The 68,616-nt window shown below is 46.0% G+C and overlaps 1 protein-coding gene across 1 annotated transcript; it reads right to left on the reverse strand.

The window, feature by feature from the left end:
• Positions 1-3,031: 3,031 nt before the first annotated feature.
• Znf777 (zinc finger protein 777) lies at positions 3,032-39,087 on the reverse strand. The gene is made up of 6 exons (XM_045160968.1): positions 38,986-39,087; positions 33,374-34,231; positions 31,992-32,118; positions 26,415-26,528; positions 7,675-7,926; positions 3,032-4,613 (listed from the first exon to the last, which is right to left on the reverse strand). The coding sequence occupies exons 1-6, from the start codon at positions 39,034-39,036 to the stop codon at positions 3,433-3,435; spliced, it is 2,583 nt and encodes an 860-aa protein (XP_045016903.1). The 5' UTR covers positions 39,037-39,087; the 3' UTR covers positions 3,032-3,432.
• Between the last annotated feature and the right edge of the window lie 29,529 nt (positions 39,088-68,616).

Below are 68,616 nucleotides of genomic sequence, written 5' to 3' on the forward strand. Positions count from 1 at the left end.
AGCTCTCTGAACTTGAAGCCCTTCGCCTATAGAGTGAATATAAGTAATAAATATGATCTTCAAAATAGTACAAACCCAGGATATTGTGATCCTTTCTGGACACAACCTCAAAGAGCCAATATCACTTAGGAAATTTAGGAATCTGAAAATCCATCTTTTTTTTTTTTTTTAACTAATTACTTTTGTTGTTTTCGAGGTAGGGTCTTGCTCTAGCCCAGGCTGACCTGAAATTTACTATGGATTCTCAGGGTGGCCTTAAACTCAAGACGATCCTCCTACCTCTGCCTCCCACGTGCTGAGTTTAAAGGTGTATGTCACCATGCCTGGCCTTTTTAAGAGAGGGAGAGAGACAGAATTGGCACACCAGGACCTCAAGCCATGGTAATCGAACTCCAGACACTGTGCCACCTAGTGGGCATGTGGGATCTTGTGCTTGCCTCACTTTTGGCATATGTGGGATCTGGAGAATTGAACGTGAGTCCCTTAACCGCTAAGTCATTTCTCCAGCCCCCAAATCCGTCTTTCTAATTAAATTAAGGACACCCAAGGAAATTACCCACGAAGAACACCAGAAGACCCTGACAGGTAGGCTGCTTCCTGCACAACCTCTGGCATGGGGAAATAGATGTTAGTCAACTTGCTCAGGAAGGAAAGTACAGAACGATTAATCAGTATCTGTTTGACATTAGAGTCTGTGTACATGCAGGTGACGGTCTTCTGCTCGGTTGTGGCCTCTGATGAACAGCAAAAAGCATGGTGGTTGTGGGCACTAGGGACAAGGGGAAAGACGTTTTGGAACATAGGGTGCATGTCTGGAGGAAGATGAGGCATGAAAAGGACTTCGGGGTCAAGGAGAGAGAGGCCAAAGCAAAGAGCATCCTTTTGACTGAATCTGTTTTTTTTTTTTCCTTTTTCTTTTCAAGACTTTTTTTTGTTGTTGTTGTTTATTTATTTATTTGAGAGCAACAGAGAGAGAGAAAGAGAGAGAAGGAGAATGGGCACACCAGGGCCTCCAGCCACTAAAAACAAATTCCAGATACATGCACCACCTTGTACATCTGGCTTATGTGGGTCCTGGGGAATTGAGCCTCAAACCAGGGTCCTTAGGCTTCACAGGCAAGCACTTAACCGCTAAGCCATCTCTCCAGCCCCTGGTTTCTTTTAAAACCAGGATTCCTAGGAAGAGTCTCTTGGGCACCATTCTCACCTGCAGGAGTGAGTGTCCTGGTAACTTCAGGAGGCAAATAAGGTCATTCTCTGCGTCTCTGACTTGGGCTCTACTCTGAACTGCAGGGTCTCTGTTAGACTCTGATCACCTGACATTCTTGGATCCAGATCAGAAAAACAAAACAAAACAAAATGAAACTTGAGGCGACTACCAAACACCTTCAGAAGGCCTCTGCTAGCATCTCTGAGGCTTCAGACACTGTGGTGTTCAGATGACCCGTTTCAACCCTGCCGTCTCTTCCGCTCTCACCCACCACTTCCATTATCTGTGACCGCTCCGCGGAACTCAGCGGCTCCTCCTTCCCCATCGAATCCATCCTCTGCTGTCCACTACATCATGTCCCTCTCCTGTTTTATATCTCATGCAAGATCCACCTCAAACGCCACAGCCTTGAAGCCTTAGATCAAAGACCCGCTCAATACCGTCATCTGCCCCAGAGGCCCTTTCCCCTGCACAGGTGTTTTCCAGCTTGGTGGATTTTATTGGACCCTGTTGAAGCCGACCTGCTAGGCTTTGTTATTAAGAACACTCACACCTATGAGGCCTTCCTCATTCTTTCAACAGAAATCCTCCCATGCAGCAAACCCAGTTGATTCCGCCTCCTCTGGGAAGTTCCTTCTTAGTCTCCTAGAGGGCACCCCTTGTGGCCCACCCTCTGCCTGGCACCTCCCGTTCACTGTACTCCTGTGATCAACCAGTCCCGCATGGTTCCCTCTTTTCTTCAGAAGGTTCCTGGGATTGGTCTCCTTCCTTCCATCCCTGTGTTATTCCACCCTCATTTTGGAAACCTGTAAGCAAACGGAGAATTTATATCCTCGCATCTACAGAAGAGAGGGAACTGGGGAGTTGGTGATGTCTATGGTCTCTTCATAGTACCTTCTCCTTCTAGCTAATTGACTTTTTTCTTTTTTTGGGGGGGTAGGGTCTCGCTCTAGGCCACGCTCACCTGTAATTTCAGGGTGGCCTCGAACTCACGGCGATCCACCTGCCTCTGCCTCCCGATTGCTGGGATTAAAGGCATGTGCCACCACGCCTGGCAACTAATTGACTTTTTGAGACCCCTTTAGGTGACTTGTCAGAGCTAGACACTCCAAGCTTCAGCAGGCTTTCCTCTCAGGCCAGCTGAGCCTCCAGTTGGCCTGTCTGAGCTGGACTCCACCGCTGAGGACTTCAAGTGGGTGGCTAAAATCCTCTCTGGCTTCCTACAAGCCCAGCAGCAGGGAGGGAGTAAATAACTGTGTGCAATGCGATATGCCTGCAGTTTCTTCCCATTAGCAGTGAAAGCCCAAGGATGACAGGAAATGCAAGAGTTCTTACAGATACGTATTCAGCACACCTAGGGCCTTGTGCAGCCTTCAGACAGAAAATGTCCAGAAGGAGCCATTTGTGGCTGCCTGGAAGATGGCACAGGGGCTTCCTGACTCTCTCCACCCACTCTTCCGCAGGTGGCTTTCAAAGCTGGGAAGAGCCCAACTTTACATTAGGGTCTCCTGTCTAGAACTCAGACTTGACCGTCACCACCCTCCCGCTGACCACGCTGCTCAACTGCGTTCCCACCGTCCGGGGACACGAGCAGCCAGCCTCTACTCCTCCTTAGACTTCTGACCTTCAAGACGGCGAACGCTCTCCTTCCTCTCGATTGCATGGAGGGCAGCGGGACCTGCTTCTACCTCCGCTCGGCGAGGCCGGTGAGGATCCAAACCGGGCTCGGCAGTCGGCCCGCTGGCTCCAGCACAGGTCCCTTGGGCCACCACAGCCCCTCCCCTTCGGAACCAAACAAGAATGGCAAACAGGAAACACTCGTCTTTTAAAAATTACTCTATTATTATCAAATAGAACCACAGTATCCAAAAAGTAATTATAAAGTTCTCTCACCAACTAAACGGCCCTGAACCGCCGGCAGCCAAATCACTGCCCTCGTGTTGATTGGTTTCATCCATTTTATTGTCAAGGAAATTAACAGCCCAAAGGGGTTCCCCAGGCCCAAGCGCCCCCCCCTGGGGCCCCGGGGAAGCAGGCAACAAGCGACCTGGGCTCAGGTCTCACTACTCCGCGTCCTGGGGAGGAGGGACGGAAGGGGAGAAAGGCTCACAGCAGAGGGGCCGGGGTGCCCCGCCTCCGCCCCCTGGGCTCAGGCGCCTGTCCGCGGGGGCTCGGCCTCGTGCCTGGCCGCGCACCTGGCCGGGGCGGGGCGGGGCGCATGCTCACTCGCCCGTGTGGGTCCGCAGGTGGTACTTGAGCGACTGCTTGTAGCGGAAGCACTTGGCGCAGTGCGTGCAGGGGTAGGGCCGCTCGCCCGTGTGCGCGCGCTGGTGCTCCAGCAGGTGGTGCTTCTGCGTGAAGCGCTTGCCGCACTCGGCGCAGTGGTAGGGCCGCTCGCCCGTGTGGATGCGCCGGTGCTCCAGCAGGTGGTGCTTGCGGATGAAGCTCTTGCCGCACTCGGGGCAGGCGTGCGGCCGCTCGCGCGAGTGCACGCGGCAGTGGTTGGTGAGCTTGGACTTCTCGCTGAAGCTCTTCTCGCACTCGGGGCACTTGAAGGGCCGCTCGCCCGTGTGAGTCCGCTGGTGGCGCAGCAGGTGCGACGGGCGGCCGAAGCTCTTGCCGCACAGGCTGCAGATGAAGGAGACCTCGTGCTTGCCCGCGTGCACGCGCTGGTGGATCACCAGGCTGATGTGCAGGCGGAAGCTCTTCTTGCACTCGGGACACGTGTAGGGCCGCTCGCCGGTGTGCGTGATCTGGTGCTTGGTCAGGCTCGACTTGTGGCTGAAGCTGCTGTCGCACTCGGGGCACTTGTAGGGCTTGGGCCCGCCGCTGCCCGAGCTGGGGGACTTCGGGCGGGGCTTGAGCGAGTGCTTGGGGTTGAAGGCCGGTCCGCGCTCGCGCTCGCGCTCGGGCGACGCGTAGCCGCTGCGCGCGCGGTGGATGCGCTGGTGCAGCGTGAGCTGCTGCTTGTGCCGGAAGCTGATCTCGCACTCGGCGCACTCGTAGGGCCCCTCCTTGATGTGGTTGCGCTGGTGGATGATGAGGTTGATCTTCAGCCGGAAGCTCTTGCCGCACTCCATGCAGGTGAAGGGCCGCTCGCCCCGCCGGTTCCGCTGCTGCTGGCTCGACGTCCCGCGGTTCTCGCCCAGGTGCCGCTCTCCGTGCCCGTGGGCGTGCATGTGCGCGCTGGGGGCCAGCCTCTTCACCGCTGGGTTCCCCAGCTGCAGGGGTGGGGGGCTCTCCTCGCCCTCGGGAGACATCTCCCCAGGCAGGGGGGTCTGGTACATACTGGCCTCGTACCTTCCGGACAGCTGCCCGAGGGACTGTAAGTGCTGTGGCAGCTCATCCTCTTCCTCCTCTTCCTCCTCCTCTTCTTGCTCCTCTGTCTTGATCACGATCCCCTCTGCTCCAGGGACAAATCACAGAAAGACGTTACTATGGTCTAGAACTCCTGCTGCATCCACAGTGACAGACCCGCATCGGGATTAGGCTGCCCAAACTCTCGCATCTGGGAAATTTCCTGGCTCCCCGTGGCCCATGGTCCCTACCTCGGTGGAGCTGGATGTGAAACCCAGCGCTTAACAGGACCAATTAGAATCCTTTCTTGGCAGTTTATGGCAAGGGATCAGAAGAGACGTGAGTGGCTGTCCACTGATCATGAGCAGAAGCTAAGAAGCAGTGTTAACTGGAAGGGAAAAAACTAGCCCCAAGGATCAGCATGGGGCACCCAGTGGCAGCCATGCCTGACCTGTCGCACTCATGAATCTACCAAGTAGTACGCCAACACATTCCGACCCACCCCTGTTTTTTGTTTGTCAAGGTAGGGTCTTGCTCTAGTCCAGGCTGACCTAGAATTAGTTTCACGCTGGCTTGGAACTCACAGTGATCTTTCTACCTCAGCCTCCCGAGTGCTAGGATTAAAGGCGTGCACCATCACACCTGGTTCTTTTCTTTTTTAGTATTATTATTTATTTACCTTTCTTATTTATTTAATAGAGAGAGGAAGATAGAAAATGAGTGAACCCCTACCCCCAAGAGAGAGAGAAAGAGAAAATGGGTACACCAGGGCCACCAGCCACTACAAAAGAACTCCAGACTCATGAGCAACCTTGTGCATCTGGCTTAAGTGGGTACTGGGGAGTCAAACCTGGGCTCTTAGGCTTCACAGACAAGTGCCTTAACATCTCTCCAGCCCCTCTCCCTCCACCTTTTTTTTTTGAGGCAGGGTCTCGCTCTAGCTGCTGACCTGGAATTCACTATGTAGTCTCCGGGTGGCCTTGAACTTTTGGCAATTTTCCTACCTTTTCCATCTTGAGTGCTGGGATTAAAGGCATGTGCCACCACGTCTGGCTAAAAATATTTTTTTTATATTTTATTTATTTACTTATTGAGAGAAAGAGGCAAAGAAAGAATGTGTGCATGCTGCATGCTCCACCTTTTGCATCTGGCTTATGTGGGTACTGGGGGGTCAAACCTGAGTCTTTTGGCTTTGCAGCCAAGCTCCTTAATCACTAAGCCATCTCACCAGCCCCTTTCCCCCTTTGGAAAAAAAAAAATTAGCCCAGGCTGACCTGGAATTCACTACACTAAGCCATTTCATCAGCCCCTTTCCCCCTTTGAAAAAAAAAAAAACAAAAAAACAAATTAGCCCAGGCTGACCTGGAATTTGCTACGTCGTCTCAGGGTGGGCTCGAACTCAGGCATCCTGTTACTTCTGCCTCCTCCCTCAGTGCGAGGGTTAAAGGCAAACGCCACCATGCCTGGCTATCAAATTCCCCTTTTCATATGGAGTACTAGAAGTAAGAGTTGTATTTTTGCCATTTACATCAAGGCATCAGAGTTCTTTTATCTTCTCCCCTATGAGGACTCCGCTTGAACAGACTGCCACACTGTTCTCCTTCCTTTCAGAACCTACTTGGGGATTTCTCCTCACCACACCTTTTTATTCGCCCCTCACCAATCCCCCTTCCTCCTCCATGTCTTCCTGGGTGATCCTGACCTCCTCCCTGGGGGGCCTCAGGCCCCTCAGCCCTCTGCAGCACCTCAGGTAGGCACAGTCTCACTGCAGTCAGGAATCTGACTTTCAGGAACCTAAGTTCAAGAGAAAAAGTAGCTTTTGACTCTTTTTATTTGTATTTCTTTAGGTACTCTGTGCTTATCTGGTACACTCTAAACAGTTAACTGGAGAGCTCTATTTTGCTACCATGTAAGAGAAAGTCAATTCTCTGAGTCCCTCTATTAAAAAAAGTGTACAAAAGTGCACTTCCAGAATTCTTACATATAAAAACCCTGTTTGAAGCACTTTCACACTTAAAAGATATACAAACCAACCAAGCAACCAAAACAAAAAACCACCAGCCTTTAATCCCAGCACTTGGGAGGCAGAAATAGGAGCACTGCCATGAGTTCAAGGCCAGACTGGGACTACAGAGTGAGTTTCAGCCTGGGCTAAAGTACGACCCTGCCTCAAAACAGCAAGAAAAAACTAAACCCACTACCTACACAAGCCCATCATAATACGAGGAAAAGATCATGACATCAAAGTAAAAGAGAATGAATGATTGAGTGGGGGAGGGGATATGATGGAGAATGAAGTTTCAAAGGGGAAAGTGGGGGTAGGGAGGGCATTAATAGGGGATACTTTTTATAATCATGGAAGTTGTTAATTAAAATAAAATTGAAAAAAAAAAAAGAGTGTAATAGCCAAAGGAAGGGGAGAAGTGCTTTGCAATACTGTCTTCCAGATACGATACAAAGGGGCTGTGCATTCATGACCACCAGTGGCTGACACCACCTACACAAGACTTGTATAATATGAGGGTAGAAAAAGAAAAATGGTGACATCTAAATAGAAGAGGTACTAGCTGGGAAGAAGGGGTTCAGTACAAGGATAGGGAGGGAGGACAAGAGAGGATAGTGGGAGGAAATTATGATCAGGGTACACCGTGTATGGAGAGTGTCAATAGAAAATTTGAAAGAAAAAAAACCAACCCCAAACCCTCTATAATTTGTCTTACCTATAGGCAAAATGAAAACAAAATAATAATAATCAACACAATAATTTAAAATGCCTAAATAACTGGATATGAACACATTTCTTATATTGTTTCTTTAAGACAGAGTCTTGCTACGTAGCCCTTGCTGGCCTGTAACTTTAGTTAGAGAGATGGTCCTGGCCTTGGACTTGCAGTAATCCTCCTGCCTCTACTTCATATGTATAGGGATCACTGGTGTGTACCACCACTCCTGACACAGACACATTTTTATATTTTTCTTTATGAGCAGGAGAGAAAGAATTGGTATGCCAAGACCTCCAGCCACTGAAATTGAACTCCAGACATGTGCAACATCCTGTGCACATGTGCGACCTTGCGTGTTTGCATGGTGTATTCACCATTGGCCAGCTGCCCTCTGTTTCCATAAGGCAAGGCCGCCGCAGGCCCCCGCACCTGCCCAGGACTTACCTGTGCAATTTCTCTGCTGCACCAGCATCTGCTTGAGCTCACTGAACTCACTGGAGCCTTCTGTGCACTCCTCCAGCGTGTTCTCCTGATCCTGCATGTCCAGGTCCGGCTGCTCTCCACAGGGGTCACCCAGCTCTGAGTCCTGAAAGCCATGTTCCTCCACTTGACCCATCAGGGGCTCTGGCGTCTCTAAACTTTCGGAGCCCTCGTCATTGGTCTGCACCTCGATCTTGATCACTATGCCATCATGTGCTGAGAGAGGAAAGGGAGAGAATACAGAAGTCATGTCACTTACTCAGGCTTCCACAGCCCTAAAATTTATATTTTAAGCCAGGTGTGGTGGGTCATTCAGGAGGCTGAGGTAGAAGGACTGCAGTGAGTTCGAGGCCAGCCTGGGGTTACAAAGTGAGTTCCAGTTCAGCCCTGGCTAGAGTGACACCCTGCCTTGAACAGAAGAGAAACAATGAAAATAATAAAAAAATTTATATTTGGACAGTTCTTTTAAAATTTTTTTTGTTTATTTTTATTTATTTATTTGAGAGTGACAAACAGAGATAAAGAGGCAGAGAGAGAGAGAGAATGGGCACGCCAGGGCCACCAACCACTGCAAATGAACTCCAGATGCATGCGCCCCCTTGTGCATCTGGCTAAGGTGGAGTCCTGGGGAAATGAACCTTGAACTGGGGTCTTTAGGCTTTCACAGGCAAGTGCTTAAACGCTAAGCCATCTCTCCAGCCCTGGACAGTTCTTTTTTAAGAGACTCTAAAGACAGATGCTGCTGATGCTGGGCGTGGTGGCGCACGCCTTTAATCCCAGCACTTGGGAGGCAGAGGTAGGAGGATCGCCATGAGTTCGAGGCCACCCTGAGACTCCATAGTGAATTCCAGGTCAGCCTGGGATAGAGTGAGACCTTACCTCAAAAAAATCAAAAAAAAAAAAAACAAATTAAAAAAAACAAACAAACAAAAAACCAGATGCTGCTGATGAGTGGAGAGAAGCTCCTGGACACTTTATAGTCTTGACTGCTAACACAAACTGGAGTCAAGTTTATATAAATGAGAAGATTAGCCTACTTAAGGCTCATAATTGTTTAGAGACCCTAATTTTATTTTCCAGGCTAGGCAGCCAATGCCCATACACAATTTCCCTCTCACTGGTCAAGCTTCATCAGTGCAAATAAACACATGGGCTATCTCCTCACTTCTCATGCCTGGCCATTGCTGGTGAGATGCTGGATGCAGACAGACTTTCTGAGGCCTTCTTTAGACTCACATTGCTTTAAAGCTGGCACAAATATATAAGTTGGGTCTTATTTATTTTTAGCTAAACATTACCCTATTATATACATTGTCTTAATTTTTAATTTTTTTGGTATTTTGAGGTAGGGTCTCATTCTAGCTCAGGCTGACCTGGAATTCACTCTGTATTCTCAGGGTGGCCTTGAACTTATGGCGATCCTTCTACCTCTGCCTCCCAAGTACTGGGATCAAAGAGGTGCACCACTATGCCTGGCTTCAAAATCTGTGTTTTTTAGCTGTGGTGTCTGATGCCTGAAATCCCAGCATTTGGAAGGTGGAGGCAGGAGGATGAAGACTTCAAGATCATCCTGGCTACAGAGTTAGTTCAAGGCCAACCTGGGCTACATGCAACTCTATCTCAACCACTCCCCCTAATTTTTAAAAATAATAATAATAAAAAAAGAAGCTGGGCATGGTGGCACATGCCTTTAATCCCAGCACTCAGGAGGCAGAGGTAAGAGGATTACCCTGAGTTCAAGGCCACCCTGAGAATGCATAGCGAATTCCAGGTCAGCCTGGACCAGAGTGAAATACTATTTTGAAAAACTAAAAACATTTTGTATTCCAGGCTGGTCTCAAACCACCAGAGGCTGGAATTACAGGGGCACACCACTGTGCCTGGCCTATGAATTTTTTTTGGTGTGTGAGTATAGGATGTATGGTTTGTGTATGTACGTGTGTGTGTATGTGTGTGTGTGTGCATGTGCTCCATGTACATCCAGAGGAAGACACTGGATAAACCCCTCTACTGTATTTCTGTTTCATTTCCTTGACATGGAGCCTCTCACCGGACCTGGGGCTCCCCGTTTTCCAGTTGAACAGGTAGTCCCAGCGATCCTCCTGTCTCTGCTTCCCTTAGCACTGGGGTCACAGGCACACACAGCCATGCCCGCCCTTCTCACTGGGAGCTCTTGCTGGCATAATAATTACTCTTACTGGCTAAGCCATCTCCCCAGCCCCTAGGGTTTTTTTTTTTTATTTCCATTTATTTATTTATTTATTGGCATGGAGTTCATTTGCAGTGGCTGGAGGTCCTGGTGCACCCATCCTCTCTCTCTCTCTCTCTCCCTACTTGCCTCTCAAATAAATGAATAAGAGTAAAAGATTTTTAAAAAATGGGCTGGAGAGATGGCTTAGCAGTTAAGCGCTTGCCTGTGAAGCCTAAGGACCCTGGTTCGAGGCTCGGTTCCCCAGGTCTCACGTTAGCCAGATGCACAAGGGGGCGCACGCGTCTGGAGTTCGTTTGCAGAGGCTGGAAGCCCTGGTGTGACCATTCTCTCTCTCCACCCCTCTTTCTCTGTCTGTCACTCTCAAATAAATAAATAATAAAATTTTTTAAAAAAATATTCTACATAAGGCAATAAACACAATAGAAATGTATCGTACGCTGGATGGTGGTAAGTGCTGTGGGAAGGGGCGGAGCTAGGAAACAAATGAAGCAAACCGAGTCCTGCACGTGGGAAGCTGCCTGGCGATCTGCCCTGTCTACGCTTCTCCAGTGTGACGTGGATAGATACATCACTGAGAAATCAGACCAGCCAACTGAGGAGGCTGAAAACGGATGCTCTATGACTTGAAGCTGGGTTCCTTCTGGTGCCTGGCAACCTTCTAATTCCTACCTGATCAGCCAAGTCAGAGAACTTTGAAATAGACGGGGTATATAACAGCTTTCCTGTTTTCAAGGTGCAGTTCTCACAGCGGACCTGCCCTAGTCTTCAGTGATGTCGGTATTCTATTCTCTAACAACAACCCTGCATCCCCACCCCGCCATCTTTCTGCATTTACACTTTCAGCTTTCTCCTGCTTGAGCTGAAAATTAACAGCTTTGGCCTCTGCTGTGATTTAGATACTTTCTTATTTTTGACAGTACTGGGGCATGGAATCTAAGGTGTCTCACATTTAGCCAAGTGCTCATCACAAGCTGTCTTTCCAGCTCTGTTTTTAAAAATTTTTTTGTGTTGTTTTTGAGATAGGATCTTGCTCTAGCCCAGGCTGATCTGGAATTCACTACGTAGTCTCAGGCTGGCCTCAAATTTATAGTGATCCTCCTAGCTGTGCCTCCTGAGTGCTGGGATGAAAGGTATGCACCAATATGCCTGGTTAATTTTTCATTTAAAAAATATTATTGACTTATTTATTTACTTGCAAGCAGAGAGAGACAGAAGAAAGAGAGATAGGCAGAATGGGCATGCCAGGGCCTCCAGCTGCTGCAAATGAACTCTGGATGCATGCATCACTTTGTGCATCTGGCTGTACATGGGTACTGGGGAAATCAAATGCAGGTTAGGTTTTGCAGGCAGATGCCTTAACCTCTGAGCCATGCCTCCAGCCCCTAATTTTTCATTTAAAAAATATGTTTATTTATTTGAGAGAGAGAACGAGGCAGAGAGAGACAGAATGGGCATGCCAGGGCCTCCAGCCACTGCAAACAAACTCCAGATGCATGCACTCCCTTGTGCATCTGGCTTACTTGGGTCCTGGAGAGTTGAACCGGGGTCCTCTGGCTTTGCAGGCAAATGCCTTAACTGTTAAGCCATCTCTGCAGCCCATCATTTTAAAATATGTTAATGTTTTATTTGCAAGTAGAGATAGAATGGGTGAGCTAGAGCCACTTGCCATTGCAAGTGTTCTCCAGATGCATGCACCACTTGGTGCATCTGGCTTTACATGGGTAATTAAGCCCAGGTCATCAGGCTTTGCAAGTAAATGCCTTTATGGCCAAGCCATCTCTCCAGCCATAATTTTTCATTTAAAAATATTTTATTTAGTTAGTTGAGAGAGAGAGAGAGAGAGAGAGAGAATCGGCATGCAAGGGCCTCCAGCTACTGCAAACAAACTCCAGATGCATGCACTCCCTTGTGCATCTGGCTTACTTGGGTCCTGGAGAGTTGAACTGGGATCCTCTGGCTTTGCAGGCAAATGCCTTAACTGCTAAGCCATCTCTCCAGCCCATCATTTTTTTTTTCTTTCACAATTTTTATTAACATTTTCCATGATTATAAAAAATATCCCATGGTAATACCATCCCTCCCCCCCCATACTTTCCCCTTTGAAATTCCATTCTCCATCATATTACCTCCCCATCTCAATCACTGTACTTACATATATACAATACCAACCTATTAAGTACCCTCCTCCCTTCCTTTCTCTTCCCTTTATGTCTCCTTTTTAACTTACTGGCTTCTGCTACTAAGTATTTTCCTTCTCACGCAGAAGCCCAATCATCTGTAGCTAGGATCCACATATGAGGGAGAACATGTGGCGCTTGGCTTTCTGGGCCTGGGTTACCTCACTTAGTATAATCCTTTCCAGATCCATCCATTTTTCTGCAAATTTCATAACTTCATTTTTCTTTACCGCTGAGTAGAACTCCATTGTATAAATGAGCCATATCTTCATTATCCACTCATCAGTTGAGGGACATCTAGGCCGGTTCCATTTCCCAGCTATTATAAATTGAGCAGCAATAAACATGGTTGAGCACATACTTCTAAGGAAATGAGATGAGTCCTCAGGATATATGCCTAGGAGTGCTATAGCTGGGTCATATGGTAGATCAATCTTTAGCTGTTTTAGGAACCTCCACACTGATTTCCACAATGACCAGCCCATCATTTTTTAATATTTTAATTTTTTATTTGCAAGTAGAGATAGAATGGGTGAACTAGAGCCTCTTGCCATTGCAAACGATCTCCAGATGCATGCACCACTTAGTGCATCTGGCTTTACATGGGTAATTAAGCCCAGATCATCAGGCTTTGCAAGTAAGTACCTTTATTGCCAAGCCATCTCTCCAGCTGTAATTTTTCATTTTTAAAAATATTTTATTTAGTTAGGAGAGAAAGAGAGAGAGAGAGAGAGAGAAAGAGAAAGAATGGGCATGCCAGGGCCTCCAGCCACTGCAAGCGAATTCCAGATGCATGTGCCACCTTGTGCATCTGGCTTACATGGCAATGGGGAATTGAACCAGGATCCTTAGGCTTCACAGGCAAGTGCCTTAACCACTAAGTTATCTCTCCAGCCCAATTTTTCATTTTTGAGACAGGGTCTTGCTAGTTTTTTTTTTTTTTTGCAAATTGATGCAGAAGTACAGATTTAATGACTATATTTTGATAACAATTTCATAGCCTTTCTCCTTAGACTCCATCACATCTCTGCTTTGTACTTCTAGTTCAGGTTTTAATGAAAAAATATCAGTTGGTAATTGCTAGGTTTTATAGGTTGACCCTGAACTGTGTTCTGCCTGCCTCAGCCTCCAAGCTGCTGAGATAGTGGGGCTGGTGGTTTGGATATATTCTGAATGTGTGGTCCAAAGTCTCATAGCAGGAAGCTTGTGCCATGAATAGAATTGAGGTGGTGAAGGCTTAAGAGATGACCAGATCAGGGTATTGCCCTTGGGAAGGCAGTAATGCTGCTTTCAAAGTGGGTTGAAGCAGGTTATTGACAAGTAGTGACCTTGGCCCCTCCCTAATCTCTTGCTCCCTATCTTGCCATGGGATCTCTCACTGTCTTATCACCCTGTCAGGGTGTGATCGGCCACATTATGATACAGTCAGACGGCCTTACAAGAGACAAGCAGGTGTTGGCACCATGCTCTTGGACTATGCAAATGATGAAAATTAAATGAATTTAGTTTCTTCCTCCCCAACCCTTTGAGATAGGGTCTTGTTTTTGTTTTCCAGCTCAGACTGGCCTAGAACTCATTATGTAGCCCAGGTTGTCCTTAAACTTGTTATATACCCAAGGATGATCTGGAACTCCTGATTCTCCTTCCTCTAACTCCCAAGTACTGGGATTACAGAAGTGCACCACCACATACATCCTGCGACAAGCTTGTGCTCTGTATAAAGAACCAAGCATGGGCTGGAGAGATGGCTTAGCAGTTAAGCGCTTGCCTGTGAAGCCTAAGGACCCTGGTTCGAGACTCAACTCCCCTGGACCCACGTTAGCCAGATGCACAAGGGGGCACATGCGTCTGGAGTTCGTTTGCAGTGGCTGGAGGCTCTGGCGTGCCCATTCTCTCTCCCTCTCCCTATCTGCCTCTTTCTGTCCCTCTCTGTCTCTCTCAAATAAATAAACAAAAATAACAAAAAAAATTAAAAAAAATATAAAGAACCAAGCTTCAGAGACGACACAAGACCTAACAATAACTGCCCTTCCCCTACCATCTCTTCCCTCCTTAACTTAAATCCTCTGCTTGTTTCCTCAGTCCTTAAAAAAAAAAAGAGAGAGAGAGAGAGAGAGCGCTTAAAAGAGAGAAAGGAGAGATAGAGAATTGGCACACTAGTACCTCAGCCACTAAAATCAAACTCCAGACACTTGTGCCACCTAGTGGGCATGTACGACTTTGTGCTTACTTCACCTTTGTGTCTGGCTAATGTGGGATCTGGAGGGTTGAACATGGGTCCTTAGGCTTCACAGGCAAGCGCCTTAACTGCTCAGCCATCTCTCCAGCCCTCAGCCCCATATTCACGCCTTTCTACTGCAGCTCTGGCTCTCCGATCTTCAAGCCTTGTCCGTACATTAAATCATTACGCTCCTCCACAAATGCAACTTTCCTAACTTCATGAACTCCTGAAAATATTTCACTTGCTTACCCCATAAAACAATTTTTCAAAACTATGTTTCTAGTAGAGCATAGTGGCTAATGCCTTTAATTCCAGCAGCCAAGAGGCTGAGATAGGAGGAGCACTGAGAGTTCTAGGTCAGCCTGGGATAAAGTGAAACCCAGAACCCCCCCCCAAAAAAAATGCTTCCCTTTGCATCTTTGTCATAAAAATATAAGATAAACTGGGTGTGACAGATCACACATGTATCTCAGTATTTGGATGGTTGAGGCAGGAAGAGTGCTACAAGTTCAAGGTCAGCTGGAGTGAGATACACACACACACACACAACTTGGGCTGGGGACATGGCTCAGTGGTTAGTGGTTAAAGGGTCTTGCTTGCAAAGCCTTCTGGCCCAGGTTCACTCCCCCATTACTCATGTAAAGCCAGATGCACAAAGTGGTGCATGTGTCTGGAGTTCCGTTTGCAATAGCAAGAGGCCCTAGTGCACTCATATTTTCTCTTTTAAATAAAAATAAAATAAAATCAGTAACTGCAAAAGATATAATTTCTAGAGTAAACATTGAGATTTGAAATAAGCTCTTTCCTCATCCTTTAATGAAATCAATAGAATCCAAGAATTCTAACCATTTGAAATCCACCATTGTTCACTCAAAACATTCATGAACAAGTTCTTCTTTGATAGTTGGGTTTTTTATTTCAATCCTTTTACCTTGAGCTTCTATTTCCAGTCCCACTTTGCCCAAGGATTTTACCCTAGTAGACCATATTTTCATGCCTGGAAATCTTTTACTGATCGCCTCATCTGCCACAAAAGTGTTTATGTAAACTGAAAAATTAAGTTCAGCTCCACAAGGCTCTCTATGTTTATTTCTTTCCTAGATGGAGTTTTCTTAGTGATCATGACACAGGATGATAAACAGCTATCCAAAACAGAAAACAAAAATCTTCTGAAAATGTTCTCATTAAAGTTGAGTAGGAATTTTTTCCCAATTAGTTTACTTATTGGAGAACGAATATATTTATTCTTGTTGTGCAATGAGACAGTTCCAAATCAATTCTATTTTTCATTCTAACAAATACAAGCATGGGAAGCCTCATTCAATCAGTATGCAGATGGACTGGAAGGAGCTCTGTCATGGAAATGTCAATTGATTCTCTGAACTTATCCTGAATTACAACTATACAAATCACATAGTTAACATATTATCAAAAAGTATTCTTGGGCTGGAGAGATGGCTCAGCAGTTAGGGTGCTTGTGTGCAGTTCCCCAGTACCCACATAAAGACAGATACACAAAGTGGTGCATGCATCTAGAGTTCATTTATAGTGGCTAGAGGCCCTGGTATACCCGTATTCATATTCTCTCTCTCCTTGCAAATGAATAAATATGTTTAAAAAACTATCCTTTACTTTTTATAGTCTATGTATTTGTTTGAGAGAGGAAGAGAGTGAGAATGTGAGAGAGAGAGAGAGACAGAGAGAGAGAGAGAGAGAGAGAGAGAGAGAGAGAGAGAGTGTGTGTGTGTGTGTGTGTGTATGGGCATACTAGGCTTCTGGCCACTACAAATTCCAGATGCATGCAACACTTTGTGCCTCTGGCTTTACGTGGGAACTGGTGAGTCAAACCTGGGTCCTTTGGCTTTGCAGGCAAGCACCTTGTGATGGTTTGATTTAAGTGTCCCCCACAAACATTCCTAGCTGATGGAGATTTGTGAATTAACGCCTCCTGGAGGGAGTGTATTGTTGGGGGCGGGCTTATGGGTGTTATAGCCAGTTTCCCCTTGCCAGTGTTTGGCACACTCCTTCTGTTACTATGGTCCACTGTATGTTGGCCAGGGGGTGATGTCCACCCTCTGCTCATGCCATCGTTTTCCCTCCCATCGTGGAGCTTCCTCTCAAGCCTGTAAGCCAAAATAAACCTCTTTTTCCCACAAGCTGCTCTTGGTTGGGTGATTTCTACCAGCAATGTGAACCTAACTGCAACACACCTTAACTGCTAAGCTATCTCTCCGGCCCCCAAAACTTTTATTTCTTTAGTTTTTATTTATTAATTTGCAAGTTCAGAGAGATAGAAGAGAGAGAGAGATGGGAGAGAAAGAATGTGCACACAAGGGCCTTCAGCTGCTGCAAATGAACTTCAGATGCATGTGCCACTTTGTGCCAGACACAAAAGGTGACACGTGCAGTCACACATGCACAAGGTGGCATACACATCTGGAGTTCAATTGCAGTGGCTGGAGGTCCTGGCATGCCAGTTCTCTCTTTCTTTCTCTCATAAAAAAAAATTAAAACTGTTATACCACACCCACATACAAATACTATATGTAAAAGTAAAAAGAATTGGGAAATATTTGCATAGCTATGACTGACATGAGCTAATATCTTTGATGTATAAAAAGCTTTTACACTGTGCATGATGGTGCACGCCTTTAATCCCAGCACTCAGGAGGCACAGGTAGGAGGATCACTGTGAGTTCCAGTCTACCCTGAGACTACGTAGTGAATTTCAGGTGAACCTCGGCTATAGTGAAAACCTACCTCAAAAATAAATAAATAAAGCTTTTACAAGCCAGAAATGGTGGCATATGCCTGTGATCCCAGGAGTATCAGAAGTTTAAGGCCACCTGAGCCTATGTAGGGAGTTTAAGGCCAGCCTGGACTACATGAGGCACTGTCTCAGAAAAAGAAAAATACATATCAAAAGAAGAACAAGGGGAGGGAATTACCATGGTTTATTGTCCATAATTATGGAAGCTGTCAATAAAAAAAAATCAAAAAAGAAAGCAACTCACAGAATCAGACATGATAATTAGTTAGTAACCATATGACAATATGCATATGACTTGTGACAAGTTAAAGAATGGTATCAAGTGCATTTGTCAGCACTTTGGCAAGTACACAAAGCTGCAGGTGCCTCCTACTGGCCTGGGTGTGTGGGCAGTATTCCCAAGCTTAGATGAAGGTACATGAGAGGAAGTGTTGTGGAGGGCATGTGCCAGTATCTATTAAATATTTAAGTGGGCATATCCTTTGACCTGGAAAATCTACTTCTAAAAAAGTTTTAGACCAGTGCACAGAGATCTGTTTATAAGGGTCCTTGCTGATGCACCAAAACTTGTAAACTCCTTAAATACACATCAATGGGAAAGTTTTAAAATACATTATGAAATCAATACACAGAATACTATAATCTACTATTAAGAAAAGCTGGGTAATCCCAGCACTCAGGAGGCAGAGGTAGTTGTGACTCTGAGGCTTGGTGCTTCAGGGGGAGTTCCAGGTCATCCTGGACTAGAGTGAGGTCCTACCTCAAAAAAAAAAAAAAAAAAAAAAAAAAGGCGAGTAATATTGTGACTGAAAGTTATTTTTACATTACTTAAGACCCATTCTGCCCTTGACCTTGCAGCAATTCTGCTGTCTCTGCCTCTGAGTGCTGGAATTACAGACGTATACCACCTAACCTGGATTTGCTACTGAAATAGGAAGTTGTGAATGATGCCATTCCATATTTGAGTTTGCATTGCAGCAAGATATATTAGTTATGTATTGTTCATATAATTAAAGGTGTTTGTAACCACATGTGCATGAAGCAGGAAGGAATAAACAGTTGACAAGATTTTTTTTTTTTTTGTTTCTTTTACAAAGTAGGGTCTCACTCTGGTCCAGGCTGACCTGAAATTAACTATGTAGGCTCAAGGTAGCCTAGAACTCACGGCAATCCTCCTACCTCTGCCTCCCGAGTGCTGGGATTAAAGGCGTGCACCACCATGCCCTGCTCAAGATTCTTGAGAGAAAACTTGGGGGCTTTTGCATGCTTTTCTTTTTGAAATTAAAACCCAATGTTGCCGGGCATGTGGCACACGCCTTTAATCCTAGCACCACTGAGGAGGCAGAGGTATAGGTGGATCACTGTGAGTTCAAGGCCACCTTGAGACTACATAGTGAATTCTAGGTCATCCTAGGCTAGACAGAGACAGACTACTTGGAAAAACAATAAAAAACAATGTTGCTACATTATGTCTATCAGCTCACAGTAAAGAATAGAGCTGGCTTTCGTGGAGGTTTGTAAAACTTGGTATGAGTTATTCTCTCAATCTGTGTGTGTGTGTGTGTGTGTGTGTGTATGGCAGGTGCATGTGTGGAGGTCACCTTGGGTGATGGCCCTCACCTTCAGTCTTGTTGGACTCAAGTCCACCACTGCATATGCCAAGCTAGCTGGCCTTTGAGCTTCCAGGATTCTCCTGTCTCTGCTTCCCATCTCTCAGTAGGAATGCTGGGGTGGAGAGGCTTGCTACTGTGTCTGGCCTTCACATGGGTTCTGAGGATCTGAACTCAGGCTGGCATGCTTGCACAGAAAGTGCTTCTACCCACAGAGCCGTCTTCCTGGCCCTTCTTTGTTTTTATGAGATAAGGTCTCATGTAAGCCAGACTGGCCTCAAAACAAAATCATTATATAGTAGATGCCCTTGTACTCTGGTATTTTCTTGCCTCCACACCCTAAATGCTTGGATTACAGGCATTCTCCTTCTCTTTTCAATCATGTATGCACATAGGACAGAGTGCTGAACAATTCTTCAAACATGTTTTAATTTTATTTATTTGTGTGTGTGTTGCTGAGAATTAAACCCAAGGCGTTAGGCATAGTAGGTTAAAGCTCTGAGCTACATCCTTATCCCTAATTTTTTTTGAGGTAGGATCTCACTCTAGCCCAGGCTAACCTGGAATTCACTATGTAGTCTCAAGATGGCCTTGAACTCATGGTAATCCTCCTATCTCTGCCTCCCAAGTGTTGGGATTATAGGTATGGGCACCATGCCTGGCTTGTGTTTTGAGCTAGGGTTTCACTCTAGCCCAGGCTGACCTAGAATTTACTATGTAGTCTCAGGCTGGCCTTGAACTCAGGGTAATTCTCTTATCTCTGCTGGGATTAAAGGTGTACACTACCAACGCAGCACTTTTTTTTTTTTTTTTTTTTTTGAGGTAGGGTCTCACTCTGGTGCAGGCTGACCAAGAATTAACTATGTCCTCTCGGGATGGCCTGGAACTCCTCCCCGAGTGCTGGGATTAAAGGTGTGCATCATTAAGCCCAGCTCGAAATGTGTGTGTGTGTTTTGAGATTCCTCTACACTTCTCAATTCTCCATTTCCAGCTTCTCACAGGCACTCACTTTGAATGCACCAGAAGATTCTGTCATTTAGCTTCCTGGCTCTCAGTAACACATTTGTATTGCTACTTCTTCTTCCTTTTATTTATTTATTTTTTGGTTTGCGTTTGCTTTTTGTGTGTTTTCGAGGTAGGGTCACACTCTAGTTCAAGCTGACCTGGAATTCACTACGTAGTCTCAGGGTGGCCTTGAACTCACTGTGATCCTCCTACCTTCGCCTCCTGTGTGCTGGGATTAAAGGCGTGTACTACCATGTCTGGCCTGTATTGCTACTTCTTGATTTTCCAACTTTTTATTTATTTGCAAGTACACAGTGAGAGAGAGAGAATGAATACAGGTGCACCAGGACCTCTAGCCACTGCAAACGAGCACCAGATGGATGTGCCACTTTGTGCATCTGGTTTTACGTAAGTACTGGGGGAATTGAACCTGGGTTGTTAGGCATTGCAGGCAAGCACCTTAACCACCGAATCACCTCTCAAGCCCTGGTTTTCCAACTTTAATCATCATCTATTGACCTTCTGGTTGGACAGGGTCATCTCCTCCCAACTCTGTACTGGCAACTATAGATTCCTGTTACTCAATTATGTAAGTGGTGTTTACAATGGAACCATGTAGCATACTGTGTAAGTCAGCTGTAAACTATAAACTTTTCTGCTTTCCCTAGAGCTGATCTTTTTCTTTTCTTTTCTTTTTTTTTTTTCCCTGAGGTAGGGTCACACTCTACCTCATGCTGACCTAGACTTCACTATGTGGTCTCAGGGTGTCCTCAAACTCACAGGGATCCTCCTATTTCAGCCTTCCAAGTGCTGGGGATTAAAGGTGTGCACCTCATTATTGGTTTTGCTAATCATTTTTAATTTGGCTCAGCTTACTATTAACGACCATGAACTTGGCTCCAAGCACCTCGCCCCTCTCTGCTGTATCATTTTATTCTCAGAATATTCACACATGGTAGGTATTTATGAATTTATTCTACTTGAAAAATCTCTTGAACTTTCTGATATATCCAGGATCCCTTTCACATCTCTTCGTTCTTTCTCTTTCTTATCCATGTCTTTTCTTTCTGTTTTGTTTGTGCTCTGCAGCTTGGGGAGGCAGATGAATGGGAGGACATGGCTACTCTGAGTATGTTAAGAGTAGGAAAGTTAAGCCGGGTGTGGTGGCGCACGCCTTTAACCCCAGCACTCAGGAGGCAGAGGTAGGAGGATCACTGTGAGTTCAAGGCCACCCTGAGACTACAGAGTGAATTCCAGGTCAGCCTGAGCTACAGTGAGACCCTGACCCCCCCAGAAAAAAGAGTAGGACAGTTACCTGAATTCTCCTTGGATCTCTTTGCCCATAGGGGCCAACACTACTCAACGACAGCTTACTGAATGAATTTACTTAGCAAGCCCATAAACCCATCATGTTTGGTATATGTAGAACTCTGAAAGTTCTGTTTTCTAGACTTTGCTGCCTTGCCCCACACCTTTGGGGTTGGTCAGGGTTGCATATGCTGTTATCTTGCTAGGGAGAAGACAGAGGAGGAGCACGATCCAATCCCCGGAGATGTGCAGTGGGCTGAAGGTAACAGTTCCTCTGCGGTGACTGGAGGGCCAGGCCTTCGGCTGACCATGGTGTGATGTAAGGACAGCGCTTTAGAGCTGAGGTCGGACGCCCCCTGCCTTCCCTCCCACTTCAGGCTGCAAGGGGGTGGGGATGATGAGTGCCACAAATGACAGGTGACCATGCACAGATGCCTCCTTGAGGCCACCACCTTCACAGAAGCTCAGACCATGGGCATGTGTGTACCAGAACAAATCAGCCCAGGACAGAGTATGTTAGGGTCATTTGCACTTTCATTTTTATTTCCCATCCTAAGGGAAGCTCACCTGTGATGAATATGAGACAAATAGACAGGGAAAGAAAGTCCTTCTAAGATAATGCTCAGAGCAGCACCTGGATCTTAAAACCAACTGGGATATCAGCTGTTTTAGGATTTTTACCACAAATCACCTTTCCCTGAATCCTCACTTTCTGTCCTAGGTTGTTTTTCCTATTTCTTCTACCTCAAATCTGTCTGCACTCAATACCTGTTTTATTTTTATTGCCTGTGGTACTAAACTCAGGGTTAGGCTCACCCCTCCATCTGAATCTCTAGACACAGCTCAGAAGGTACCACACTGGCTTCTCTGACATGGGTCGTGCTTATTTTTTGTACAAAGGTTTTCTCTACTGTAAGTTACTTAAAAAAAAAAAAATTTTGTTTCGTTTTACTTATTTGAGAGCAACAGCAAAAAGGCATATATAGAGAGAAGAGAATGGGCACACCAAGGCTGCTAGTCACTGCAAATGAACTCCAGATGCATGTGCCACCTTGTGCATCTGGCTTACGTGGGTTCTGGGGAATTGAGCCTGGAGCTGGGGTCCTTAGACTTCACAGGCAAGCGCTTAACCATCTCTCCAGCCTTTCTTTTTTTAAAGCAGGGCCTCACTTTGCAGCCCAGGTTGTCCTTGAACTCATGAAGATCCACCTACCTCAGCCTCCTCACGACTGGGATTATATAGGTATAGACCACCATGCCTGGCTAGTTACTGTTCTTCTTAAACATTTAGTTTCTACTCCTGAAATAATTCCTTGAGCCAGCTAACAGTTCACTTTGTCAACTCCGTTGGATTAAGAAAGGCCTCTACCCTTGGTTTCCTACCAGGAATAGATGTTAAGACACTATTGCTAAAGTCTCCACATACTTGGGCTGCAAGGCCACTGAGAAATCCTGCTGGAACTGAGCTGATATCCTCCTCCATGTAGACCAGCTGACAGAAAGCTGGAAGAAGCCATTCTGTATGCAGTTCAATGGGAGAGAGAAGTCACCAGTAAAGATACTCAACAGTGGACATTACAAGCCCTGTATTTGGCCAGCCAGGCCAAATGAGCCAATGGGTGCAATAGTGGCACATCTGTCATGGTATAAAACAACTGCCCTATAATTGGACTGGAGACCCGCTCCATGGGAGGGAATACATCCCTGATACTGAAAACTTAAAACAGGGGTAGTCATGAGCCCTAGGGGTGTAATGTTTGCTGTCTGGCTAAATGTATATACACTGTGCTTATCAAACTGCCCAGTTAACACTTCTCTTAATGTTCATACCCTTATATTAATGCTACTCTCACTTCTGGTAGAGAATCTCCTCTTTTCAGATGGCAGTGACCTTGGGATGACTCAGAAGGAATCATGGTGCTGGAAAGAAGTGATAGGAGTGCTTGGTACTGTAATATCTCTATCACACCTTCCAGTGCTCAGGGTCTATTGCGGAAGAGGTGGTGGAAAGAATGTAAGAACCAAAGGAAGGGTAGGACTCATTACAATGTGCTCCCCCCAGACACAAAATGACCTGGATATCCATGACCTCACAGTGCCTGACACTACCTACACAAGACCATCGTAATAGGAGGAAAAGATCATGACATCAAAATAAAAGAGAGACTGACTGAGATGGGGAGGGGATATGATGGAGAATGGAGTTTCAAAGGGGAAAGTGGGGGGGGGAGGGTATTACCATGGGATATTTTTTATAATCATGGAAGTTGTTAATAAAAAAAAATTGAAAAGAAAAAAAAAACACAATACAAAAAAAGAAAAAAGGAGAAAAAAAAGAAAGGCTTCTAGCCAGTAAGCTAGAAAGGGGCTATAAGGGAAGGAGGAGAGGGGAACACTTAAGGAGAGGGTGTTGTATGCATGTAAGTAGAGGAACAGATTACTAGGGGTGCAAGGAAGAGTGGGAGGAGGGTTAATCAAAGTCTAGGATGTTATGAATAAGCCATATGGGCAAATCTACATTTTTGGGTAATGGCATACCCAGAAGCCATAGATTGTTACTAGAAAAATTTCAATGCCAGGGATGGATAGCTTCCAGTAAGTTTTTGATGAGGGAGATCCCTGATGCCCCCAAAACACTACAGGCCATTGCCAAGTATTGCAGTCAGGTTTGCATTGCTGGCAGAAAACATCCAACCAAGAGTTGCTTGTGGGAAAAAGGGTTTTTTTTGGCTTACAGACTTGAGGGGAAGCTCCATGATGGCAGGGGAAAAGAAAATTGGCATGAGCAGAGGGCAGACATCATCCCCTCACCAACACCAGGTGGGCAACAGGAACAAGAGAGTGTGGAAACACTGGCAAGGGGAAATTGGCTGTAGACAGTCTTCCCATCAAAGCCTGCTGTTGGTTCCACATTGAATTGTCCAGTGATCACCCTCCTTTTGCATCGATAAGATACAATACACTGCCTCCAGGAGGCAGTAATTCCCAAATCTCCATCAGCTGGAAGGCTAGCATTCAGAACACCTAAGTGTATTGGGGACACCTGAATCAAACCACCACACCAAGGCTCTTGGTTTCCCACCAGAACTAGATGGTAAGACCCTATTCCTGAACACAGCTTGAGCCACAGGTCACTGAGAAATCAAGTTGGAGCTGAGCTAAAAACCTCCTGTCTGTGGACCAGCTGACTGACAGCTACAAAAAGCTACACTGCATGTAGCTCTATGGGATAGAGAATTCATCAACAGTGGTGAGTAGCAGTGGACATTGCAAGCCTTAAAACTGGCCACCCAGGTCAAATATGCCAACTGGTGCAATAGCGGCATATCTGTTATAGGGGAAACCAGCTGCTCTCTAACTGGATTGGAGGCCCACTCCACTGGAGGAATACATGCCTGGTGCTGAAAACCTAGTGAAAAGCTTATGGCGGGGAAGGTCATGAGCCCAAGGGGTGTAATGCCTGCTGTTGTCTGGCTAAATGCATAAATTATGCCCACCAAACTGCCCTGTAAGCAATTTTCTTAATGTTTATACCCACATATTAATGCTACTCTCACTGTTGGTTAGAGAAGCTTCTCTTTACAAATTGCAGTGACCACTGGGATGACTCAAAAGTCATCAGAGTTGGGCATGGTGGTCTATGCCTGTAATCCCAGCACTTGGGGAGCAGAAGTAGGAGGATCACCATGAGTTCGAGGCCACCCTGAAACTACATAGTGAATTCCAAGTCACCCTGGGCTAGAGCAAGACCCTACCTGGGGGGGGGGAGGGGAAAGTCACTATCATGCTGAGAAGTGACAGAAGAGTTTTCAGCACTGAGACATCTATCACACCTTCTAAGGGTCCAGGGCCACTGGAGAAGTAGTGGTGGAAGGAATGGGAAGGGCGGGACTCCTTATACTGCACTCTTCCAGACACAGAATGGCCTGGATATCCATGACCCTGCAGCGCCTGGCACTACCTACACAAACCATCATAATAGGAGGAAAAGATGATGACATCAAAAGATAAACTAATTAAGAGGGGGAGGGGATATGATGGAGATTGGATTTGGGAGGAGGAAAGTGGGGAAGGAATTATCATGGTTTATTGTCTACAATTATGGAAGCTGTCATTAAAAAAAGTCTCTGGAGCTGGATGAGGTGGCATAAGACTGTAATCTCACAATATGGGAAGCTAAGGTAGGAGGTTGCTGTGAGTTCAAGGTTATCCTGCACTGTAGTGAGACCTCGTCACAAAGAGAGAGAGAAAGTAATGCCTCTGGGTGTGTCTGTGATGCATTTCCGGAGGCAGTTAGAGGAGGCCTCTGACCTAACAGAGGAATTCTTTGATGGATCTTAATATGATGGTGTGGTAAAAAGCAGACCATGGGGCCTACCTGGAGGAACCAAGTCACTGCGAGGCATATCCTTGGGGCTCTATTTTGCCTTGGCCCCTTCCTATGCCCCTCCCCTACTTCCCATCTGCTGTGAGCCAAAACAAATTTTCCCTCCCATCAGACATTCTGTCACCAGGGCAGTAAAGGAACTAATACAGTCTTCCCATCAAAGCCTGGCTGTTGGTTCCACATCGAATTGTCCAGTGATCACCCTCCCTTTGCATCGATAAGATTTCCACTGAGGTTAAGACTATTCTTGCTTGACTCATTTGCACAATGAAGACAAGGACATGCTCCTACTGAAGACTTTTGAGGCGAGTGATGTAAGTTTAAAGTGGACGCCAAAACACAGACACAAAAAGTGAGAGTGAGTTTTGCAGCCCAATGATTCACCCATTGGGCAATCCCCAGACACAGTGACCAAAGCCAATCCCCAACAGCCCTTCATGTGATCAGTATCAGCCCTGTTCTGATGAAAAGACTGAGACGCCACCAAGATCAACACTGCCAGGAAGCAGCGGGGCTGGATTCAAACGCAAGCAGCCTGGCACCAGGTGCAGGTGGGCCACGTGGCTCCTCTGAACCGCCTCGTCCCAGCCTGCTAGCGTCCTGTGCTGCAGAGCTGGTGATACGCATGTATGCCTCTTCTTCTACTGACCACCAGCCGCTGGGGCATGGCCCTTCTGTAGGAACCTCCAGCAGTTGTAAACATAACATAGGAAAACCTTCTGGTTTTTGCTTTATTTCCTGCAAAGCGGGAGGTGATACAGGGATATATATTTAAAAAATCCCTGAGATGGTGATGGTGAGCCCCACAACATTCCAACATTCCTTTGTAGCAAGTACCTAGGTCCCTGGTAATCCGAGGAGACCCAAGCAGGATGCAGCACGCGCAGGCCTCCTTCCGGCACACTGCTACCCTATCACTCCGGGTCCACCCCAACCGTGACACGCTAAGCTGGGGCCTCTGGAATACCGAGAGACCCGGGAAGTGGGGCTCTGGGGCACCCGCTTGCCACTCACCCGCACTGGGATCCGTGGTCGTCTCGCCCTCTTCAGAGTCCTCCTGCTCCGGCATGGCTGGCCTCTCCCCACGCTCCATCTGTGACATGAGGTCTGGTTTGGAAATTGCATAGTCTGGGCAGAAGGAAGGAAAGAAAATATACTATGGGATGAGGTGGCACCGTGTGCTTTAGGAGAGCATCTGCAGGGACATTTCCCCGAACAGCCCCACTGTTGGGGACTGCCACTGCTGGGAAAGCGATAGCCTAGTGTCCAGCCTATTTCCCCAGGGCCTACTGTGTGTGTGCGTGTGCATGTGTGCGTGCACGCGCATGTTTGAGTGTGCACACCTCATGCTGCTCACAGGTAGTGAGGCTTAGCCAGGGTTCAAAAATGAAACTTTATAAAGTGAAAAACAAATCCTGATAAAGCTCAAAAACCATAAATAAAACACTGGTAGAATTCCTTACATTAAAAAAAGCCTTCCAAGCTGGGTATGGTGGTCCGTATCTGTAATTACAACACTTGGGAAATGGGGGTAGAAGGGTCCTAAGTTCAAGGCTAACCTCAGCTACAAATTAAATGGAGGCCAGCCTGGGATACATGAGACCCTGTCTTAAAAAATATGTATTTCCAGGGCTGGAGTTAAACAGTTAAGGCATTTGCATGCAAAGCCAAAGGGCCCCAGTTTGATTCCCCAGGACCAACATAAGCCAGATGCACAAGGGGGCGCATGTGTCTGGAGTTCGTTTGCAGTGGCTGGAGGTCCTGGCGCGCCCGTTCTCTCTCTCTCTCCCTATAATAAATGAATATTTAAAAACCTAAAAGAAAATAAATAAATACATTTCCAGGCATGGTAGCCCATATCTACAATGGTACTTGGGAGGCTTGAGAATTGCTGAGTTCAAGGCCAGCCTGGACTATAGAGTTAGACCCTGTCTTAAAAGAAAGACTGAAAGGGTAAAAGATAGAGGGAGAAAGAGAGAAAGAAAAAGAGAGAAGGGAACGTTAGATGTGGGCATGTAGCTCAATGGTAAGCTTGTGCTTAGCATGTAGGAATCCCTGAGTTCAATTCTCAATACTCCCCCTAAAACTTAAATTATTTTTTGGAAATAAAGTTAAAAGATGAAGAAAGTTGGTAGATATATTATAAACACATATATTTGTCAATATGGCAAATTGTTAATATTCTTAATTATATAGAAAGAACCTGTATCATTATTAAAAATAAAAGTAGGGCTGGGATGTAGCTCAGTGGTAGAATAAACGTTTTCCTGGCATGCATGAATCCCTAGAGTCCCCCCCAAACTAAAACAAAAACGAACCCTAAAAACTGAAAGTAAAATTATGAAGAGGTAATTCATAAAGGAAATCTAAATGATCAACAGATATACAAACGTTGTTTAAGTTTACTAGTCATCAAAGAAATGTACATTAAAATAATGAGAAAGATTTTATCAAAAACACAAACATTCACCTGTGTTTCTAGCACTCAGGAGGCAGGGGGAGGGGGACAAGGAGCCTCTTGGCTGGCTACATAGCAAGTTTGAAGCCACCATGGGCTACATGAAGGCTACTCTTAAAAACAAACAAACAAACAAAACCCGAACAAACAAAGAAAAGGTCAGTACTTCAAGTAGAATAGAATCGGCCAGGCAGGGTTTGGAGAGATGGCATTTTCCTATGTTGTTGCAGAAATACTACACCAGCTCAGCCTTCCAGGAGGCTCCAAGAAGCCATAAAACTGCAAAGGGGGGTCCTCGGTTCACAATGCTCTTCCCACCTGTGCTACTGAACACCCAGGAAACAGCACACAAAGCTGCTGTCACAATACCGCGACAATCAACCCGCTCATGATCAGCAGCAAGGTCAAAAGCCTGACGCTGGGTGCCGCGCGGCCTTCCCCAGCCCATGGAGAGAAAAGGCGCTCTGCAGTTCCCACTCTGTACATGTTTACGTGCACAAGAAAAAGGTGAGAAAAAAAAGAGACCAAAGGGGTCCTGGAGGCGTCCTCTGGGGAGAGTACTGGTGAGTGGGTGGTTGTTTCTCTTTATTATGTTATAAACTATTTGATTTTCTGGATTCTTTATAAATACAGAAGAAATGAAAACAATTTTTTGTAGGTAGGGTCTTGTTCTAGTCCAGGCTGACCTGGAATCTACTATATAGTTACAGGCTGGTCTTAAACTTACGGTGCTTTTCCTATCTCTGCCTCCCACATGCAGGGATTAAAACTGTGAGCTACCACACCTGGCTGAAAAAAGGGGGGAAAAACTATATATATATGTGTGTGTGTGTGTGTGTGTATATACACACACACACACACACATATATATACACATTTTTTTTTTGGTTTTGTTTTTTGAGGTAGGGTCTCAATCTAGCTCAGGCTGATCTGTAATTCACTATGGAGTCTCAGAGTAGCCTTGAACGCATGGCAATCCTCCTACCTCTGCCTCCTGGGTGCTGGGATTAAATTGTGCACCACAATGCCCAGCTGAAAATAAATTTTAAAAGGCAACATCTGATAGAAAAGTACCTAAAATAACTATTGTAGCATGAATCAAAGTTTCTCTCCAACAGTATATTCGACATTTTTTTTCCTTTTGTATATGTATATAAAAGAAAAGGATACAAAGCAAAGTACATTTTTCCAGGGATTTTTTTCTTCTTCGAGGTAGGGTCTCACTCTAGCCCAGGCTGACCTGGAATTCACTATGTAGTCTCAGGGTGGCCTCGAATTTATGGTGACCCACCTACCTCTCACTCAGCCTCCTGAGTGCTGGGATTAAAGGCGTGTGCCACCACACTTTACTCTGAAGTAAGGCAAATCTCAGTGATACTGTGACTTCCTGACTGGGACCCACAGTCACAGGCATGGTGAGTCTTTAACCACACTGAGCTCAGCCTCTTCACTGCATGACACCGAGGACAACCTAGGAGCTATGAAGCTTGGTAAGTGAGCATTCAGTCACGTGAGCAAGAAACTAGGGTGCTATTCCTTGTCCTAGGCTCCCGAGGGCAGAGCTGAGAGGACTAAAGGATGTCATTCTCATGACGCACCTTGCATACTGCAGGTATACACTGGCATTCTCGTGACGCATCTTGCGTACTGCAGGTATACACTGGCATTCTCGTGAAGCATCCTTGTGTACTGCCGGTATACACTGGCACTCTTGTGAAGCATCCTTGCATACTGCAGGTATACACTGGCATTCTTGTGAAGCATCCTTGCGTACTGCAGGTATACACTGGCATTCTTGTGAAGCATCCTTGCGTACTGCAGGTATACACTGGCATTCTTGTGAAGCATCCTTGCATACTGCAGGTATACACTGGCACTCTTGTGAAGCATCCTTGCATACTGCAGGTATACACTGGCACTCTCGTGACGCATCTTGCATACTGCAGGTATACACTGGCACTCTCGTGAAGCATCCTTGCGTACTGCAGGTATACACTGGCACTCTTGTGAAGCATCCTTGTGTACTGCAGGTATACACTGGCATTCTTGTGAAGCACCTTGCGTACTGCAGGTATACACTGGCACTCTTGTGAAGCATCCTTGCATACTGCAGGTATACACTGGCATTCTTGTGAAGCATCCTTGCATACTGCAGGTATACACTGGCACTCTTGTGAAGCATCCTTGCGTACTGCAGGTATACACTGGCATTCTTGTGAAGCATCCTTGCATACTGCAGGTATACACTGGCATTCTTGTGAAGCACCTTGCGTACTGCAGGTATACACTGGCACTCTTGTGAAGCATCCTTGCATACTGCAGGTATACACTGGCATTCTTGTGAAGCATCCTTGCGTACTGCAGGTATACACTGGCATTCTTGTGAAGCACCTTGCGTACTGCAGGTATACACTGGCACTCTTGTGAAGCATCCTTGCATACTGCAGGTATACACTGGCATTCTTGTGAAGCATCCTTGCATACTGCAGGTATACACTGGCACTCTTGTGAAGCATCCTTGCGTACTGCAGGTATACACTGGCATTCTTGTGAAGCACCTTGTGTACTGCAGGTATACACTGGCATTCTTGTGAAGCACCTTGCATACTGCAGGTATACACTGGCATTCTCGTGAAGCATCCTTGCGTACTGCAGGTATACACTGGCATTCTCGTGAAGCACCTTGCATACTGCAGGTATACACTGGCATTCTTGTGAAGCACCTTGCGTACTGCAGGTATACACTGGCATTCTCGTGAAGCACCTTGCATACTGCAGGTATACACTGGCATTCTCGTGAAGCACCTTGCGTACTGCAGGTATACACTGGCATTCTTGTGAAGCACCTTGCATACTGCAGGTATACACTGGCATTCTTGTGAAGCATCCTTGCATACTGCAGGTATACACTGGCATTCTTGTGAAGCATCCTTGCGTACTGCAGGTATTCACTGGCACTCTCGTGACGCACCTTGCGTACTGCAGGTATACACTGGCATTCTCGTGATGCACCTTGCGTACTGCAGGTATACACTGGCATTCTCGTGATGCACCTTGCGTACTGCAGGTATACACTGGCATTCTTGTGACGCACCTTGCATACTGCAGGTATACACTGGCATTCTTGTGAAGCACCTTGCATACTGCAGGTATACACTGGCATTCTTGTGAAGCACCTTGTGTACTGCAGGTATACACTGGCACTCTCGTGATGCACCTTGCATACTGCAGGTATACACTGGCATTCTTGTGAAGCATCCTTGCGTACTGCAGGTATACACTGGCACTCTCGTGACACACCTTGCATACTGCAGGTATACACTGGCACTCTCGTGATGCACCTTGCGTACTGCAGGTATACACTGGCACTCTCGTGAAGCATCTTTGTGTACTGCTGGTATACAGTAGACCCTCAGTACATTTGTTTTCTTCATCCTTTTCTAATTCCTTAATAATTTGCTTTTTTTTTTTAAGAGATGGTCTCATGCATTGCCGACTGGCCTTAAACTCATTATGTAGCTGAGAACAATCTTGACCTTTGATCCTCTTGCCTCCACCTCTCAAGTGTTAGGATTACTGGAGTGTACCATTACACCAGATTTATGTTGTCCTTCGAATGGGATCCATGCATGGTTGGCAGGCTAGAACCATCTAGCAACAGCCCAGCTGACAAATAAAGCTTTTAAGGAAAGTCCATATGGAAAATACTTGGATGATGACAGACCACTGATGTTTAGGTCTAACTTCTCCCTGCTGTTCCAGAGACTTCTCCATAGAGCAGGGTCTCAGTGTACAAACTCTTCTGATCTGGGCTACAATGACATACTTGGTATACAAGGGCATTTGTCTTAATTTGTGACACTCTCTAAAATTCTATTTGCAGCCTGGTGTGGTGGTACCTGCCTGTAATCCCAGCACTTGGGAGGCCAAGGCAACGGGATTGTGAATTCTGGGCTACAGGTGGAGTTATAGGCCAACCTCAAATAGATAGTGAGATCCTGTTGAAACAAATCAACCAACCAGAACCAAATTCTGTTTTTTGTTTGTCTTATTTTCTACTATTGGATCTGCCGAGGCTCAGGTACTGTGTTGGAGCAGACCTCACACCCAGGTCCAGGCAGCCTGGTCCTTACCCATGGAAACCAGAGACTCGTAGTTGCCCCTCATCACATTCTTGTAGAGCTCCTTCTGCCACTCAGACAGGTTTCCCCACTCTTGCTCTGAGAAATGGACGGCAACATCATCGAACGTGACAGGGACCTGAAACCACATGACACTATCAGCAAAGACCAAAGGGAGCCACAGGCTGTCAGGTTCCAACTGCCCCAGTCCCAGGCTCTGGCCCAACACCTCCTCCTAAGGACTGGAGAGGGAAAGGCCCAACTCCCTTGCTCTGGCGCTACACCAGGCACTTTCTGGCCAGAGTGGAGGACTCATCCTGCAGTGTCCTGTCTCCTTCACAGCATAACCCTTGTTGGTCTAAAGCCATGTTCTGTGGACCAGCAGCAACAGGGAACCTGCTGGCAATGCAGACTCAGGCTCCACTCTGGACCTCTGAAAATGAATGTACCTTTCATGAGATTCCCAAAGGGCTCATGTGCACAGTAATGGTTCAAGGGGTGCTGGCCTGAAGACAGTGTGTTTCCTGCCCAATACTGGGCTGCAAAATGGAGCAACAGGACAGAGAAATAGAAAATAGTCTGAAAGTTCTGGAAAATAAGATTAAAGGCAAATTGGTCTTTAGGTTCTTAAGGATTCCTTTTGAAATCAATTTTACTGGCATTAACATGGTTTCTAAGTAAACTGACAAAGTGTCAGGTAGCACAAAGCCTGCAACATTTAGTCCACATTCTCGGCGAACCATTACTGCTCATCAGTCGTGGTCCTGTGGTATCTGCAAGGGACTGGCTTCAGTACCTCCAGGATACCAAACTCTGAGGATTCTGAAGCCATTACATGCAAGGGCATAGTCCTTGTACAGAACCTACACATATATGTGTGCACTTTGAATCATCCCCCGACAACTTATAATACCAACTCAATGTAAATTCTAGATATACAGATGTCATACTGTTTAGGGAATGACGAGAAAGAAAGCGTACATAGTACAGACATCCCATTTCCTTTTCCCAGTAGTCTCCACCCACAGCTGGTAGAATCCGGGATGCAGGACCCGAGGGTGCAAAGGGGCTTACTGAGAGTCTAGGCTCTGTGCCGTGCTCTGCAGGCTACCCTCAGGCACTGGGCAAGACTCGGCTGACACCCTCACTAAATGAGCAGTCCTGATCTCTGGGGTTTTCTGTTCCAGCCTGTCTTTTACCAACAGGAGAAAAGGCGGCTTAAGGTGTGTAGTGTTATTGGTAAAACAACATTAGCAACACTAGCAACTAGGGATTGTTACATTGTTTCTTTCTTAACCATCACTTTCCTTTTTTTTTTTTTTTTTTTTAATTAAGCCAAACTATGTTCCCATTCAGATGGTTTCCTTGGAAAACCCCAGTTGGGATGGCTGTACCTTGGGAACTTCTCCATTGCTGCCTGGGGGCAGCCGCAGGATCCAGAAATTTCTGTTTTTCAGCAGATTCTCCATGTTCTCCAGCCGCCTCTGCAGCAGCCCATACTCCTGAAGCAAGGTCCCCAGCACAACCCACTTGCTCTCCAGATGGTTTGCGAACTCCACCGCGGTCTTCTCGCAGTCTGCTATCTTTTTCTCGTTTGTCCCCGTCCTGCCCTCTAGGGTCAGCAGCCTCATAGCCTGGGCTTCTAGTTTCCTCTCCACTGCTTGGACGGCAGCCCACACGGCCAAGCGGGTGATCTCTGCGGTGGGCAGTGGCTGCTCCTTCTGGGACGCAGAAGAGGTATGGAAGGAGGTGTCCTTTTGGGAAGTGGGGCTCTGGAACAAGGGGTCCATGTCAGTCTCAGGAACTGTGGGGGAAAGGGTCAGTGGGTCTTTCTCAGGAACTTCAGGGGAGTGGAGTGGGGCTTCCTGATGGTGGGTGGAGTGAGAGAGAAGGGGGATTTCCTGTTCAGCAGCAGAGGGAGGGCAGGGGGTCTCTTCCTGAGAAGGCAGGGGCCCTTGGTGATGTGTGTCTTGCTCAGAAGCAGAGGGATACAGGAGCAAAGGTCCTTTTTGGAGAACGTGTAGCATTTGGCCAGAAGTCTCTTGCTTGGGAGCGCTGGCAGTCTGGGGCAGGGAGCCTCGCCCGGGAGTACTGGGAGACAAAGAAGAAACTTCTTTGGGGGGAAGAATGCAGGATGGGAACAGAGTTTCTTGCGGGAGTCCAGTGGGGGACTGAGGCAGAGTTTCTTCTTGTGGAACACTGGAGAATGACAGAGGGGACGAGCGCTGGTTCTCCATGGTTGGTTGCTGGACCTGCATTCAAAGAAAGTGAGGACAGACAGGATTGAAGGTCACAGATTCCAGCTGGCAAAATAAATCCCAAAGATAAGCGTTCATGTTAAAAGGCCTTCAGTTTTTGCAGCGATAAGACACACTCTGTGAACACAAACCTCTTGTCAAGATGGTGGCACTGATGTAGCCATCAATGACAAAGCTATTATGAACAACACATGAAAGGTGGTTATGGCTCCTTCTACTTTCTACAGAACCATCTCGATTTTCGTGACACATTTCACAGTTGTCGTCTTATGAGGGGTAGGTGGAAGGAGAAGGGTACTGGAATAGATTTGACCACCTGACTGTGGTTGGCTTTGTCAATACCTATTCCTGCCTGGTTTTCCCCTGGCCTGGTTATCTGACCACTATCTTGAGTGTTACTGTCCGCAGGAGTCTGCAGTGGCTGGAGAAAGGAGGGGCGTTGGCTATGTAGAACTGGCTTTGGCTATAAGCAGGGAGCAAAGCGAGACAGGCAGGAAGCATGTATTTCAGCCTCCTGCAGGAGCCCAGGTCCTCTGGGCTGATGGTCCGCTGTGGTGCAAGTACTTTGCAGGGCTGGGTTCCTCCAGGTGGTTCCTGAGGTAGGGAGTGAGAAAGAACAGGCCTAGAATGACTGGAAGCCATGCAGAAGCCAGCTGGATTTGAGACCGTGGCAGGAGTGTGGGGATGAGAGCCAACATAAAGAAAGATTCGCCTTCTCTGGGGCACCGGGATCCTCACCTTGCCACATTCGTGTTAGGGAAGCATTAAGAAGGTGTAGCTACACTCCCCACTGAGTGGCCAGCTCATGGACTAGCCACTCAGTATCTTTCCTGGAAGTGAACAGAATTCTCCTATGACAATTTTGTCCATGTTGCCATAATTTTCCGTCAATGAGTCCATTAACGACTGCATCTAGGGTGATTTTCTTTTTTGGTCTTTTGAGGTAGGGTCTTACTCTATCTGGTCCAGGCTGACCTGAGATTCACTCTGTGGTCTCAGGGCGGCCTGGAACTCACAGCGATCCTACCTCAGTCTCCCGAGTGCTGGGATTAAAGGTGTGTACCACCATGCCAGGCCCACTAGTGATTTTTAAAGTAATTAAAACTTCCATTTTCTTCAACTGAAATTAGCTTATCCCTGAAGTCTAGTCTGACTTATAGTATATGATCAATAAATGCCTATAAAATAAATCAATAGTGCATTGATACATTTCAAAAATTTATCAAAAGGTAATGGAAGTTCCTTTCGCTACATTTCAAAGACTTGTCTGAACCAACTTTGTGTCTCCTAAGGCTTCCTTTCTCGATTTGTTCATTTAATCACGTACAGGTGGCTTAACTAAAATGGCATCACACTTCTACATCAAGGAGTGCAGACTTACGAATGTTTAGCAAAAGATCTTTGAGAACATATAATCTAACAGCTCCATTATGCGAGAGCTAATTAGGAGAATATAGGAGTTATTATGCGCCATAAACTGTGTTAGAGATTTTAAAGGTTATCTTATTTAAGTCTCACAGAGCCTGATGAATGGTTACTACCAGAATCACTATCTGCATTTAGCCCAGGAAGACACTGAGGATAGGAAAGGCTAAGTAACTTGCCCCAGGTCACACGGCCCTTGCGCTCCAGAGTCTCTAGGCTGCTTCTGGGCCTCGGTTATCAACTGAAGCAGCTGGCAGGTTGGAGCCCTGAATCAGAGATTAGACAAACTAGTGGGAGGCTTACTATGGAGTGGTCAAGGTGGATGGAAGGCCCTAGCCCTAAAGACACGACTATTTAAAGTGGGGTTAGGAACCCTTTGGAAAAACCTAATGGAAGTTCTGGATTTTCCTCAAAATATATAAGGGTACAAAATTCTGCAAGCATTGAAGGAGTCTAAACACCCCTTAAGCCTGAAGGTTGATCAACAATGAAGCAAGCTATGTCTCAACCCTTCACTCCAGGTGAGGGCAAGACTGGATGTGGGTGGGACCTCACTCACAGTAAAAGAATCAGCTAAGCCAGCCCAATGGGGAGGCGGGGAGGAATTTGCCTACAACCAGTAGGAAGACAAATTCCCTGCAGGCCACTTAGCCTTCCTGAGTAAAAACAGGGGTTTAATGGAAACAATGTAAACAAACAAACAAACAACAAAAAAGGCACAAGTAGTAAATAAAGCCAGCCAGGCAAGACATCTCTACTGCCAGTCTGATCTGCACTCAGGAAAACACTATGTCTTCACTCGTTATGAGACTGGCTGTGCATTTAGGGATACTGAGGAAAGGAACAAGGGCCCCACCTGCCATACACAAGCCCCCTGCTATAGTTTCACCAGTCCCAGTAAACCTGTGGCTTGATCTTACCCTAAGCAAATGAATCTAAAATGCATTAAGCTCAAGTTCTTAAACGGCTGTGAGGGAGGAAGGTTTGAATGCCTCGGAGGCACATTTCATAGGATTTACCTATTCCCTCCCCCCACCCCGCCCCCATATATCATACGTGGACCTGGACTCCAAGATTCATGCCGGGTTTTAAGCATGCACTTAACCACACAGGTCTGACTTATTCCGAACACTGGGTGCCGTTTTCTTGCATATTCCAGGATGGTTCATCCAGAATTATGTCATGAAACGGTCCCGGGGCAGAAGACATGTAAGAATCTTCATTTTATTTCCCAAGAGTTTGGTTGTTATTAAGGGACTGGGAGGCTTCTAGAAAGCCATAAGAAACTTGAGGCTCAAAGGCACTGACTCCCATGACAGCAAACCTTCCTTTTGCACAGCCAAGCCACCTCAGAAAGAGCAGGTTTTCGTGGTGGGGACATTTAAAGATTGCATGACCCACTGAGGAGGACCTTCAGCCCAGAACCCCATAGAGCGCTCACTGCTCAGACCCCCATGCACCGGGACACCCAAAGTTTGGCTCAGGATCCTCTCGACGCGGAGGTTGGGAGACAGAAGCCAAGACCCTCGGGTCACGGGGCTCCCCGCCACGGAGACGTCCAGCTCGCGCTGCTGCTCGTCTTTCCCCTCCTCCCACCCCCCCGACGGGCCACCACCACCCGCCACTCGGCCCAGCCTAGGCCAAGTCCACCACGACCAGGCCGCGGCGACAGCGCTGCCCCCCTCCCCGTCCAGGCCCGCAGCAGCAGCGGCGGCGCGGCCTCGGCCGGGCAGGCCTCGCCTGGGGCCCGCGGGCACCTCGCCATGGACCATTCGCTACGTGACCTTGGGGCGGGCGGGCGCCAGCTGCGTGTGCCGGCCTCAGTGTCTCGGCTCTGCGAAATGGGAGAGCGAGCGCCGCGCCCAGGCCACGGGGGAGAGCGGCGAGAGCCTCGGGGCCGAGCTCTGCGGGAGAATGTGCCCGGCGGCCACCCCGACGGACACGGCGCCGGCTCGGGCTCCGGCTCCGCGGGCAGCGAGCGCCCCACCTCGGGGCCGCGTGTCCCCGGGTGATGGTGGCGACGGTGGGTGTGGGGGGAGGGTGATGCCCGTGCGGCCGCGCAGCCTCGCACGGACGGCGGCGGCGGATCCCCGGCCTCGGCCTCCCGGTCCTCCGCTTCCCCCGCCAGCCCGGCCCGGGCGCGCGCGACGCGGCCCTCCGGGGCGCCCCCCTCCCCGCCAACGTCGCAGCGCCCGCGTCCCCTTACCGAGACCCCAGGCCGAGCCGCCGAGCCCGCAGCACGCAGGCCGTCCCCGGGGCCCCGAGGCCGCGCGTCCGAGCGCGCGCGGGCCGCCCTCCCCGGAGCCGGGGCCGCCTCGGCCATGGCCCCGCGCTGTCCGGCCCGCGAGCCGCCGCCGATGCCGCCGCCGCCGCCGCCGCCGCCGCCGTGCGCCGCCCCACGCAGGCCCCGGGCCGTTCGGTGCCGCGCGCCGGCGGGCGGCCGCTCAGGTCCGACTCGGGCCTGGGGCGAGCGGGCTCGGGCGGCCGTCGGGCCCCGGCCTGCTGGGGGACGCGCGGCGCTGGCGGACGCGGCGATCGCGGAGCCCCGGCGGCGGCGGCGGCGGCGGCGGCGTCGGAGCGGGGCGCGCGGGGGTGCGGACGGGGGGGGCCGGCGGACCGCGGCCCCCGGCCCTCGGCGGGGCCTCCCCCGCTCGCCTCCGCACCGGCCGCGTCGGCGGCGACCCCGGCTCCGGCCCCGGCCGCGGGCTGCGAGCGGCGCTGCCGTCCCGGCGCCCGTTCAGCAGGGGAGCTGCACCGCAGCTGCCATGTTGATACAAACTGCATCCTGGGAGGCATGTCCCTCTCAGGCCGTTTAAAGAGAAACACTCCGGGGCTCGTCGGAGGCTGCCGGAACCCAGACAGCTCCATCTACAGCCGGTAGGAGCGAACAGTGTCGAGAGAGCAGCCAGGCGGCGACGGACACGCCCTGAGCCCCGCGCGGCCCGTCGTGCAGCCGGGCACGACCCTCGCAGCCCTCGGGAGCCGCCGGGGCGCGGGCGGCGCTGGGGGGGGGGGGCGCTGAGGTCTTCCCCTGGGTCCGGGCCCCCCTCCCCCGGGCCGGCTCACCTGGGGGCGGGGTGGGGGCGGAGGAAGGGTCCTCGCCTCCCCGGGGTACCCTCGGGCGAGGCCGGCGGCCGGCGCGGAGCGGAACTCGGAGGCAGCGCGCTGCCCGGGCGACGTGCCGGGGTCTGGAGGCGGGTCGATTGGCTCCGACAGCCGGCCTTCCTCCCGCGGCTCCTTGCGCGTCTCAAACCCAGAACCCGGGGTCGTTCCCTTTCAAAAAAAAAAAAAAAAAAAAGAAAAAAGAAAAACCTGCGACTCACAAAGGGATCCAAGAAAGCCGTCACACCGCCACCGCAAGCCCCCGAGTTCATGTGACCAGCGCCGTGCAGTCCGGGTCCCAGGGACGGCGGGGGCCGTGTGGTTCCGAGGGTAGCGAGGAGGGTTGGAAGGAAAGGGGGGGGGGGGAGCTTTTGTGAAAAAAAAAAAAATGCCCGAGTGTTTTCAACCAGAAAGGACAGACCTCATAATCTTAGAGGGCTTCGAGGGGCTGGAAGAGGCTAGACGGATCATGGGTGGGGGGCTGAGGCCCACAAGGGAGCGACTCGTTTGCCCTAAGTTGCAGTGTGGGCCCCTTGAATGAGTGCTCCCCTCTCCCCATGAGAGCTGTCCCAGAAAGAATGGCAAAGCTCCCACTTGGCGACCCACTCCCCTGGACAGGTTCACTGAAAGATACGCTTGATTGCCTGTCAAGAAGGTGGTAAAAATCTGGGCATGAAATAAAATGAACAAACTGTAATTGACAACCCTGGTTACTAGGGATGAACCCCAACTGGAAGTAAGAAGGAAAACTAGATGTATGTGTTCGCATTACGGAACTGCAGTCGAGGCTGGAGTTTTAAGAAGGCATCAGGGGCAGGAGGCCAGTGCTGGGAACTCAGAACTGCCTTTGAAAACGGAAAGTTATGGATGGAGATGAAGCCAGGGCTATTGTATCCCGTCATGTTTCTCCCCGCTACGTTTATCAATCACCCATGTGTGTACGTCCACAAATAATGCATGCTTCTGGTTTTGGTGTTCTTTGCGTGAATATTGTTGAGGTCATATCCTATTGCAACTTGTCTCCCTTTCCCCACCCCACAATGGCTTATTGCTTTACGGATATAGTTACGTGTAAATATGACTATCTGGTTCATGCATTTTAGCCACTATATAGCATTTCATTGCAAACTTAAACTACAATTTCCTTTTCCCCCTGTGAGGGGAATGAGAACAAACCTGCCGCCAGGACACCTGCATACCTGTCCTGTGCTCTACTGGAGATGGTCCAGGCCATGGAATGTGCGGGAGAGGAGCAACTTCAACTTCCTAGGCTCACTGGAAATGGTACCCACTTACCCACCCGCCCCCAACATTGAATAACTTCCTGTTTTCACATCCCGGGCAACCCTTAACTGATAAGAGACTCTGAAACCGTTTGCCAACTTGAGTGGGAAATGGTAACCCCTAATTTTCATTTTCATTTTCGTTGGTGTTTCCCTGATTAAGGAAGTTGACCATATCTTCATGTTTACAGTACCAACATTAGGTTTCTTCCCTTGTGATTTCCAGTGAATATCCTTTGTTCTGTTGCATATTTTGCCTTTGGCATTTAAGTGTCTTATAACAAGTTTTTGCAAATTCTCAGATGTTTCTTCTTGAGACCCCCTCCCGCCTGGGAGAAGTAGCCCCCTTAGCTTGGGAGTTTTTCTGATTCTTAAAAAATATATATTTAAGCCAGGTGTAGAGGCGGATGCCTTTAATCCCAACACTCAGGAGGCAGAGGTAGGAGGATCACCGTGAGTTTGAGGTCATCCTGAGACTACAGAGTGAATTTCAGGTCAGCCTGGCCTAGAGTGAGACCCTACCTCGAAAACCCAAAAATTATATATACAATATATATTTGCAATCAGAGAGAGAACGAGAATGGGCGTGCACCAAGGCCTCCAGCCACTGCACATGAACTCCAGACGTCTTCTGCCACTTTGTGCATCTGGCTTTACATGGGTCTTGGGGGATTGAACCTGGGCTGGCAGGCTTCATAAGCAAGTGCCTTTAGCTAGTGAGCCGTCTCTCCAGCCTGAAAGATTTATTTTAAGAGAGAGTAGAAATAAGAGAGAAGAAAAGCAGAGAGCTGGAAAGATGGCTCAGCGGTTAAGACACTTGTTTGCAACGCCCAACCACCTAGGTTCAGTTCCCCAGTGCTCACGTAATGCCAGATTCACAAAGTGGCTCAAGCATCTGGAGTTTATTTGCAATGGCAAGAGTCCCTGGTGCACCCATACACACAAACTCTCTCTCTCTTTGTCTCTCTTTCTCCCCTTGCAAATCAATAAAAATATTTATAATTATTCATATTTTTAAAAGTTCTGATACTAATCTTAATTACTGACATGATAGTGTTTATTTGCTGTACTGGTACCCAGAGCTTCCTGCATGCTATGCAACTGTTTTATCTAGCTCTGAGCCAAATCCCCACCTTTTATTTCCTGCCTCTGTCCCCTCAGTGCTGGGATTATAGGTGTACCATCACAGCCACAACTGGTTAGATTTTTTCTTTTTTGAGGTAGGTTCCTGATATAGCCCAGGTTGACCTGGAATTCACTATGTAGTCTCAGACTGGTCTCGAACTTGCAGCAATGCTCCTACTTCAGCCATCTGAGTGCTGGGTTTAAAGGTGTGTGCCACCATGCCCAGCCCCTGGTTAGATATTTAATTTTTAACTGTGCATCACGTCAACTTTACCACTTTACATCACAATGACCTTACAGGAGATTGTTATTACCATCGCCTGTGTTACCATTAGTAGACACTGCATGTTTTTTTGGTATCTATGGGGGGATTGGTCCAGGACCTCTTATTTATATAAAATAGCACAGGCTGGGTGTGGTGGCACATGCCTTTGATCCCAGAACTTGGGAAGCAGAAATAGAAGAACTGCTTTGAGTTTGAGTCCAGCCTAGGACTACAGACTGAGTTCCAGGTCAGCTTGGGCTAGAATGAGACCCTCCTTCAACAAACAAACAAAATAACGTAGTATTTGAATATTGTCTATGCACTTCCCCCATACACTATAACATCATCACGAGGTCACAGTCTCTGAAACACTCTGAATGCTATTTAAATAGATATATGGTACTGTTAAGGGATGAATGACAGGAAAAACATTGACATAAATCCAGTGCAGACATAATTTTTAAAAATTATTTATTTATTTATTTGAGAGCGACAGGCACAGAGAGAAAGACAGATAAAGGGAGAGAGAGAGAATGGGCGCGCTAGGGCTTCCAGCCTCTGCAAACGAACTCCAGACGCGTGCGCCCCCTTGTGCATCTGGCTAACGTGGGACCTGGGGAACTGAGCCTCGAATCGGGGTCCTTAGGCTTCACAGGCAAGCGCTTAACCGCTAAGCCATCTCTCCAGCCCAGACATAATTTTTTCTAAACATATTTGACTCAAGGTTGGCTGAATCTACAGGTGCAGAACCCAAGGATGCAGGATAACTGTAGTCCCCTTATTTGTGGCTTCAGTTATTTCTGGTGAGCTTTGTTCCTAAGATGGTACATGAAGAATTGCAGAGCTAAGAAGGTATTTATAGACTAACTTATGCACCATTCTAAATATTGTGATGAACTCTGTCCCATTCGGAATGTGACCCAACCCCTTGTGCAGTGTGGATAGGCTATCCACTCGGTAGGCACTTAGCCCTCTTCATTGTTTGATGGGCTGAAGTAGTGTTACATTGTATTCAGATAGCTTTTACTTTACTAAATAATGGCCCTAATCATCGAAAGCAGTGATGCCCACGATTTTATTACAGATATATATATACATATATATATATGATATGTTTTATCTACTTGAGAGTGAGACAGAAGGAGGCAAAGAGAGAGAGAGAATGGGCACTCCAGGACTTCCAGCCACTGCAAACGAACTCCAGACACGCACACCCCCTTGTGCATTTGGCTAACGTGCACGCGGTTCGAGCCTCGGGGTCTTTAGGCTTCACAGGCAAGAGCTTAACTGCTAAGCCATCTCTCCAGGTCACTGTTATAATTTAATTGCTCTACTTTATCGGTACTTTTTTTTTTTTTTTTTTGGCTTTTCGAGGTAGGGTCTCACTGTAGCCCAGGCTGACCTGGAATTCTCTATGTAGTCTCAGGGTGGCCTCGAACTCACTGTGATCCTCCTATCTCTGCCTCCCGAGTGCTGGGATTAAAGGCGTGCACCACCACACCCGGATTATTAGTACTTTTAAATATTTTCTTTATTTATTTATTTGAGAGAGAGGCATGCCAGGGCCTCTAACCACTGTAAAGAAACTCCAGGCGCATGTGCCACCTTGTGCATCTGGCTTTATGGGGATCAATCCTGGGTCCTTTTGGCTTTGCAGGCAAGTGCCGTAACTGCTAAGCCATCTCTCCAGATACAAAAGTATTTTTAAAAGTTGCATCTGTGCAGAACAAGTACAGAAGTTTTCCTTGTTACTGTTACCTAGACAATACAGCAAGTATTTGTAGAACATTTATGTATATTACATACAAGTAATCCAGTGACAATTTAAGTATATAAGTGGATGTTCATAGGTTCTGTGCAAATGTCACAGTATTTTAGATAAGGGCCTGGAGGATCCTTGGGTTTTGGTATGCAGGGGGTCCTGAAACAAGTCTACCAAGGGATGGTTGTATAGGGTTCAGGACAATCTGAGGTTTCAAGCATCTGATGGGGGCCTGGAATGTATCTGCTGTTGCATATTGCCAGTTTTCTTTCTTTTTAAAAATTTTATTTATTTATTTATTTATTTGAGAGAGAGAGAGAGAAGCAGATAAGAGAGAATGGCCATGTTAGGGCCTCTAGCCACTGCAAAGGAACTCCAGGTGCATATACCACCTTGTGTATCTGGCTGAACATGGATATTGGGGAATCGAACCTGAGCCCTTTTGTTTTGCCAGCAAGTGCCTCAACCACTAAGCAATCTCTCTAGCCCAAGTTATCTCTATTTCTTAGTATTTTGTTTCATATAATTATGTTGTGGGTTTTATTTATTTATTTATTTGAGAGTGACAGACAGAGAAAGAGACAGATAGAGAATGGGCGCGCCAGGGCCTCCAGCCACTGCAAAGAAACTCCAGATGCATGCGCCCCCTTGTGCATCTGGCTTATGTGGGTCCTGGTGAATCGAGCCTCAAACTGAGGTCCTTAGTCTTCACAGGCAAGCACTTAACCACTAAGCCATCTCTCGAGCCCTAATTATGTGTTTAAAAGGAATTTATTTCTATAATTGTACAGTCTTGGTATATTTCCCCCTTCAAAATTACTAACTGTACATAAACATTGAATTATGTATAGGCAGGTGGCGCAGCAGTCAAAGGTGCCTGCTTTCAATGCCTGCCAGACCTGGTTCAATTCCCAAGCTGCCCATGTAAACGGGCACAAAGTGGCACAAGTATCTGGTGGCAAGAGGCCCTAACATGCTCTGCACGCAAATAAATAAAATTAAAATTAATATTTGGGGGCAGGAGCAGTGGCTAAGTGGTTAAGGTGCTTGTCTGCAAAGCCTAAACACCCAGATTTGATTCCCCAGTACCCACATAAAGCCAGCTTCACAAGGTGACACACTTCTGGAGTTCATTCCCAATGGCTGGAGGCCCTGGCATGCCCATTCTTTCTCTTTCTCTGCCTCTGTCTCTCAAATAAATAAAATATTTTAAAAATACCTGAGTCTGGGGTGGAGAGATGGCTTAGTGGTGAAGCGCTTGTCTGTGGAGCCTAAGGACCCTGGTTCGAGGCTCAATTCCCCAGGACCCACGTTAGCCAGATGCACAAGGGGGCGCACGCGTCTGGAGTTCGTTTGCAGTGGCTGGAGGCCCTGGTGTGCCCATTCTCTCTCTATATATATATCTGCCTCTTTCTCTCTCTGTCTGTTGCTCGCAAATAAATAAATAAATAAATAAAAATAAACAAAAAAATTTAAAAAATACCTGAGTCTACTAAATTATAAGATTTGGTTAGGAAGGCTTATCTGGTCTTATAAGACTTTCACATCTAAAAAAATAAGTATTGTATAATTAGCTGAAATTTTGTTATGAACTTAAAGTAAGAATTGGTCCCAAACCCAGTATTAAATGTCTTATATTTTCTTCAATACGTGACTATTCTCTATTTTTCTTTGTTTTTGTTTTTGTTTTTTGAGGTAGGGTCTCACTCTAGTCCAGGCTGACCTGGAATTAACTATGCAGTCTCAGGGTGGCCTCAAACTCTACCTCTGCCTCTCAAGTGTTGGGATTAAAAGTGTGTACCACCACCCCCAGCTTCTCTCTTTTTCAAGATACAGTCTCACTGTATTTCAGGCTGACCTGAAACTCACTGTATAGCACCTACCTGGCCTTGAATTCACAGAGATCCTTCTGCCTCTGCCTCTGCCTCTAGGGATTAAAGGCATGTGTCACCATGCATGGCTTTTGGTTATTCTCAGCTGGGAATGGTTATTCTCTTTAAAAGAGCATTTTGTAGAGCTGAGTACACTGCTCATTGGTAGAGAACTTGCCTGATATATGCAGGGCCCTGGATTAAATTCCTAGTACTGAATATGTATGTATATTATTTAATGTGCATATATATTTACATATTTAAATATATGTACATATGTTTACATACAATATATATAACTTTGCTAGTTACTTCTAATTTGATTTTATTGCATTGTGATTTTAAAAAAGCAGTCTGAAAAAAAAGCAGCCTGAATAAATTAGGTTATTTGGAATTTGTTGTGATATGCTTTGCAGCCATTTTTGTAAATTTTTCCTGTTTATTTATTTTCTTCTTGAGACAGGGGTCCACTCCTGCAGCACAGGCTAGCATGGAACTCTGTAGCTCAGAATGACCTTGTACTCCTGATTCTCCTGCCTCCACATCAGCAGTATGGGAGTTATAGATGGGTGTCACCACACCCAGGTCTCTCTCTCTCTCTCTCTCTCTTTTTTTTTTTTTTCGAGGTAGGGTTTCACTGTAGCCCAGGCTGACCTGGAATTCACTATGTAGTCTCAGGCTGGCCTCGAACTCACGAGGATCCTCCTACTTCTGTCTCCTGAGTGCTGGGATTATAGATGTATGTCATCATACCCGGCTCCAGGTGTCATTTTTGTAAATACTTGAGAAGAATATAAAAATCTTTTAAAAAATAGTTATTTAGGGATGGAGAGATGGTGTAGCAGTTAAGGTGTTTGCCTGAAAACCCTAACAACTTAGTTTGATTCCCCAGTACCCATGTAAAGCCAGATGGACAAAGTGGCATATGCACCTGGAGTTCATTTGCAGAGGCTGGAGGCCCTGGTATGCCCATTCTCGCTGTTTCTCTCTGCCTGCAAATAAGTAAATAAAATATTTATTATTTGAGAGAGAGAGAATAAATAGGTGAACCAGGGCCTCCTGCCACTGCAAATTACAGTCACAGGCTCCACTCTGCATCTGGCTTTATGTGGGTACTGGGGAATCAAACTCAGGCCTTCAAGCTTTGCAAGCATGTGCCTTTAACTGCTGAGCCAACTTTCCAGCACAAAAATCTCTTGTTTGGATAAAACTTTTTTTTTTTTTTTTTTGAGGTAGGGTCTCACTCTGACCTGGAAGTCACTATGTAGTCTCAGGATGGCTTTGAACTCATGGTGATCCTCCTACCTGTGCCTCCTGAGTGCTGGGATTAAAGATGTGTGCCACTATGCACGGCTTGGATAAAACTATTTTAACATGGCTCTCAAATGTTCTAAAAAAAGTGTGTGACAATCTCTCTCCCTCTCTTTCTTTTTTTCTGGTTTCTCATGATAGGGTGTCACTCTAGCCCAGGCTGACCTGGAATTCACTTTGTAGTTTCAGGGTGGCCTTGAAATCACAGCGATCCACCTACCTCTGCCTCCTGACACTTTTTTTTTCTTACAATTTTATTTTTCTTCCTTTAATATTGTGACCTTTTGCATCCTAGTTATGCCTCTGGCACCAAAGCCTGTCAGCCCCATAGGGCGCTGCTCAGCTTTGTTGATGAGAGTCCGCCCACCACTGTTTCACATCCATAAGTTTTAGGTGTGTCTTGTACGCGGCACAGGACAGCATGTCAAGCATAATTTTTTTTTTATTAACAACTTCCATGGTTATAAACAATATCCCATGGCAATGCCCTCAAGCATAATTTTAATTTTTTTATTAACAACTTTCATAATTGTAAACAATATCCCATGGTAATTCCCTCCTTCTCCCCACTTTCCCCTTTGAAACTCCACTCTCCATTATATCCCCTTCCCCTCTCAATCAGTCTCTCTTTTATCTTGATGTCATGATCTTTTCCTCCTGTTATGATGGTCTTGTGTAGGTAGTGTCAGGCACTGTGAGGTCACGGATATCCAGGCCATTTTGTGTCTGGAGGAAGCTCGTTGTAAGGAGCCCTACCCTGCCTTTGGCTCATGTTCTTTCCACCACCTCTTCCGCAATAGACCCTGAGTCTTGTTGAGCATAATTTTGCCCTTATCTGGAAACCAAGACCATGGACAAAAGATGTAAGGAACTCACTTTGTAATTTCATGTGGCCAGAGATGAGAGACAGAGCTGGGAGGGAGGCAGGGTGCTGGGACCGGCCAATCCTCACCCACCTCCAGAAAGCACACACAGAGAACAGACTTGGCCTCCTTTTGGGGAGCCCAGCAGGGCATGTGGTCCCTTTTAGTCTTCATCTACTAGCGGAGGACGTGAAGAACCCTTGTTTGTGCCACCTGACACTGAGACACAGAGACAGGTTTTAGTGGAGAGGATTCTGAAGGAGCTGTTCAGAGAGGCTGTGGGCTTACTCCAGCCCCTTGCATTTCCTCTGGAGGCCTGATGGAGTCCAGCAATGTCTTAGCTTTCCTGAATATTGTCATGAAAGGGGAGAGGGTGGGGTGTCTGAGGCCACGCATGTGCTCATATGCCATTGGGTACCTCAGAAAGGGCAGAAGTTGTCAGCTACCTCTCTGGGGCTGATTCTTAGCATCTTGGAGTCAGAGGGACTCCTAGGTACCACTGTACAAGCAGGGACCCCCATAGGCCCTGCTGGAGCCAAGATGCCTCTTCTCCCTTTGCAAACTCTTTTTTTTTTTTTTTTTAGGTAGGGTTTTGCTCTAGTCCAGTCTGACCTGGCCTCGAACTCACAGCAGTGCTCCCACCTCTGCCTCCCGAGTGCTGGGATTAAAGGTGTGCGCCACCACGCCTGGCTAAATATTTTATTTTTTAAAAAAATATTTTATTATTTATTTATTTATTTGTGAGAGAGAGAGAGAGAAAGAGACTGAGAATGGGTGTGCCAGGGCCTCCAGCCACTGCAAATGAACTCCAGACACATGCACCTCCTTGAACATCTGGCTTACATGGGTACTAGAGAATTGACCTGGGGTCCTTAGGCTTGGCAGGCAAATGCCTTAACTTCTAAGCCATTGCTCCAGCCTGAGCTTTCTTTATTTTCTTTCTTTTTCGTTTTTTCCCCCCGAGGTAGGGTCTCACTCTAGTCCAGGCTGACCTGGAATTCACTATGTAGTCTCAGGGTGGTCTCGAACTCATGGTGATCCTCCTACCTCTGCCTCCTGAGTGCTGGGATTAAAGGCGTGCACCACCATGCCCGGTTTCTGTGTTTTCTTTTAATATTTTACTTGTTCGTTTATTTGAGAGAGAACAAGGGAGAGGGAGAGAGAAAACATGGGTACAGCCGGGCCTCCCGCCACCACGAGTGAACTCCAGACACATTTTGTGCTTCTGGCTTTATGTGGGTACTAGAGACTCAAACTAGGGGCAAGCACCTTAAACCACTAGGCCATCTTTCCAGCCCCATGTATAGCCCAGGCTGGCCTCAAAATTCTGACTCTCCTCTTCAGCAATTTCCTACTGGTGTGTGCACTACAACTAGCCTTATTCGGGTTTCCCCTCTGCTAGAAGCCGTTCCACTTCTGTGTGAATGTGTACGGTTGACCCAGAAAGTCTACGTGAAATTCATCTGTTCTTTCTTTCTTTTTTTTTTTTTTTTGGCTTATGTGTGTATATATGATATGGTATGTTTAATGTATGTGCACCTACAACACCCATGTGTTTGCTTGTGGCTGGACTCTCTTACTGATCCAAAAGCTGGGCTTTCTGAGGTAGGGTCTCATGTACATGTAGCCCAGGCTAGCCTTGAGTTTTCTATGTGGAGGAGAATGGCCTTAAACATTCTTATAATCCCCCTGCCTCTGCCTCCTGAGTGCTGGGATTACATGCATCACCACATCCAGTATCTCTGTCCTTTTCTTTCTTTTTGTTTTGGTTTTTTTGAGGTACAGTTTCACTCTAGCCCAGGCTGACCTGGAACTCACTATGGAGTCTCAGGGTGGCCTCAAACTCATGTGATCCTCTTACCTCTGCCTCCTCAGTTCTGGGATCAAAGGCATGCACAACCAGGTCTGGCAGATTTATCCACTTTTATTTTTGATTTTTCTTCTTTTTAAAATATTTTATTTATAACACACACACACACACACAGAGAGAGAGAGAGAGAGAGGGGAGGGAGAGAGAGGGAGGGAGAGAGGAGGAAGGGGGACAGAAAGAGAGAGAATGGCATGCCAGGGCCTCTAGCCACTGCAAATGAACTGTAGACGTATGTGCCATCTTATGCATCTGCCTTTACATGGGTACTGGGGAATCAAACCTATGTCCTTTGGCTTTGCCAATCTTGTTCTAGCCCAGGATGACCTGGAACTCACTCTGTAGTTCCAGGCTGGTCATGAACTCACAGGGATCCCCCTACCTCTGCCTCCTGAGTACTAGGATCACAGGCCTGGGCAAGCACACCAAACTGTATTCTCAGGGTGGCCTCAAACTCATGTGATCATCCTACCTCTGCCTCCCAAGTGCTGAGATTAAAGGTGTGCACCACCATAACTGGCTCCTGACTGAATTTTTAAAAATATTTTTTTATTGACAACTTCTATAATTGTAAACAATATCCCATGTTAATTTCCTCCCTCCCCCACCTTCCCCTTTGAAACTTCACTCTACAGCATATCCTTTCCCCCTCTCGATCAGTCTCTTTTATTTTGATGTCATGATCTTTTCTTCCTATTATGATGGTCTTGTGTAGGTAGTGTCAGGCACTGTGAGGTCATGGATATCCAGGCCATTTTGTGTCTGGGTGGGAGAGCACATTGTAAGGAGTCCTGCCCTTCCTTACATTCTCTCTGCCACTTCTTCCGCAATGGACCCTGAGCCTTGGAAGGTGTGATAGAGATGTTTCAGTGCTGAGCACTCCTCTGTCACTTCTTCTCAGCACCATGATGCCTTCTGAGTCATCCCAAGGTCACTGCCATCTGAAAAGAGAAGGTTCTCTAACCAAAAGTGAGAGTAGCATTAATATATGGGTATGAACATTAAGAGAAGTACTTAATGGGCAGTTTGATGAGCATAGTATACATTTAGCCAGGCAGCAGCAGACGTTACACCCCTAGGGCTCATGACTACCCCTGTTGTAGGTTTTCAGTATCAGGGATGTATTCCCTCCCATGTAGTGGGCCTCCAGTCCAATTAGAAGGCAGCTGGTTTCCCCCATAACAGATATGCCACTATTGCACCCGTTGGCTCATTTGGCCTGGCTGGCCAAATATAAGGCTTACAGTATCCACTGTTGGGTATCTTCACTGGTGATTTCTCTCTCTCCCATTGAACTGTATGCACCAGCTGATTTTTTTTTTTTCGAGGTAGGGTCTCACTCTGGCTCAGGCTGACCTGGAATTCACTATGTAGTCTCAGGGTGGCCTCGAACTCACAGCGATCCTCCTACCTCTGCCTCCCGAGTGCTGGGATTAAAGGCGTGCGCCACCACACCCGGCACCAGCTGATTTTTGAGACAAGTTCTCGTTTAACCCAGGCTCACCTTGAGCTCCCCATGTAGAACTTGAACTGGTCTTCCTGCCTATGCCTCTGATGTGCTGGGACCTCAGGTGCGTACCGCCACCACAGTTGTTTGAGCTTGCATCCTTAAAATTTCTTTTTGCAAGGCAGGGTCTCACTCTAACCCAGGCTAACCTGGAACTAATATCAGGTTAGCCTTGAGCTCACAGTGATCCTCCTACCGCAGCCATCGCTCCAGCCCACCGGGGTCTCTTTTTAAAAATATTTATTTTCACAGGAGGGGAGGAAGGGAGGACGAGAGAGGGCACACTTTAAAAAAATATATTTTATTTATTTTTAAAATTTATTTGAGAAAGGGAAAGAGACAGAGACAGAGAGAGAGAGAGAGAGAGAGAGAGAGAGAGAGAGAGAGAATGTGCATGCCAGGGCTTCCAGGCACTGCAAACAAGCTCTAGACGCATGCACCACCTTGTGCATCTGGCTTACGTGGGTACTGGGGAATTGAACTGAGGTCCTTTGACTTTGCAGGCAAGCACCTTAACTGCTAAGTCATCTCTCCAATTCAAGAGGGCACACTTTTAACTGCCTTTCCATCTCTCTATTCCCCTCCCTTCCTCTCTCCTTTCTTCCTTTTTCTGTTCTTTCCGTTTTTTCAAGGTAGGGTATCACTCTAACCTAGGCTGACCTGGAACTCACCAATCCTTCTACCTCTGCATGCGACATCCAGCTTGCTATTATTTTTTTTATTTTTCGTTCTGGGTTCTTTCTTCGTCTATTACTTCTTTCTTTTTTTTTTTTTACAACTTTTTTTTAAAATTTAATTTAATTTTATTTTTTTATTTTCTATTTGAGAGCAACAGACACAGAGAGAAAGACAGATAGAGGGAGAGAGAGAGAATGGGTGGGCCAGGGCTTCCAGCCTCTGCAAACGAACTCCAGACGCGTGCGCCCCCTTGTGCATCTGGCTAACGTGGGTCCTGGGGAACCGAGCCTCAAACCGGGGTCCTTAGGCTTCACAGGCAAGCGCTTAACTGCTAAGCCATCTCTCCAGCCCTATTACTTATTTCTTGTATGTGTTTGCTGCTGCACTTGTCAAGCTAGCTGGCCTGTGAGCTTGCAAGGCTCCTGCCTCTGCCTCTCTTCTCACTTTCATGGCAAGCGCTGAACCACTGAGCCATCTCCTCAGCTCTTCATCTGTCTTTAGTTACAGTTAGCTCTCAGCATTTGTGGGTTTGAATATAAAACATTCTATAGAAATTATATCTGTGCTGAGCACCTAGAACTTTTCTTATCATTATTCCTTAAATAATATAACAAATATTTATGTAGCATTTATTTGAGCATCTGGGGATTCTCATACGCTAGGAGAGTTGGGCCCTGGAATGAGGCCCTCATGAGAGACAATGGACAACCATCAATTTTTGTAATTAAAGCTGGGTGTGTTGGTGCACGCCTTTAATCCCAGCACTCAGGAGGCAGACGTAAGAGACTATATAGCGAACCCCTGGTCAGCCTGCCAGAGTGAGACCCTACCTCAAAAAAACAAAACAAAACAAAACAATATATATATATATATATATATAGTTTTGGTAATTATAAGTAGTTCTGTTGTTTAACCAGTCCATTGATTTTTTTTTTTTTTTTTTTTTTTGAGGTAGGATGTCACTCTGGTCCAGGCTGACCTGGAATTAACTATGTCGTCTCAGGGTGGCCTTGAAGAGTTTTTAAAATTTTTTTTTTAAGTTCAATGACTATACTTTTAGAATATAAGTGGGTAGGAATGTCACTTAGGAAGTGTGACTCTTATTTCTAGAAATTCTTTTTTAAAGTATTTTATTAATTTATTTATTTTAGATAGAAAGAGGCAGATACAGAGAGAATGGGCACTCCAGAGCCATCAGCTGCTATGAACAAACTCCAGACACATGCGCCACCTTGTGCATCTGGCTTACATCGGATCTGGGGAATTGAACCTGGGTCCTTAGGCTTCACAGGCAAATGCCTTAACTGCTAAGCCATCTCTCCAGCCCTAGAAATTCTGTTTTTCTTATTTTTTTTTTAAATTTCCAACTTCCTTAATGACAGACAATAACCCAATGTAATTTCCTTCCTCTCCCTAGTTTCCCCTTTGAAACTTGACTCTCCATTTTACCCCTTATCCCTCTCAATCAGTATCTCTTTTATTTTGATGTCATCTTTTCCTCTTATTATGATGGTCTTGTGTAGGTAGTATCAGGCACTGTAAGGTCATGGGTATACAGACCATTTTGTGTCTTGAGGAGCATGCTGTAAGGAGTCCTACCCTTCCTTTGGCTCTTACATATTTTATGCCACCTCTTCCCCAATGGACGCTGAGCCTTGAAAGGTGGGATAGAGATATTTCAGTGCTGAGCACTCCTCTGTCACTTCTTGTCAGCACCATGGTGTCTTCTGAGTCATCCCAAGGTCACTGCCATCTGAAAAGAGAATATTCTCTAACCAAAAGTGAAAGTAACATTAATACATGGGTGTGAACTTTAAGAGAAGTGCTTACTGGGCAGTTTGGTGAGCATAGTATATATATTTAGTTAGACACTAGCAGATGTTACACCCCTAGGGCTCATGACTACCCCTGTTGTAGGTTTTCAGTATCAGGTATGTATTCCCTACTGTGGAGTGGGCTGCCAGTCCAATTAGAGAGTGGTTGGTTTCCCTCATAACAGACATGCTACTATTGTACCCATTGGTTCATTTGGCATGGCTGGCCAAATTTAAGGCTTGCAGTGTCCACTGTTGAGTATCTCCATTGGTTATTAATCTCTCTCCCATTGAACTGCATGCAGCATAGCTTTTTCCAGATTTCTGTCAGCTGGTCTACATGGAGATGGTTTTCAGCTCAGCTCCAGCAGGATTCCTCAGTGGCCTTGCAGCCCAAGTGTGTGGAGTCTTCAACAGTAGGATCTTACCATCTATTCCTGGAGGGAAACCAAGAGCCTTTGCAATGGCCTGTAATGTTTGGGGGCGTCAGGGACCTCCCTAGCCAACAGCTCACTGGAAGGTATCCCATCTCTGGCACTGAAAATTTTCTACTAACAATCCGTGGCTTCTGAGTGTTCCATTGTCCAAAAAAGTAGGATTCCATATGACTTATTCATACCCTTTTGGATTTTGATTAGCCCTCCCCCCCACCTTTTCTTTACTCATTCTCTTCCCCTGACCTTACTTAGGCCTTTTCACCCCCGTTAATCTGTTCTTCTACTTCCATATATACAATACCATCATATTAAGTCCTGCCTCCCTCCCTTTCTATTCCTTTTACATCCCCTTTCTAGCTTACTGGCCTCTGCTGCTTTTATTCCTTCTCACATAGAAGTCCAATCATTTGTAGCTAGGATCCACATATGAGAGAGAACATGTGATGTTTGGCTTTCTGGGCCAGGGTTACCTCACTAAGTACAATCCTTTCCAGATCCATTCATTTTCCTGCAAATTACATAATTTTACTTTTCTTTACCACTGAGTAGAACTCCATTGTGTAAATTTGCCACAGTCTTCATTATCCACTCATCAGTTGAGGGACATCTAGGCTGGTTCCATTTACTAGCTATTGTGAATGGAGTGGCAATAAACATGGTTGGGCAAGTACCTCTAAGGTAGTGAGATGAGCCCTTAGGATATATGCCTGCAAGTGCTATAGCTGGGTCATATGGGAAATCTATTTTTAGCTGTCTTAGGAACCTCCACACTGATTTCCACAGTGGCTGGACCAGATTGCATTCCCACCAACAGTGTGGAAGAGTTCCTCTTTTTCTGCATCCTTACCAGCATTTATGGTCATTTGTTTTCACGATGGTAGCTAATCTGACAGAAGTGAGATGGAATCTCAATGTAGTTTAATTTGCATTTCCCTGATGACTAGGGGTGCAGAACATTTTTTTAAGGTGTTTATATGCCATCTGTATTTCTTCTTTTGAGAACTCTCTATTTAGTTTAGCCCATTTTTTAGTTGGGTTGTTTGATTTCTTATTTATTTATTACTTTTGGTTTTTAAAGCTAGGGCTGACCTGAAATTCACTATGTAGTTTCAGGCTGACCTTGAACTCACAGCCAACCTCCTACCTCTGCCTCCTGAGTGCTGGGATTAAAGGTGTGAACCATCATGCCTGGCCCCTTATTGTTTAGTTTTTTGAGTTCTTTGTATATCATGGATATTAATATTTCGTCAGATGTACAGCTAGCAAAGATTTTCTCCCATTTGGTAGGTTGCTTCCACTCTACTAAGTGTCCTTTGCTATAAAAACTTTTGTAATTTCATGAGGCCCTAATGGTTGATCAGTGGTTGTATTTCCTGAGCAAGTGGGGTTATATTCAGAAGTTCTTTGTCAATACCAATATGTTGAAGGGTTTCCCCTACTTTTTCATTTAGCAGTTTCAGAGTTTTGGATCAGATAGTAAGATCTTTGATGCATTTGGACTTAATTCTTGTGCATGGAGAGATATAAGGATCTATTTTCATCTTTCTACAGATACATATCCAGTTTTCCCAGCACCATTTGCTGAACATACTGTCTTTTCTCCAATGAGTATTTTTAGCTTTTTTTTTTTTTGGTTTTTCGAGGAAGGGTCTCACTCTAGTTCAGGCTGACCTGGAAATCACTGTGTAGTGTCAGGGTGGCCTCAAACTCATGGCAGTCCTCCTACCTCTGCCTCCCAAGTGTTGGGATTAAAGGTGTGCACCACCACACCTGGCTCATTTTTAGCATTTTTGTTGAAGTTCAGGTAGCTGTAGCTTCCTAGACTTACATCTGGGCTCTCTATTCTGTTCCATTAATCCACATGTCTGTTTTTGTGCCAGTACCATGCTGTTTTTGTTACTATGGCTCTGTAGAATAGGTTAAATCAGGTATGGTGATACCACCTGCCTTATTTTTGTTGCTCAAAATTGTTTTAGATATTTGAGGTTTTTTTGTGCTTCCAAATGTGAAGAATGCCAATGGAATTTTGATGGGGATTGCATTAAATATGTAGATTGCTTTTGGTAAGATTGCCATTTTCACAATATTGATTCTTCCAATCCAAGAACAAGGTGTGTATTTCCATTTCCCAGTGTCTTCTGCAATACCTGTCTTGAGTGGTTTAAAGTTTTCAGTGTAGAGATCCTTCATTTCCTTGGTTAGGTTTATTCCACCGTACTTTATTTTTTTATTTGATGCAATTGTGAATGGGAATGTTTCTCTGATTTCATCTTCTGTGTGTTTGTTTTTAGCATATAGGAAAGCTACTGATTTCTGTGTGTTTATTTTGTATCCTGCTACATGGCTTAGATGTTTATCAGCTCTAACAGTTTGCTGATAGAGTCTTTTGGGTCCTTTATGTATAGGATCATATCATCTGCAAATGATGATAACTTGACTTCTTCCTTTCCCTTTTATGTGTGTCTCTTGCCTTATTGCTATGGCTAAGACTTCCAGTACTATATTAAATAAAAGTGGGGACAGTGGGCACCCTTGTTTTGTTCCTGATTTTAGTGAAAAAGCTTCAAGTTTTTTCCCATTTAGTATTATGTTGGCTGTAGGTTTGTCATAAATAGCCTTTATTATGTTGAGATATGCTCCTTCTATTCCCAATTTCTATAGGACTTTCATCATGAAGCAATGTTGGGTTTTGTCAGATGCATTTTCTGCATCTAATGAGATGATCATGTGATTTTTGTCCTTCAGTCCATTTATATAATGTATTACATTTATCCATTTGCATATGTTGAACCATCCCTTCATCTCTGGAATAAAGCCTACTTGGTCAAGGTGAATGATTTTTTCTGCTATATTTTTGTATTCTGTTTGCCAATATTTTGTTGAGAATTTTTGCATCTATGTTCATGATTTATTTTTTTGTTCTCTTTGTCTGGTTTTGGTATCAGGGTGATGCTGGCTTCATAGTTTGGTAGGATTCCTTCCTTTTCTTTTCTTCTCTTTTTTGGTTTTTCAAGGTAGGGCCTCACTCTATCTCAGGCTGACTGGGAATTCATTATGGAGTCTTAGAGTGGCCTTGAATTTATGGCGATCCTCCTACCTCTGCCTCTTGAGTGCTGGGATTTAAGGCGTGCACCACCATGCCCGGCTCCCTTCCTTTTCTATTTTATAGATAAATTTGCAAAGCAGTGGTGTTAGTTCTTCCATGAAGGTATGGTAAAATTTACCAGTGAATCCATCTGGGGCTGGACTTTTTTTAGTTGGGAGATTTTATTTACTTATTTTTTGGTTTTTTGAGGTAGGGTCTCACTATGGTCCTGGTTGACCTGGAATTAACTATGTAGTTGCAGGGTAGCCTTGAACTCATGGCAATCCTCCCACCTCTGCTTCCCAAGTGCTGGGATTAAAGACATGTGCCACCCTGCCTGGCTGGGAGATTTTTTTTTTATAACTGCTTGGATCTCCATACTTGTTATAGGTCTATTTAAATGGTTAATCTCATTTTGATTTAATTTAGATAGGTCATATAAATCAAGAAAATCATTCATTTCTTTCAGATTTTCAAACTTAGTGGAGTAGGTGTTCTTATAGTATGTCAGTATGACTTTTTTAGTATCTCTGGTATCTGTTGTGATGGTGGATTTTTCATCTCTAATTTTATTAATTTGTGTCTCTTCTCTCTTTTGTCATATTTGCTAAGGGTTTATCTGTTAGGTCAGGACAAAATGGAGTCACCCAGGACAGCAGGAGGGCAAACAGCAGGAGGGTGACAGAGGAGTCACCCACGTTCCTCAAGAATTGTCTAGCCATTATCCCTCCCCTGCCTAATAAGACTCCAGGTACAGATTTACTGCCCCAACAAAGAAATTCTTTCCCTCTTCCTTGCCTTCCCCCAACTGAAGAGCTCTGTGAAGCCCACTATCTGTAACCACAAGATGACTGCTGTGCTCTTGAGCATCACTCCTGGCAGCTCGTGTGCCATCCTCCCCGCTCCATAAAAACTTCCATCTTTGGGGCTTGAGAGATGGTTTAGTGGTTAGGCACTTGCCTGTGAAGCCTAAGGACCTGGGTTCGAGGCTTGATTCCCCAGGACCCACATAAGCTAAATAGATGCACATGGTGGCGCATGTATCTGGAGTTTGTTTGCAGTGGCTGGAGGCCCTGGTGTGCCCATTCTCTATCTATTTGCCTCTGTATCTGTCTGTCATTCTCAAATAAATAAACAAAACAAAACAAAACAAAATAAAATAAAATAAAATAAAATAAAATAAAATAAAATAAAATAAACCAAAACACTTCCATCTTTGCCTCAGAGTGGTCTCCATGGTCCTTGGTCACTCCCGAATCTTACATTATCAATCTTGTTTGTCCTTTAAAGAGCCAACTCTTTGTTTCATTGATTCTCTGATTTTTTTTTGTTTCTATTTCATTAATTTCTTAATCTTTATTATTTATTCCCATCTACTGATTTTTTATTTGCCTTGTTCTTTTTCTAAGGCCTTAAGGTGAAGCATCAAGTTTTTACTTGCAACCTTTCTAATTTCTTTCTTTCTTTTTTTTTTTTTTTTTTTGAGGAAGGGTCTCACTCTGTTCCAGGCTGACCTGGAATTAACTGTAGTCTCAGGGTAGCCTCAAACTCTCAGTGATCCTCCTACCTCTGCCTCCCAAGTGCTGGGATTAAAGGTGTGTGCCACCACGTCCAGCTTCTAATTTCTTAGTCTAGGCATTTAAAGCTATAAATTTCCCTCTTAGGACTGCCTTCATTGTGTCTCAAAGGTTTTGGTATGTTGTGTTCTCATTATCATTTGACTCTATGAATTTTTTGATTTCCTTCTTGATTTCTTCTTTGACCCATTCATCATTTAGTAGTGTATTGTTTAGTTTCCATGATTTTTTTGTATGATCTATAGCTGTTCTTGCTATTGATTTGTAGTTTAATCCCACTGTGATCAGATAGAGTCCAAAGAATTATTTCAGTTTTCCTGTATTTGTTAAGATTTGCCTTCTGTCCTAATATATGGTCTATTTTAGAGAGAATGTTCCATGTGCTGTTGAAAAGGATGTGTATATTGCAGCATTTGGATGAAATGTTCTGTAGATATCTGTTAGGTCCATTTGTTCTCTGACCTCATTTAATTTAGATGCATCTCTATTTTTGGCCGGGATGACCTGTTGTGGTGGTTTGAATAGGTGGCCCCCCAGTATATTTAGTTTTTTATTAGTTTGTAGTTTTCATCTGTAGTCACCTGGCTGGAGGCGGTTTCACTGGGCAGATCTTAAGGTGTGGTGGTGGGTTTCAGATCTCAATCTAAAGATATAAAGATATAATATAGATCTAAAAATATAAACTATAAAGGTGTACCGAGCTGGAATTCCTGAAGTGTGCTGTGCTGTGTGGCTTTTGCTTTTCTCTCTGTGTGTTTGGTCCTGTGTAAACAGGCCAGCTTCTTCTGCCATTATGGAACTTACCCTGGATCTGTAAGCTTCAATACATATCCTTTCCTCCATAACTGTGCCTGGTCTGGAAGTTCATCTCAGCAAACCTGAAGCTGTCCACTACACCTGTCAATTGATGAAAGTGGGGTGTCGATGTCACCCACTACAACTGTGTTTGGTGTTATCTGTGACCTTAGATTTAATAGTGTTTGTTTGAAGAAGTTGGTAGCCCTCATGTTAGGTGCATATATGTTTAGGATTGTAATGTCCTCTTGTTGGAGTGTTCCTTTAATCAATAGAAAGTGACCTTCCTTATCTTTCCTAACTAATGTTGGTCTGAAGTCTATCCTGTCAGATATTAGGATAGATACAACTGCTTGCTTTCTAGGCCCATTTGCTTGAAACACTGTTTTCCAACCTTTCACCCCAAGATAGTGTCCATATTTTGTGGAAAGGTGAGTTTCTTGGAGTCAACTAACTGAAAGATCCTTTTTTTTTGTTTATTTGTTTTGTTTTTTTCGAGGTAGGGTTTCACTCTAGTTCAGGCTGACCTGGAATTCACTATGTAGTCTCAGGATGGCCTCAAACTCATGGCGATCCTCCTACCTCTGCCTCCCAAGTGCTGGGATTAAAGGTGTGTGCCACCACACATGGCTAGGACCCTGCGTTTTAACCCAGTCTGCAAACCTGTGTCTTTTGGTTGGGGCATTAAGGCTGTTATTATTGAAAGGTGTATATGTATTTTTGCCATTTTTCTTGTTTCGTAGTTCTTCCAGTTTTACCTTTGCTCTCTTGTATTAACTAGCATTTGAGGATGGTTTGTTTTTTTTCCAAGTACCTTATATGTGTGCTTTTCTTTCTCTTCAGCATGGAGGATCCTTTCACGTATTTTCTGTACCGCTGGTTTGGTCTGAATATATTACTTTAGCCTATTTTTGTTGTGGAATGTCCTTATTTCTCCATTTGAATGGATATCTTTGCAGGATAAAGTAATCTTAGTTGACAGTTCTCTTTCAGAACTTGGAATACATCATTCCAAGCCCCTCTGGCTTTTAAAATTTATGTTGAGTAATCTGCTGTTATGCTGATGGGCTTGTCTTTGTATGTGACTTGTTTTTTTTCTAACTGCTTTCAATATATTTTCTTTGGTTTGTATGTTTTGTAGTTTAATCATAATATGACAGTGAGAGGTTCTTTCCTGATTTTGTCTGTTTGACGTTCTATAGGCTTCCTGAATCGGTATTGGCATCATTTTTCTTACTTGGGGGAAGTTTTCTTCTATGATTTTGTTGAAAATAACTGTATACCTTTGGAGTGAGATTTTTCTCCTTCTACTATGCCCTGAATTCTTATGTTTGATCTCTTCATAGTGTTCTGAATGTCTTGAAGTTCCCATTCATGCCTTCCTATTAGTTTGTCTTTTTCTTTGTTGGACTGTATTAGATCTGCCACCTGGTTTTCTAGTTTAGATATTGTATTCTTTCCTTGATCCATTCTACTGGTGAGACTTTCTATAGAGTTTTCTATTTTACTTACTCTGTTTTTCATTTCTAGTATTCCTTTTTTTTTTTTTTACTTTTTGGTTTTTCAAGGTAGGGTCTCACTCTGGCCCAGGCTAACCTGGAATCTACTATGTAGTCTCAGGGTAGCCTCAAACTCATGGTGATACCCCTACCTGTGCCTTTTAGTGCTGGGATTAAAGGTGTGCACCAACATGCCTGGCCATTTCTAGTTTTTCTGATTGGTATTTTTTCAGTATTTCTATTTCCTTCCTCATGTTTTGTATTGACTTAGTTATTTCATTAAGTAGGTTTCCTTTGTTTTCTTAGGATTCCTTCTGGAGTGTGTTTTCTTCTTTGATTCCTTTGATTTCTTTGAATATAGATATAATAATGTTTTTGAAATCTTTGCCAGACATTTTCATCTAAAGCAGTCTCACATTTCTTATGGATTTATAGTCTTTTTTTTTTTGTTGTTTTTTTGGTTTTTTGAGGTAGGGTCTCACTCTAGTTCAGGCTGACCTGGAATTTACTATGTAGTCTCAGGGTGGCCTCAAACTCATGGTGATCCTCCTTCCTCTACCTCCCAAGTGCTGGGATTAAAGGCATGAGCCACCATGCCTGGTGGATTTATAGTTTTCTTTCTCCTCCTCCTCCTTCTTCTTCTTCTTTTTTTTTTTTTAGGTAGGGTCTCACTCTAGCTGAGGCTGACCTGGAATTCACTATATAATCATAGGGTGGCCTTGAACTCACAGCGATCCTCCTACCTCTGTCTGCTTAATGAGGTAGGGTCTCACTCTACTTCAGGCTGACCTGGAATTCACTATGTACTCTCAGGGTGGCCTCGAACTCACGGTGATCCTTCTACTTCTCTACCTCCAAAGTGCTGGGATTAAAGGCATGTGCCATCACACCTGACTCAGATTTATAGGTTTTTTTTTAAAATTATTTATTTATTTATTTATTATTTGAGAGTGACAGACACAGAGAGAAGGACAGACAGAGGGAGAGAGAGAGAATGGGCGTGCCAGGGCTTCCAGCCTCTGCAAACGAACTCCAGACACGTGCGCCCCCTTGTGCATCTGGCTAATGTGGGACCTGGGGAACCGAGCCTCGAACCGGGGTCGTTAGGCTTCACAGGCAAGGGCTTAACCGCTAAGCCATCTCTCCAGCCCAGATTTATAGTTTTTGATGGGATTGTATTGTCTTGATTTTTTGTGTTTCTTGTATTATAATGTAGAGATTTTTGTATCTTGAATTAATTTGATGCTTGGGTTTTCTAATTCTCTGCAGTGTTCTTAGCTGTGTAAATCCTACTTTACACACCTTCAGTGTATGTGTTTCAGGTACCAGGTGTAGCTTTTATACAGCAGAAGTGACCCTAGGTGTTGAGTTTGCCTACTATTCTGTGACTGTGTGAAACAAATTACTGAGAAATTATAAAATTCAACTGAGCAATATAGACATTCAATCAAAACCAGCACAGACTATTTATACAAGCGTGGGGATTAAACTAAACAGATAATCTAGTAAAGCCAAAGTCCCTGAGGGTGTGTGTTGCCCCACACTCTTAATCCTGTCAACTGGGAAGTTGAGATTTCTATATGGAAATGGGTTCCAAGTCAGCCTGGGGTGAGTCAGTTCCTGCCTCCAATAATGACAGAAGAAAAAGACAAGGGCCCTGAAAATCAGGAAACATCAAATGCAACCATAGTGAACACCAAGATACAGCTTATTTAAAGCCAACCAAGCATGTATCATTCAAATGTCATACATAACCTTTCCTGACATGGAAAGAGATTAGCACTTCCAGTGCAGGCCTATTTATCTGGCTTTGTGTAAGCCCTGTTACCTTTTGGGGTGGCTTCCAATCTCCCCAATGTTGAGTGCCCACCTTGGTCCCTCTCAGTGCCAGGTGGCTGGGGGTGAATTTCTCCAGATGTTCACGGCCCTGACAGTTGGGGGATGGGAGACTCTATAGGGTGTATAGGGTGCCTGGAGTTATACTGTAGCTGCTCAGCTGGTCCTGTTTGTATTTTCTTTCAGCAGCTGCTCAGCTGGCCTCTGCTGTCCCCTCTTTCAGGATTCTTGCCTTTGCGAGGAGGCTGATGTGAGTGGAAAGTCCCCTCACCTTATTTTTGCTTCTGTTGCTCTGCACTGCCGGGTGGGCTCACTGATCAGGACCGCTGGAGCCTCAGTGGGATTCTGGCCAGTTTCCTCCTTTCTGGAAGATCTTGGTCTCTTCTGCTTCTCTGCTATGGTTGATAATAACTTATACACCTTCATTTTTCAGTAGAAGAGTATATTTTGCTGTTTCTGTTTATTTCCCTCCCTAGGCTGCTTTGGTGTGGCTAGTACACTGTCATCTTACCTGGAAGTCCTCCCCCCCTTTTATTTTTCAAATAGTAAATTATTTTTCTTAAAATTTATTTTCAAACAGGGGCAGTGGGTGGGGTACCAGGGCCTCCAGCAGCTGCAAATGAACTCCAGTTGCATGTACCAGTGTGCATCTGGCTTTACATGGACATTGGGGAATAGGACCCAGGCAGTCAGGCTTTGAAGCAAGTGTATTTCACTGCTGAGGCATCTTTCTAGCTTTCTTCTGCTGCTGCTGCTGCTTTTTCTTTTTCTTTTTCTTTCTTTCTTTTTTTTTTTTGGTTTTTCGAGGTAGGGTCTCACTCTAGCTCAGTCTGACCCGGCATTCTCAGAGTGGCCTCGAACTCATGGTGATCCTCCTACCTCTACCTCCGGAATGTAGGGATTAAAGGCAAGGGCCACCATACCTGGCTTTTTTTTTTTTTTTGAGGCACTCACTCTAGTCCAGACTGACCTGGAATTCACTATGTAGTCTCAGGGTGTCCTCGAACTCATGGTGATCCACCTACCTTTGCCTCCCTAGTGCTGGGATTAAAGGCATGTGCCATCAGGCCTAGCTTGTTTTTCTTTTTGAAGGGTAAATTATGATTTACTTTTAGACAATGTAGAAGTAAGAGAGAGTAGAAACAAAATAGAAAAGCCTCCAAACTGAGAGAGCCCCCTCCCAAGATGGGAGGGGCCCCATGAGGGAAAACTGTGGCATATTCCTTTTCATGGCATCTCTTTAGGAATATTGTTCCATGAGTTCAGGTTCTGAGCCTCTTAACCCTGTTGTGCTCTTCATTAATGTGGGTGGGCTCCCTGTGCGGCCCTGGTTTTGTGAGGTGCGTCTGTGAGCACACATTGAGCAGGCCTTGAGGTCGGTTTCACTCGGGTGAGCTTGCCTCAGCTAAGTGATGTCAAATGCCATCATTGGCCTACATCCACTTTGTCATGCTGGGTCTCACTCCAGCCCAGGCTGACCTGAAACTCTGTAGTCCCAAGCTGGCCTCAAACTCACAGCGACCCTTCTACCTCTGCCTCCCGAGTGCTGGGATCAAAGGTGTGCACCACCATGGCCTACTACATCCAGTTTTAATGTCAGCTTATCAGCCCCTCAGATAATATAATATAAATTCCAAACCTGCTGCCTCTGGCACTTGTAGGAATGAGCTGTGGTTCTGAGTCCCCAAGGAAGATGCTTCCCTTGCACCAGCTATCACCCTGAGCCCAGTTTGAGAGGGACAGGCTTCTGTCATTTGCAGAAGCCATGCAGTTGTCCACTTGGATCTCAGTGCCAGAACTTGACGTTCAGCTGCAGTACAGGTGACTACAGCTCTGGCGATATGAACACCTGGGGGAAGTGTCTAGGTTTTCATGCTCTTGGGTAGGGCGAACCAAAGACTGAGTAGCTAAGTGTTCAGGGTATGGTCATTTCTGCTCAGCACAGGACTCCTTTAATGAATTGCAAAATAGTACTTGAGAGCCCCTTGTAGGCTGGCTGAAGTCTTGCTAGGTCTGCATCCCACTCTGTTTTGGCTTCCCAAACCTGCTCTTTGCCACTTTCCTTTGGTAGGTATCTGACTTGCCTTGGGGTCTGAGAGCCTGCAAACCCACCTCCCCGCCTCTGCCTCTTCCATGGGCATTGCGCACCCACAGACATCTTGTACTTCAAGCCAGCTGTGTGCTTCCCACAAGACCTGCCTTCGCTCTGTGGGTTTTCTTTCTGTGGACTTCAGTTCTTGCCTTGGGTCACAGCCATGCCTTTCTCCCGAGCACTCTTCAGCTTCCAAGTAGGCACCACAGGGACTTCTGTACATAAGACTCGGGTGTACGGTTTTTGTTTTCACTTCAGGCATGTAGGCTTTTCCTCTTTCAGCTCTCTATTAGAAAGCATGTTTAAACTGGGTGTGGTGGTGCACCCTTTAATCCCAGCATTTGGGAGGCAGAGGTAGGAGGATTGCCGTGAGTTTGAGGCCAACCTGAGATTACCTAGTGAGTTCTAGGTCAGCCTGGGCTGGAATGAAACCCTACCTTGGGGTGTGTGGGGGGGAGCATATTTATTAACTGGCCATGGTGGTGCATGTCTTTAATCCCAGCACTTGGGAGGCAGAGGTAGGAGGATCGCTATGAGTTCAAGGCCACCCTGAGACTACACAGTGAATTCAGGTCAGCCTGGACTAGAGTAGAATGAGACCCTACCTCAAAAAAAAAAAAACAAAAACAAAAACAAAATAAAAACAAAAAAAGGCATGTTTATTAAATCCTACCCAGAATTTTCATATATTTATATCAGTAATGTCTGGGTCATACAATTCACAATATCTGCATTTATTACCTTTTCACCTTTTTTTTTTTTTTTAGGTTTTTCGAGGTAGGGTCTCACTCTAGCCCAGGCTGACCTGGAATTCACTATGGAGTCTCAGGGTGGCCTCGAACTCATGGCGATCCTCCTACCTCTGCCTCCCGAGTGCTGGGATTAAAGGCATGCGCCACCACGCCCGGCCTCACCTTTTTTATAATGTAGAAATTAAGTGTATGTCTGAATTATGAAATTGAGTTCATGTCTGATCAGTGCTTTTAATGTTTTTCAATAATTGTGTAAATTAGGATACTCTGAGTTAAAAGAATTTGACAGTCACACCAAAATCCAAAACTCTAGTGTATGGCTCAAGGAATAAAAGCCTCCTTATGATTTGTAAGCCTGTGCCTCATTTCTAAATGGGCAACTCCAATGGACGTACAAAAGAGAAGTGGGTGAGATGACAGATGGAGTCTGAGCAGGGGTCTGGAGAAGCAGGGTGGCGTCAGCTCCACATGCGGGGCCGGAGTAGGCTGGGTGACTCACTGAGCCAAGACCTGAGGGGAAGCGTGCCAGGTGGACTAGAGCGAAGACAGCGGACATTGTCTGAAGTGCTCAGGGGCGGGCCAGTGATTTGGTTTGTCTAGAGGGCAAGATGGCAATGGGATAGGAGAAAGAACCAGGAAGGAGCCCTTCCATCAGGGTTCTGATGTGCCATACTGTAGTTTGGACTTTAACCAGCAGATAACTACAAGCATAAGGCTTTTAAACCGGGGAGCAATCGTGACCAGACTTCCCAGGTAAGGCGGCCACTCAGGGGCTAGAGATTAGATGGCTTAGTGATTAAATCCTTGTCTGTGAAGCTGAAGGACCCCAGTTCAAGGCTTGACTTCCCAGTACCCACATAAGCCAGATGGCTCATGCATCTGGAGTTTGTTTGCAGTGGAGGCCCTGGTGTGCCCATTCTCTCTCTTTCTGTCTGCTGCTCTCAAATTAAAAAAAAAAAAAAAAAATCACTCAGGGTAGTGTGTATTGGGCCCCCATGGAATTGGAAGTCAGGGACTTACAGAGGTATGGAAGAATGACCAATGACAGACAGAAGAATACACACACACACACATACAAATCAGTTACAAGTGGTCAGAACAATTGAGATATTGGAGGGGTCCTCCTGCCTTTGCCGCTCAAGTGCTGACATGACAGGTATATGCCACCATGCCCAGCTTGGTATTATGGTTAGAATGCATTTGACCGGGCTAGAGAGATGGCTTAGCAGTTAAGTGCTTGCCTGTGAAGCCTAAGAACCCCGGTTTGAGGCTCGATTCTCCAGGACTCATGTTAGCCAGATGCACAAGGGGCGCAGGCGTCTGGAGTTCGTTTGCAGTGGCTGGAAGCCCTGGCATGCCCATTCTCTCTCTCTCTCTCTGTTGCTCTCAAATAAATAAAAATAAACAAAAAAATGTTTAAAAAAAGAATGCATTTGACCCATATTGTCTTTAGTCTGGCTGTGAATTTGACAATGGTGGAGTGCTGCCACCTAACAAGAGTAGGAGGAAAGGACAGAGGTCCCTTTGGAAGTACTGGGAAGAAGAAAACAGAAACGTGAGAGGATAAAGGCAGAGACACGAGGGCTGGAGAGATGGCTTAGCGGTTAAGGCACTTGCCTGCAAAGCCTAAGGATCCAGGTTTGATTCTCTACGTCCCACATAAGCTAGATGCACAAGGTGGCACATGCATCTGGAGTTTGTTTGCAGTGGCTACAGGCCTTTGTGTGCCCATTCTCTAACAAATAAATAAAAATAAATATTTTTCAGAGAAAGTTCGAGACAGGCAGAAGACAACACCTGACAGGCAATGGGAGTACGGGTGACATGTGGAATGACTGGAGGTGATGAGCCTCAGATGTCCGTACTTTAGCAGAAGTTATTTTGGTGACACAACATATGTGGAGTCTTGGAGGGACTGTAATCCCATCCTGAGGGAGGCTTTCAGGAGGATCCCCGGGAGTTTGCGGCCACCCTGAAACTACATCGTGAATTCCAGGTCAGCCTGGGCTACAGCAGGATCCTACCTTGAAAAAACAAAACAAACAACCTCCCCACAAAAAAGATTAGGCTCTCCAGGGAGGAAGAAGGGTCTTTTTGAGGTAAGGTCACTCTGCAGAAACAGCAGGGATGCCCGAATCAGTGGTTGTAGTGATTCCCCAAGGAGGAAGGGTACAACAGGCCAAATTTAGGCAGCTTCCAGAGGTTGGAAAAGGCGAGATAGATTCTCCCTCAAGCTGACACCTATATTTTAGCCTGAAGACTCCAGAGTTTCACACAAACTTGTCAGTTTAACCCACTGTGTGGTAATTTGATAACGGCAAGATAAGGGGACAAACCCAGGAAGGGATGGCCATGGTTTGGGCCTGCATGGTAGAGCAAGCTGGCCCTTCCATGGCTAGGTGTCATCGTCCTCCTCTTTCTGGGTATCTGAAGCCAACCTCACCTCCTCAGTCCATTGCTCTGATATTTTGTTCACAGCAAGTGGTGCCTGAGCTCAGGACTCAGTCCATTAGGAACCAGAGCCGGGCCTCTGGCTTACTAGGTTCTTGCATGCAAGTGTGGAGGGGCATGCAGGAGTGGAGGCACTGGATACACCAGAGGAGCCATGAGCTGAACAGACCCATAGATGGGCCTGCTGGCTTCCAAGTACAGGAGACAAGTGGGGAAGATGGACTAGAACATGCAGAAGAGGTCCTGTTGGCAAGAAGGGGTGAAGCATTATCATGGTTCCCCACCACACCATGGAAGAGACCTGCCATCCCTTTTTTGTGTCCCAATCCTGTGCCCTCCAAAGGAAAAAAATGACATTTTCCTTTCCTAAAAAAAATTCCATGTCAGCCTGGGCTATAGCAAGACCCTACCTTGACCACCCTCACCCCCCTAAAAAAGACAAGACAAAGATGAAAATGAAAATACCTGGGCTGGGTTGATGGCTTAGTGGTTTAAGCACTTGCCTGCAAAGCCAAAGGGCCCAGGTTTTTTTTTTTTTTCTTTTGAAGTAGAGTTTCACTGTAGTCTAGGCTGATCTGTAATTTACTTTACAGTCTCAGGGTGGCCTCAAACTCAAAGTGATCCTCCTACCTCTGCCTCTCAAGTGCTGGGATTAAAGGTGTGTACCACCACATCCAGCAGATCCAGGTTTGATTCCCCAAGACCCATGTAAGCCACATAAGGTGGTACATGTGTCTAGACTTCATTTGCAGCAGTGGGAGGCTCTGGCATTCCCATTCTCTCTGTGCCTCTTTCTCAAATAAATAAAAATAATTAAAAATTAAAAAAAGAAGCAAAATATTAAGTGATGAACTGTTGGGGGGGGAGTAGGATAGGTGTGATAGGTGTTGGCTTGGCTCAAATGCCACAGCAGGGTCTTTGCTCCAAGACCAGGATGGTGATTACTGGCATTGCCACCTGACCAGCCAAGAAATGATGTGAA

The sequence above is a fragment of the Jaculus jaculus genome, chromosome 10 (genome assembly GCF_020740685.1).
Source record: "Jaculus jaculus isolate mJacJac1 chromosome 10, mJacJac1.mat.Y.cur, whole genome shotgun sequence".
Classification (NCBI taxonomy): domain Eukaryota; kingdom Metazoa; phylum Chordata; class Mammalia; order Rodentia; family Dipodidae; genus Jaculus; species Jaculus jaculus.

Coding starts and splice junctions, on each gene's coding strand:
- Znf777 (XM_045160968.1), bottom strand. CDS start 39,036: ATGAACTCGGGGGCTTGCGGTGGCGGTGTGACGGCTTTCTTGGATCCC. Junction 26,529..31,991: donor CGAGTCTCTGGTTTCCATGG/GTAAGGACCAGG, acceptor CCTTCTGCCCAG/ACTATGCAATTTCCAAACCA. Junction 4,614..7,674: donor GCAGCAGAGAAATTGCACAG/GTAAGTCCTGGG, acceptor TCCCTGGAGCAG/AGGGGATCGTGATCAAGACA.